The sequence below is a fragment of the Ipomoea nil genome, unplaced genomic scaffold (assembly GCF_001879475.1).
Source record: "Ipomoea nil cultivar Tokyo-kokei standard unplaced genomic scaffold, Asagao_1.1 scaffold1617, whole genome shotgun sequence".
Lineage (NCBI taxonomy): Eukaryota > Viridiplantae > Streptophyta > Magnoliopsida > Solanales > Convolvulaceae > Ipomoea > Ipomoea nil.
This window is the reverse complement of record NW_017618045.1, coordinates 738720-810808: the sequence shown is the minus strand read 5'-3', so window position 1 is coordinate 810808 and position 72089 is coordinate 738720. Positions and strand designations below refer to the sequence as shown.

General features: G+C 34.4%; 3 protein-coding genes, 1 long non-coding RNA gene and 1 pseudogene across 11 annotated transcripts; 2 read left to right on the top strand and 3 right to left on the bottom strand.

Moving 5' to 3' along the window:
* The first annotated feature begins 7255 nt into the window (after positions 1–7255).
* Positions 7256–11827, top strand: LOC109191126 (annotated as a pseudogene).
* Positions 11828–16986: 5159 nt separating this feature from the next.
* On the top strand, positions 16987–21375 carry LOC109191122 (pentatricopeptide repeat-containing protein At3g62890-like). Of its 4 annotated transcripts, none has more exons than XM_019341693.1 (3): positions 16987–19289; positions 20270–20747; positions 20991–21375. In XM_019341693.1, exon 1 carries the CDS (start codon positions 17056–17058, stop codon positions 19015–19017), a length of 1962 nt encoding a protein of 653 aa, XP_019197238.1. In that variant the 5' UTR covers positions 16987–17055; the 3' UTR covers positions 19018–19289; positions 20270–20747; positions 20991–21375. The 4 variants fall into 4 exon arrangements, 3 of the variants coding, with proteins under 3 accessions (XP_019197238.1, XP_019197237.1, XP_019197236.1); XM_019341692.1 differs by having other exon boundaries at positions 20934–21375; XM_019341691.1 differs by having other exon boundaries at positions 20270–21356.
* A 4567-nt stretch (positions 21376–25942) lies between these two features.
* Positions 25943–27119, bottom strand: LOC109191125. Its single transcript, XM_019341700.1, has 3 exons — positions 26671–27119; positions 26333–26487; positions 25943–26231 (listed from the first exon to the last, which is right to left on the bottom strand). Exons 1-3 carry the CDS (start codon positions 26969–26971, stop codon positions 26142–26144), a joined length of 546 nt encoding a protein of 181 aa, XP_019197245.1. The 5' UTR covers positions 26972–27119; the 3' UTR covers positions 25943–26141.
* A 20923-nt stretch (positions 27120–48042) lies between these two features.
* On the bottom strand, positions 48043–52955 carry LOC109191123 (nucleobase-ascorbate transporter 6). 5 transcript variants are annotated; one of them, XM_019341697.1, is made up of 16 exons: positions 52807–52955; positions 52352–52437; positions 52205–52315; positions 51808–51905; positions 51545–51718; positions 51311–51411; positions 51048–51123; positions 50891–50950; positions 50604–50788; positions 50184–50280; positions 49813–49899; positions 49161–49219; positions 48957–49048; positions 48801–48878; positions 48554–48714; positions 48043–48456 (listed from the first exon to the last, which is right to left on the bottom strand). In XM_019341697.1, the coding sequence occupies exons 3-16, from the start codon at positions 52311–52313 to the stop codon at positions 48241–48243; spliced, it is 1593 nt and encodes a 530-aa protein (XP_019197242.1). In that variant the 5' UTR covers positions 52314–52315; positions 52352–52437; positions 52807–52955; the 3' UTR covers positions 48043–48240. The 5 variants fall into 5 exon arrangements, with proteins under 5 accessions (XP_019197242.1, XP_019197241.1, XP_019197240.1 ...); XM_019341696.1 differs by lacking the exon at positions 52807–52955 and adding an exon at positions 52561–52648; XM_019341695.1 differs by lacking the exon at positions 52807–52955 and adding an exon at positions 52546–52635.
* Positions 52956–58407: 5452 nt separating this feature from the next.
* LOC109191114 lies at positions 58408–71467 on the bottom strand. Its single transcript, XR_002055880.1, has 3 exons — positions 71392–71467; positions 67674–67681; positions 58408–58419 (listed from the first exon to the last, which is right to left on the bottom strand). It is a non-coding gene; the product is annotated as an uncharacterized LOC109191114 (long non-coding RNA).
* Between the last annotated feature and the right edge of the window lie 622 nt (positions 71468–72089).

Genomic DNA, 72089 nt, shown 5'->3' with positions numbered 1-72089 from the left:
CTAGAGCCGTGGTGGCACGAGACTAGAGCACGGCCCTAGAGGAGGGCCGTTGCCTAGTCCCGGCGCATCAACGGGACTCCAGGGGCGGACTATGAAGAGTCCCGCCCCAGGTCCCTGAGTATTGTCTGAGAAGGATTTTGTGCAGTGGACAGACCCTTGTGGCTCAGCTACGTGTCGTTTTGGACCGAGTGTTATGGGCCCTTGTGGCTCGACTCTTCGGGATCGTCTCGACGCACGTTTTGGCTTTGATTTCGTTGAATTCTGATTAAAAACAAATATGTTATGAATGATTATGTGAAGAATTGTTACACAATGCATATTTTGCTAAGTTCCCTGTGTTTGAGAAATTTGTTGATTTTATGATCAGATAAGATTTTTATTGAATATAGAAGCATGATCCTTTGAGAATATGATTTATTATGAAAGTATGATTAAATTGTATTATTTGATCAATGAGAATAGAATCATATTTGTTGAGTGAAATGTATAGAAATTGCTATGTTGCAAACCGAGCATGATGATATATTCTTGAATACTTCATGTTAGTTTATACATGAATTAGAAGCATATTATAGAGCACTTTGACATTTCACACAAGTCATATTTCAAAAATGCATAAAGGGCCAACGTGAGTCCAAGAATACTTTCAAAAACCATAAGCATGTGGTATATCATTCTTTGATGCATTGAGAAGTAGTAGAATTGTTGCATGCATGAGAGATATATTTATGTATTATCTAAATCGGTGATGTTTTGGAGGATACCGTTTGGACTATGTTCCTCTCGGGAGATAATTATGGACATTGCGGTCCCAGTATATGTAACGCGGCGTATTCCCACTGATAAGTTATATACCCCGGGTCCGTGCCATCGCTTACAGTCGGGTCGGGGTCTCGCGGTTCGGGTCTTGACCTACGGGTTGGGGTCAAAGGTGACGGGTCAAACCCGAGATGGGTCAAACCCGCCACCGGTGGCCCTATAAAGGGGCTTCTAGCCCTCTGAGTGAGAGGAGGCCATTTTGGCCATCTCTGGGTCCTCTCTTTGGGACCTCTCTCCCTCTCTACATATCTTCTTCTTTCCCTCTATAGCTAGAAAAGAGCAGAACATTAATAAAAGGAGGGTTTAACTATTTCTTGTTTCTTCTTGATTCATTCTTTGTTTACATATATTTTATATATTTAGTACATGCAACCGACATCCGGGTGAATTAGTACTATCAAATGGCGCCGTCTGTGGGGACCGTGGCAAAAGGCTACGTTCCTATCATAAACCAAAGAGCTACAAAAATTCTCGAAAAAAGGAGAAAATCTGGAATTTGCAAGCCATCGCTACAAGTTATGGAGTTAGAGGTGGTTTGAACCCAAGTGCTCAAATTACCAGAGGGGCGCCCCGACCACTCCACCATTCTCTCTGTTCATGCCATTTGGGAGATTCACTAAAACTCTTCCTTTAGCTTCCAGATTCCTCTCAACATGCAGCCTGAGTTGTCATCTTCATTCAGCTGCATCATCGCCTTTCTTACAGGCTGTTCCGCCGTAGATAAACGTCCGGCGACCATTTTGTTTTTTCTTTTATTTTGTAGTAGATGTATATAGGTTTTATCATCTGTAATTGCATCCAATGTAAACACCCAGTTCAGCCTCTGTATCAGATGCGAACTCGGCATCATCATCATCATAATTCATGACTTCAGTTTCGGACCCCTCCCTGAACGCTCTCTAACTGGAATTCCGGCGTACTGATCGCCGTCGAGTTAAGTGGAGGGCGTGTTGGTAGAAGGTAGTTCCGGCTCGAAGGAAATGCAGCGATCGCATGCAACCGATGAATTTGGTCCGAGCCCGACTTCGATTTGCCGGGGGCTTTCCGCCGTACCATAGATAAGTCATCTTCTTCGTCCTCCGCCGTTTCGTTTTTTTTTTTAATTAAAAAAAATGGCAGGGCAGGGCTCTAGAGACGCCGTTATCGATTAGTTCGAGGGACGGTGAAGCGCATGTCCAGTAGCTTTGGTTCCATGCAGCGCCTTGGAGATTGGCACCAAGCTTCCTCATCAACCCGCATGTCCAGTAGCTTTGGTTCCATGCAGCGCCCGGAGATTGGCACCAAGCTTCCTCATCAACCCACTTGAAATTATGAACTCTCAAAAGTAGGAGGGAAACAAACAAAGGCGATCGGAGCTCTCCAACGCCATTGCCGATAAACATCACCGCCCGTCGTTCTCGCCGGGGATCTTAGCTCCACTGCTCGCCGCGTATTCCTCCGCTGCAACCCCTGCCTATGAAGGTGCATCTCAAGTGTGTGGAGCGGTGCTGTACTAAAATGACAATAGAAGTTAAAGATTGCATGCACATTAATTAGCTACTAGTGACGGTGGATTTCAAGAAGCAAAGTCATGGCATGCAATCTAATTGGTTGGTGTGGCGGTGGATACTTTGCATGCACTTTGTTTGGATGAAGGTAGCGGTGGAGCGCGGAGATCAAGCAAGTGGAAGGAGAGAGAGTGGTGCTTGCAGAGTCAAGTTTGTTACAAATTGAAACATTTTGATGTAATATTAGATAATAAAATTATATTAGCAGTACTGGCAAGTTGTATAGGTTATAAACCTATATTCAAAAATTGTAATTGCTATTTGTAATAAGTCCAAATTAGACTAGTCAGGCCCATAAATTAAAATGGGCCGTAGCAAATTTGGCTGGTAAGTGGTATAGGCCCAGCTACAAATTGTATTAAGTTATGGGCTTGTACCTAGAAAAATTGTAATAGTTAGAACTAAGTTGTAATAAGTCCGGTTAGGTTGGTATTTCCACCACCGGCACGTAGAGCCCGGTCATGTCGGCCTCGCCACCACCGGCATTGTTAAGCCGGGGAAAAGTCCCGGCACCAAGCCCTACCACGTAGGTAATTTTGGGTCTCCGGACCAAACGGACGAGGCTCCAGCAACGACCGCAATGTCGTTAAACTATTTTCCGGTTAAAGCCGGCACCTTTTTCCGGTTAAAGCCGGCGAGGGCAATAGCCCGACAGCGAGACCACGCCCTGAGTTCACCCGGCCGCTAATTCCACTGCCACACGACCTTATACCTAAGTGCGTCCAACAGTGGGGGGCTGGACAGGGTGGGCAGCGGTCGTTTGAGGAGCGGCCGGGTCAAATCGTCTGCTCGGATAACATACTGGTATGTGGGTCGCCTGAGGCCATGTGCCCGGTCGGCCTAGAGCGGCCGGTTCAAATCGTCTGCTCGGATAACATACTGATATGTGGGTCGCCTGAGGCCATACGCCCGGTCGACTTACTAGTATGTGGGTCGCCTGAGGCCATGCGCCCGGTCGGCCTAGAGCGGCCGGTTCAACCCGTCTGCCCAGGTAAGGCGATGCTGGCGTGGGGGTCGCCTGGAGGCTATTAGCCCGGTCGTCCAACGCGCTTTTCCACCTCGAGCAGGTCGGCATTGCCACCTCCGACGAGAAGGGAAAGTGAGCCACGCGCCTTGTTAAACCGAGTAGGTTGGCACTGCCGCCTCCGGTGTTTCTAAAGACCAGTTAGGTTGGCCTCGCCACCACTGGCACTCTGCGATGCTGGCGTGGGGGTCGCCTGGAGGCTATTAGCCCGGTCGTCCAACGCGCTTTTCCACCTCGAGCAGGTCGGCACTGCCACCTCCGACGAGAAGGGAAAGTGAGCCACGCGCCTTGTTAGACCGAGTAGGTTGGCATTGCCGCCTCCGGTGTTTCTAAAGACCAGTTAGGTTGACCTCGCCACCACTGGCACTCTATGACCGGTTAAGTCGGCATTGCCACCACCGGGGCTATGAGTCCGGTTATACCGGGTGATACCGCTTCTTAGCGATGCCGCTTTTCAGCGATGTATTCCGCTTCTTAGCGATGCCGCTTTTTAGCGATGTATTCCGCTTTTTAGCGATGCCGCGTTTTAGCGATGTTGTTTCCGCTTTTAGGTGATGCCGCGCGATGTATTCCGCCTCTTAGCGATGGCGCGTTTTAGCGATGTTGTTTCCGCTTTTAGGCGATTGCGCGCGATGTATTTATTCCGCCTCTTAGCGATGCCGCGTTTTAGCGATGTTGTTTCCGCTTTTAGGCGATGCCGCGCGATGTATTTATCCCGCTTCTTAGTGATGCCGCTTTTTTCAGCGATGTATATACCGCCTTTGGGCGATGCCGCTATTTCAGCGATGTATATACCGCCTTTGGGCGATGCCACGCGATGTATTTACCCCGCTTCTTAGCGATGCCGCTTTTCAGCGATGTGTTTACCGCCTTTTGGCGATGCCTCTTTTCAGCGATGTGTTTGCCTTCTTTATGCGATGTTTTACCGTTTTTTTAGCGATGTGTATGTACCGCTTGTTAGCGATATTGTTCCTGATCGTTGACGTAGTAGTTGTAGCCGGGTGCACTCGCATTGCGGACCCGGTCGAGGCATTTCCCGACCGCGATGTCGTTTCCCGGTCGGCAACCCGTCGTATCCACTCCATTGTGCTGACGATTCTTGCACCTGCGGGAGTGGGGGCTGCGCCGGCCCAGTAGCTCGTCTACGTTTCAGTTTGCCCGAGTAGCACGTTTGTCGGTCGTTGCGGTCGAGTTACGTTCGTTTCGCCCGAATAAGTCCGACCACTGGGTCGGGCGCTCCCTTTCAGTCCACTAGACTGTGTTTAGCGTTGTACTCTTTTTCCCTTGGCTAAAGTTTTTCCCACTGGGTTTTTTGTTAGCCTAAGGTTTTTTAACGAGGCAACCGGCACATGTCACGGACTGTAAAACCCGTTTTTCCAGCCCGAACCCTTCCTCGTTATCTCGTCGTCAGAGCACGGGCTGTGGGGGCTTTATGATAAGTTATATACCCCGGGTCCGTGCCATCGCTTACAGTCGGATCGGGGTCTCGCGGTTCGGGTCTTGACCTACGGGTTAGGGTCAAAGGTGACGGGTCAAACCCGAGATGGGTCAAACCCGCCACCGATGGCCCTATAAAGGGGCTTCTAGCCCTCTGAGTGAGAGGAGGCCATTTTGGCCATCTCTGGGTCCTCTCTTTGGGACCTCTCTCCCTCTCTACATATCTTCTTCTTTCTCTCTATAGCTAGAAAAGAGCAGAACATTAATAAAAGGAGGGTTTAACTATTTCTTGTTTCTTCTTGATTCATTCTTTGTTTACATATATTTTATATATTTAGTACATGCAACCGACATCCGGGTGAATTAGTACTATCAAATGGCGCCGTCTGTGGGGACCGAACCCACGACCACGTGGTTGGAAACTTCCCGCCGGGCTTGGAATCCTGGTTAGGGGGTGTGGACACTAATAGTTCGATACCTGATTTCACAGAGTTTGAACCACGAGATTGGTTCCGTAGACGGTAAGAGATATTGGGTCGGAATTATGCCGTTCCCGATGGGGTAATTCACACTTCTGTGAAACCCTAAGCCGTCTACGAGTATAAGAGAAAGAAAGAGAGTCAACAGTGACTCAAGAAAGAGAGTCAATAAAGACTCGAGAGAAAGAAAGAGAGTCAACAGAGACTCGAGAAAGTAACAAAGAGACCTCCATAGAAAGTACTCTATTTTATAAAAGAGTGTATGAGTATTTATATGATAATATAATTGCACTAGATTGCATATGAATATGTAAAAAGTTAATAAAGCTTAATTGGTAACAAAATTTTATATGAAAAATTAACTAATATCTAATGAATTGTTACCACAGATTAAAGTCAATATGTACATAAAAATGGAAAATGGTTACCAAATTCTAAGAATAATTAAATTGTTATAATTGTGAAAATAATGGATACAAATTTTGCATAACAAATGAGAAAATTCGTTTGAAATTCTGCGTAATTTTATAAAGAAATAATAATTTATTAATTATTATTTACACCAATTTATACTATTAATAAAAGTAAAATCCTCATCTTCAACATTCCTGTCCAAATTAATATGAATATTAATTAATTGGTAAAAAAAAAAAATCAGTAAAGCTTAATTTGTAACAAATTTTATATGAAAATTAACTAATGTCTAATGAATTTTTATCACAAATTAATGTTAATATGTACTTTAAAATGGAAAATGGTTATCAAATTCTGCGAATAATTAAACCATTATAATTGTGAGAATAACAGAAACAAATTATGCGTAATAAATGAGCAAATCCATTTGAAATTCTATGTAATTTTATAAGGAAATAATAATTTATTAATTATTATTTACACCAATCTGTACTATTAATAAAAGTAAAATCTTCAATTCAAATGTCTTTCAACCTTCTGATACGAGATTACCCTTCAAGTTCTAACGAAAACAATTCATGTTGATGTTCGCATATGTCATGACTATCAACAAAAGTCAGGGTCAAACACTAACTCACGTTGAGTTATTAGTGAAAAAACCAGTATTTAATCACGGTTAATTGTATGTGACTTTTTCCCCAGTCACCCATCCTGATTGTTTTAACTCTAGATGAGGATGGATAAAATTCCATTACTACTACCAATGTCGTCTACAAAGAGATTTTTAATAACGTATAATTCAAGTCATTGATATTATGTTTTATTATATACAAAGATGACAAAATTGCTATATATCTACATAGAAAATATAACTTCCGTATAAATAATTTCTATAATTGAGTTGCTAGACAACGAGCTAATTAGCCCAATTAATACAAATTATAATCACTGATATATAAAATCTTCTGAGTTGTAGCAACGAATGCGTATATCTACACGTTAGCTATTAATTGATAAATTATTTACTCGAATTCAAGCATTGATAACATCAGAAAACATAATCGGTGCAACTCAATTCTTCAATTATATTATATAATATTCGATGTTATAATTTATACAATTGTATATCAATCTAAATATTATTAAAAATTCATTTCGTGCAACGCACGAACACAAATACAAGTTGTTAAAAAAAAAAAAAAAACTAATTAATCAAACATTCATTTAAAATATTTACAATTTAAGTTTGTATTAAAAGTTACCAAATACGGCCATAGTTAACCCTCATTAATTTTGTTTCTCCTATTGGAATAGTCACTAGTACAAACACATCAATAAAATCAAATAATTTGCGTCCAAAATTTAAACTTTGGACGTCTAAAGTGTAGTGTGGTGGCATTTTTGTAATTAAAATACCATTATATAATTTTTTTATTTTTTTTAAATTAAAAAGAATAGGCATCGAATGTTATAGAACTTTGGATGCCTATTGTTAACCCGCCCGAATAATAAGTCCAAAGTACGTAACTTTGGACGCCAATTATTAGGGGTTTCGTCTCAATTCTTATCAGTTTTACTCTCTACAAACCCTTTCGACCTGAAGAAAGAAACCCCTAAAGATCTATCAGTTGTACTCTCCACAAACCCTTCCGACCTGAAGAAAGAAACCCCTAAAGATCTATCAGTTTTACTACTCTCCACAGACCCTTCCGACCTGAAGAAAGAAACCCCTAAAGATCTATCAGATACTCTCCATAAATTCTTTCGACCTGAAGAGCGATTGAAGATTTGAAGGTGATGGCGGTGATGTGAACAGCGGCGAAGACCATCGGCGGCGACCACCATCGGCGACGACCAGCGACGGCAAGCTGCGGCTTCAAGCACGTTGGCGGCGAGCCGGCGAGCAGTGGCAACGACACCTCCGACGTTTCGATCTGCGTTTCCTTAGGTGCGGTGTTTCTTCTTTTTTTTTTTTTTTTTTTTTTTTTTTTTTTTTTTTTTTTTTAGTTTTTTCCCAGATTTGTACTAGTTTTTTCCTAGATTTCTACCATCTTTGTTTCACACTTTCACGGATAATATGTACTGATTTTTCATGTTTTATCCTTACAGATCTGGGATTGCGACAACCTAGGTTAGAAGGAGAAGAATATTTGTCAATATTTGCTGGTTTATTCAATGTAATTATTTTGGTTTATTTTTGTTCTAGTAAGTAGATACTTTCAATTACTTATGCTTACCCTCTTGATTGTGATTATTTTGTGCTGTTACATAAATACATAATGCATCATATAGGCTTATTTAAAAAGCCTTGTGATCTATAGAATGCTGCTTTTCCATAAGGCAAATATTCTCTTCAATGTTGAATTGCAGGATATGGTTTTTAAATGATTTCTTGGAACTGCCAAACCTCCACCAAGAGTTGATTAGAAATGTATTTTTAGTATACTTAATCTTAACCTTGTCCGTGTAAGCTCAACTTGAAACTACAAAAATATATACCCTAAGGTTCGCCATCAAGCACATTTTTCTGCTCATTGAATACCATTTCTGTTCCATGAATCCATGATATCGTACTCTTAGCAGGCTACTTCTATACCTATATTTTAAGAATCTGCTAGGCTATTGACTATTTTTCATCAATCATGGCAGTTTAAGCTTTTTACGTGGTGTTGATATACTATTTACAGGTCAAGTGGTTCTGCTTTAACTTTTGGGCTTGTGCAATTTGCCTTATCGGAATTTGAATTGATGGCAGAGGAGCTATTGATGAGTGACTCAATAATTAAGGTGAGTCTTTTTATTTCTCAATGGACTTTTATTTGCTTTAATTTCTTTTATTCTCTTACATTTCTCAGTTATGACAACATATTAAAGTTCATTACTAGAATCTGTCAACATGTTTTGGATGTTAGACTCTGTAGCTAGAGTTTTTTTTTTTACTCTGTATAACTTATTAATATCTCTACATAAGCAAAGTTAAAAAACAAAATTCAAAATTTAATTTTAAAACAATTGAAATAAAGAAAAAAAAAATCACTGGTGCCGATCACCGCCTCTGACGCCGCCGCATGGAAATTCACCGGTTCCAATTCCTTGCCTCTGACACTACCGCTCGATGATGGATTGTACGTGTTCAAGAACAAAGCTACTCTTCCTCCGAACTATACGCCATGTTTTCTGTTGTGTTTCTTTGAAATGTGTTAAACAAAGCTAGTTGTACAGCCCTGCGAATCATCATCAACTTTTCTTTCATTCTTTCTTTGTGCTTCTGCATATGAGAGAGAGAGCCTAGCTCCCTCTCCACCATTATTTGCACCCAAAGGCAGTGAAGCACAAGGGACAATAGATTGAAGGAGGAGGATATTTGGGTGCTCCTCCATCAATCTGTTGCCCCTTGTGTTTCACTGCCTTTGGGTGCAAATAATGGTGCAGAGGGGCTTAGGCTCTCTCTCTCATATGCAGAAGCACAAAGAAAGAATGGAAGAAAAGTAGAAAAGTTGATGATGATTCGCAGGGCTGGATAACTAGCTTTGTTTAACACATTTCAAAGAAACACAAACAGAAAACATGGAGGATAGATTGGAGGAAGAATAGCTTTGTTGTTGGGCACGTAGAATCCGCCCTCTAGCGGTAGCCTCAGAGGCGAGGAATTGGAACCGGTGAATTTCCATGCTACATGTGATTTTTTTTTTTATTTTTTTAGGCCCAAAATTAGTAATAAGACAAAGGAGGAAATTGTTTAAACTTGTGAGGATTGTCATTCTGCTCTGAAGGGCATTTCAAAAGTTTATAAAAGAGAAATTATTGTGAGAGAGGAGGAAATTGTTTACGCAATGACTATTGGTAGTTTTTACTTTGCAGTGTTGAAAGCATTTGGTACAAATAAAGAATGATCAAGACCAATGTTATTAACAGGATACTATAGAGTATTGTAGTTCAAGTTTTGCATTTTTAGAGTGAACTGTATACAATGCAATCAAGCAGTATTGAATACGGAGTTAAAGCTTTGCACTCAGATATAAGCTGTTACGACAATTTCTGATTTTCCAAATTTGGTGGATGGCATCTTTTGTAGCACATTTCACTTTCCACTTCAACATTATCTGAGCTTCTTGCCAGGTACTAGTATTGGTTAAGTTCTTCTTAACTTAATGATTCTGGTGATATTCTTTTGCAGTGTTGTGTGTACCTGTTCAACTGTTAAGTTTCTTATGTAAATTCCAGCCATGACTCGTTACTTTTTAAAAATAAGTAGAATAAAATACTCAAGAACCCCATACAAGCTATCGACTAAAAAGTTCAGGAGGAACATAGCTGTATAGTTGTGTATTGCCAGATGCCTTGGGGCTCCAAAGCTGAATCACTCCTTTTTTTTTTTTTTTTTAATTTTAAGATACTAATTAGCAATTTCATTTCTCTGACAGATTATTTTCCACCACATGGACCTTCTTTTGTACATAACTTATCTCTGCTGTTGTGATTGTGGGGCCTTTAAGCTTTGGACTCGTCAGATTTAATTGGCTTGATTGTTTCGGGTGTCTTTGCATTAAAATCGCTTGCTTCCCCTTCATGTTGCACCTACTAGGCTAGTAATGCTATTTGTTGACTCGTTCCTGCTGCAATCGCACACATGGTGTGTCTATCGTTAGCGTTTTCCACTTTTCCGTTGGATATTACCTGTCCAAACTCACTGTCAGTCAATCACGGGATTTAATGATCTCCATCCAAAATATGATCAAATAAGCTTAATAGATATTTGTTTCCCGGTCTTATTCTTTGCAGCTCAGCAATTACAACTCCTTCGAAGGAGTTTTATATTGCAAACCACACTTTGATCAACTTTTCAAAATGACTAGTAGCTTGGATAAGAGTTTTGAAGGTAAAAGCAATTATCGAGTTCCATTTTCACCTATAATATAAGTCTTGTTTGTACCTCAAAGATTATTCTATCCCTTTCACCGCCTTGTGCAGGGGCTCCAAAAACGGTGAGGGAAAGAGCTGCAGATCAGGTACTAACATCTAGTTTCTAGATGGTTAAGGCACAGTGATATTTTTGTTTTTGCACAATTTAATTTGTTGTGTTGTTTTGATCAAATTTCTGCTATTACTTATCATGAGCTAAATCGGACAGGGACACACAAGCAGCAAAGTTTCAAGCCTGTTTGTGGGAACTCAAGATAAATGTGTTGCTTGCAAGAAAACAGTTTACCCCATTGAAAAGGTAAGATATTGCTAAATGTTATTAAGCTGGAAAAGAAAAGTTGGTTTAAGAACACAAAAAGAATGGATCCTCTATTCCTCTTTTTTTGGGGTGACGAGGGAAACCCGCATCCACTACCTGAGGGTATGCTGCATTGGGTAAATCCGCCTTGTGACCCTAGCCGGTAAAGGATCACAAGGAGGTAAACCAGTTAGCTGATTAGCTCAAACCAAGAAGGCTGGGATTCGAACTCGTGACCTTGTGATTACAAGTCTATATATATCCTTAGTCATCTTGGCTGGGGCAGGGTTACCCCGTTCCTACCTGATTCTTGTGTGTGCCAAATGGAGCACAAATGTATATGTACATGAACTGATTTCAATCGAAGATCCTAATTCACTTTGGATGTTGTTTCTATAGGTAGCGGTTGATGGAACATCGTACCACAAGGCTTGCTTCAAGTGCAGTCACGGCGGCTGTGTGATCAGTCCATCAAATTATGTCGCACATGAGCATAAGCTCTATTGCAGGCACCACCACACTCAGCTGTTCAGGAAAAGGGAAACTTCAGCCAGTTGGATACGAGCGAGAAATCTAAAGAGGTGACTGAGAATGGCACGGCCTGATCTGATCGCTTAATGTTCATATATGTTCCGATATCATGGTTTGAGATCAGTTTCTCCATGATGAAGTATAAACATACATGTCAGCATTCCTCAATGCATTTTCAAGTGGTAACACTTGAAAGTTTTTCTGTAAGAATTCCATTTTGTTGCTGAATCAATCCTTCACAGTGGTTTTCTGTCTTTTCTTTAAATCATTTCATATGGGCATTACTGCTTTTGCCCTTATATGTGCCAGAAAATTTTTATGTGATATTTTTATAATGAATGAGTCTTGTGTGATTGACTCTTGGTGCCATCCTCTTTTTTTTTTTTTTTTTTTTTTTTTTTTTTTTTTTTTTTTTTAATGTGATATTTCCCCTTTAAGCTTTAGCCATAGTGAATCCTCATTAATTTTGTTTCTCCTATTGGAATAGTGAGACTTCATTTAAGATAGTTACAATTTAAGTTCATATTAGAAGTTATTAGTGAAGAAGATATGCAAATCAACATAGAGAGAATATGAGAAAATAACACTTTTACTTTCTTATTTGTGACTTTAAATTAGATTTTCTGTATTAATATTGTAAATTTAGTTTTTAAATTTATAGTGAAGTGACAAAGTTAATCTCTTAAATTAAGGTTTCATTGAAGTTTTGGGACCAAACTTGCTATTTTTACCTAGAAGTTATGGACTATAGTTATACATTGTAAATAATTGAGATATTAAATCTATACTTACATTGCAAATAATTGAGAGATTAACGGTCTATTTGGAAACTAAGAAAATGACTTTTGAAAGTCACTTTTCTAATTTCCTAATGTTTAGTGGAAAATGAAGTCACCACGGAATACTCATTCTAGAATGATCAGTTTTGGGATAAAATGTCTTCCAAGACTTTTACTTGAGAAGATATTTTTCAGAATTCTATCTCACGCTCAATTCTCTTTCGCTCCCTCTAAGTGGTGTCAAATGGGCAAGTTGACTTACCATTTGTATGGTTATTATTTGAACTGGATTGGACTAGACCGGTTAAAATATGAATTTGATCGAACTAGGCAAATCAATAAAAATCTTAGTCCAACCCGTCCAAGTCGGCAATTTATATCGTGCACTAGGGCACGCATTGCATTGTGCGCCCTGATGCAAAACGTTGTCGTTTTACATAACTGTATTAAAAAATGCACATAATTGTATAAAAAATACACATAATTGTATAAACAAACACACATAACTGTATAAAAAAATACACATAATTGTATAAACAAATCCACATAATGATATAAACAAATACACATAATCACGTCAACTCCCTTCCGCGCTTTCCAAAATGACGTTGTTTTGGGAGGCGCGGGCGCACAGTGCTGCGCTCGCCATGGTGCAAGGTATAACGATTGGTCCAAGTCTATAATCCAAAAGATTAAAAAAACATCTAAGTCTTTTTTTTTTTCCTTTAATTTCCTTAGACTTATTACATTTATCACTTGCCAATTAAAATATGAATTACATTGGACCGGATCAAACAATAAAAATATTGACAGGCTACAACCCCAAAAAGTAAATAAAAATTTAAATTTTTTCTTCAATTTCTCTAGTTCAGATTTCAGAATTATTACTTTTATCAAATTTATACTTCGTATTAAATATGAGTTAAGCCTGATTGACCAAACCAAACAATAAAATCTAGACCCATCCCAACCCACATCTCAAAAAATAGCAAATTATACCTTGCACTAGGACGCACAATGCATTGTGCAGCCTGACCTAAAACGACGTCATTTTGTACCTGTTTTTTTTTTTTTTTTGAAAATTTCGTTTTCCGTGTCTGCTGTTAACTTCTAATAAAAAACAAATGTTTCGAATGTACATAATTGTATAATAGAATTTACATAAACCCCTAACATAATACATATAAGGTGTGTTTGGTTGGTAGGTTTTGCTCATATGAATGGGTATGAAAGTGATTGTTGTTGTTTGGTTGATACATTTTTAGGACACTACTATGGGTTTCGAATACCCCATCAATTGAAAAACTCATACCCAAATGAAATAAGGGTTTCATTCCTTTATTCATTCTCAAACACTACTATTAGTAATCATTCACATTCCACTCTACTACCAAACATGTTAAATACTTTCACCAAAACTCATTACCATTACCAAGTATTTAATACCCATTTCGATTTCGATTTCGATTCCTATGTGCGAACCAAACACACCAATAATTTTTTTTGAAAGGATAATACACATAATCTAACATAATACATAATACACATAAACTCTTAAAAAATCCACTGTTTTGAATGTACATAATTGTATAATAGAATGTACATAATTGTATAACAGAATACACATAAACTCTGTCGTGTCAACTCTCCACATAACTTAACAAAGCGACGTCGTTTTGGGCAGGGCGTGCGCACAATGCATTGTACGCCCTGGTGCACGATATAACGATTGTCAAAAAATTTGTATTCTCAAAGTTATTATATTAACCAATTTATGTATTTATTTTTAAGAAAATGCTTTTTACCTCTCATGATGAGGCTTCCACTCATTGGGTGCCATGAATTGGCTAACCTAATACTAATTTTAAAAATAAAATTAGTAACCAATTAACTAATGACACATCATGAAAGATGAATTTGGAGGTAAAAAATAGGAGGAAAATACTACATGTACTCCCATCCCATATTCCCTACTTGTACTCCCACACTTAAAATATTGATGTAGACACTTTTACAGGGGCCACATGAAGAAAATAACATATCAAAGTCCGCTACATAAGGGAGTAAATTTGAGGGAGTAAAATTTAGGAGTACATGTAGTAGAACTCAAAATAGGAGGGGTATCTAACATTATTATTATTATTATTATTATTATTATTATTATTATTATTATTATTATTATTATTATTATTATTATAAGTTAAAAATTATTTATTTACATCTTTTTATTATAATTATTAATCTATATAACTATTACAATTTATAATGTATAATTTTATTTTAATATAAATAAGAGAAAAGGGTCAAATAGACCCCTAAACATTACCCTAAAGGTTAATTAGCCCCCTAAACTTTAAAAAAGGTCAATTAAACACTCAAACATGCTAAATTTGATCAATGAAGCCCAAAAACCGATAAATGACCTGTTTTTACCAGTCATTTTAATTCCGGCGACGAAATCCGGCCACCGGTGACGGATTCCGACCACCGGCGAATTAATTTTCTGGCCGTCCGGTCGTCTTCCACCGGAGAAGACGACCGGACGGCTACCTTCTCCATTGCAGGCGGCCGTCTGCCGCCTTCTCCAGTGGAGAAGACGACCAGATCTGGTCGTCTTCTCCATTGGAGAAGACGACCAGACGGCCGTCTTCTCCATTGGAGAAGGCTGGAGAAGGCGGCCGTCCGGTCGTCTTCTCCGGTGGAAGACGACCGGACGGCCGGAAAATTAATTCGCCGGCCGCCGGAAAAATTCGCCGGTGGCCGGATTTCGTCGCCGGAATTAAAATGATCGGTAAAAACAGGTCATTTACCAGTTTTTGGGCTTCATTGATCAAATTTAGTATGTTTGAGTGTTTAATTGACCTTTTATAAAGTTTAGGGGGCTAATTGACCTTTAGGGTAATGTTTAGGGGTCTATTTGACCCTTTTCTCTATAAATAATAATAATTATTATCATTAAAATGAGTAATGTTTTGTAAGAAATAAATTTGTAATATATTTATGTTCATGTTTTCAAAAAATGAATCACCCTCATGCGGCATGAAGGGTTGTTTTTATTAGGACTTTATTATCCATATTAGACTAGGACTATATAATTCGTGATAGACCATGATTCTATCTAGTATCTCTATATATTCGATCCCTATACTCTCACACATTATTATCGAATACAACACAATTATATTCTAATCGTTTTGCTTTTAGTGGTTGTGGGTATCCCTCTTCCATCACTCTGTAAATTCATAATCTCATAATAGAAAATTCATAATTTAATAAATATAAATTCATAATCTGAATATAGAATGCAAAACGCCGTTAACAGCACATTAACTATTTTTTTTCCATAAAAACGATGCCGTTTTGGTACGTGTTCACAAAGCATGGTGAACACGTTTCCACGACATAATTTGCGAAACTTGGGTATGTAAAGACAAATTGATTAAAATGCCAAAAGCCCAAAATTAGTAATAAGACAAAGGAATGTGAGATTACCAAAGAAATTGGAGGGTATCTCACATTCCCTTTCAATAGCTAAAAATTTAGGGGCCATTTGGTTCACGGAATGTTAGATTACCTTAGGGAATGTTAGATTGCTGGGAATGTTAGATTCATGTGTTTGGTTAACATCGGGGTATGTAATATAAACTTGTTTGGTTTAGGGGTTATCTTTTATGTTATAATTATTAATTTTACTTTAATACCCTTAACATATTTTCATGTATTTGAATAAACGTTTAAATTAAAATAAATAAATAAGATATGGTATCATATATAATTACATGATTTAAAAATAATTAATTAACATAACTTGTGAAACAAAATTATTTTATAAGTTAATATGACGTAATAAAAAATAAAATAAAATATATAATTAGAAAAACAATTAAAAATGATGCATATAATAATTAATAAGTCCACATAAAATATATATTTCATAATAATTAGAATTAAAAGGAAAAAAATATTTAAACATGATTTTTTTTTGAATGCTACTGGTTCTATTACAATGTAATATCTGTTCATATACTTTCTCAACCTACTGAAATATAAAGAACCAATAACGCCTCCACTGAGGCTCGAACTCACAACCTTCCAAATGTTTAAACATGGTAATCTTAGATAACCTAAGAAATGTAAGAGAATCACATTCCGTTAAAAATCCTATGTGGAGGGTATATTGCTTTCCTTTGGGAATGTTACATTTCCTTGGAAAAGTAAGATAACATTAACCAAACATGGGAATGTAAACTTAGGAATGTCACATTCACTTGGTTATATTGGATAACTTGAACCAACCATCCCCTAATGTGGAGGTTATGTGACATTCATTGAGAAAATTACATAACCTGAACCAAACATGAAAATGTTATATTCCCAAACAAATATAACCATAGTTATCTTATATCACTTGAACCATGACATTACTCAATTAGTACATGTGTAGGAAAATTTTTGTTGGGTAGTGTTACTTCGTTTCGAAAATATTTCTCGATTGTTTCTAATTAAAAAAAAAAAAAAAAATGTTACCAGAGACACTACTTCTGTTACTTGAAAATGTGCTTCGAGTAAAACTTGTCTTGTGACTTAGTAACTAAAATACCACAATGAGGTAAACAAACATAAATTTCTTATAGTTGGTTGGTTTTTTTTTTTTATTTTATGTTTATTTTTTTTATAATTCAATAATTTAATTACATTTCTAACATTTTGTTTGAATAGTTGAAGAGATGATACTTTATATCCCCCCAATCTTTTATCATCGCTCTTTCCTGTTTGTGAATTGCTGGGCAGTGGGCACACTCCCATGCGGGGACTATCAAGAACCAGAGCCTTACTTTTCCCTAAACCTTCAAAATTTTCTTCATCGACTTCGTTTCCCGCCATTCCCATTCTTGATAATGCAAACTCAAATTTCCATCCAACTGTAAAATCACTCTCTCAGCTGCTAATCCAACGCCCACCCATATCTCAGCTCAAGCAAATTCATGCCCAAATTCTCAGTTTATCACTCTCTTCACACCCTTCTTTAACCGACTCTCTTATCCACTGCTATCACTTCGCCGACGACCTTTTCTCTGCTAGAGTTTTGTTCAACAAATACCCTTTGCCCACACCGCCAATCTTGATATGGAATCTCATGATCCGAGCTTACTCTAAGCTTCAAAATTCTCTTGAACCCATCAATATTTTTCGAAAAATGCTAGCTTTAGACCACCCCTTTCGGGTTATTCCTGATGAGTACACATTCACTTTCCTCATCACATCATGTGCCCACCAAATGTCGTTGGTGCATGGCGTAATTGCACATGGACTAGTGATGAAAATTGGGTATGCGGCGAATTTGTATGTGGCCAATTCGTTGGTTAATATGTATGGCATTTTCAAGAGAACAGATGACGCTTGCATGGTGTTTGATGAAATGCCTGAGAGAGATGTGTTCTCATGGACTAGTTTAGTATGTGGGTATGCAAAAAATGGAGAGATGTGCCGAGCACTTGAAGCCTTTGGTAAAATGCCAGTGCGCAATGATGTTTCCTGGGCTGTAATGGTTTCTGGTTTTGTTGGAAGTGGGAGGTACATGGAAGCTCTACGATGTTTTCGTGAAATGTTGTTTGGCAGTGAGTATAAGGTAAAGCCTAATGAGGCTGTTCTTGTTTGTGCTCTCTCTGCTTGTGCTCATCTAGGAGCCTTGGAACAGGGTAATTGGATTCACAGTTATATTGACAAAAGTGGAATTCCATATACTTCAAATGTATTCACTGCTCTTGTTGATATGTATGCAAAATGTGGGAGAATAGATTGTGCAGAATTTGTATTTAATAAAATCAAAAGACCAGATGTTCACAATTTTACGAGTATGATATCTGGGCTGTCTATTTATGGACTTGGTAAAGAAGCCTTCAATGTGTTTAATCGGATGTTAGATGAAAAAATCAGTCCAAACAAAGTGACAATTTTAGGAGTTCTAAATGGTTGTAGCCATTCAGGTCTTGTGGAAGAGGGTTCCTCAGTCTTCTATAATATGGAGAGCTCATGGGGGATTGAACCCAAGATTGAGCACTATGGCTGTTATGTCGATTTACTTGGCCGTGCTGGTTACTTGGAGAAGGCACTTGAAGTAGTCCAAAGCATGCCAATGGAACCTGATATTATTTTATGGAGGGCTTTGCTCAGTGCATGTAGAATTCATCGTAATGCTGATCTTGGAGAGAGCATTATAAACTATATTAAGGACCTTGGATCTTGTGGATCTAGTGGAGGTGAGGTGCTTCTTTCTAACTTGTATGCTTCTCTAGGGAGATGGGAGAAAGTTATTGAACTGAGGAAGACAATGGGTGAGAGGAAAAATCAACCCGATATTGGTTATAGCTGGATTGAAGTGAATGGTGTTGTTCATGAGTTTCGTGTTGCTGAAAAGTTGCACCCACAGATTTTAGAAATTCAGGAAAAATTAAAAGAAGTATTGAACAAGGCTCGTGAAGCAGGTTATGTTGCTAATACCATGCATGTATCATTTGATCTTATTGAAGAGGAGAAGGAGCATGCCGTGGCATGGCATAGTGAGAAGCTAGCTGTTGCTTATGGACTGCTAAGTACTATGTCTGGGACTACTATCCGCATAGTTAAAAATTTGAGAACTTGTGAAGATTGTCATTCTGCTCTGAAGGCCATTTCAAAAGTTTATAAAAGAGAAATTATTGTGAGAGACCGCTCTCGTTTCCACACTTTCAGAGGAGGAAATTGTTTATGCAATGACTATTGGTAGTTTTTACTTTGCAGTGTTGAAAGCATTTGATACAAATAAAGAATGATCAAGACCAATGTTATTAACAGGATACTATAGAGTATTGTAGTTCAAGCTTTGCATTTTTAGAGTGAACTGTATACAATGCAATCAAGCAATATTGAATATGGAGTTAAAGCTTTGCACTCGGATATAAGCTGTTACGACAATTTCTGATTTTCCAAATTTGGTGGATGGCATCTTTTGTAGCACATTTCACTTTCCACTTCAGCATTATCTGAGCTTCTTGCCAGGTACTAGTATTACTCAAGTTCTTCTTAACTTAATGATTCTGGTGATATTCTTTTGCAGTGTTGTGTGTACCAGTTCAATTGTTAAGTTTCTTATGTAAATTCCAGCCATGACTCGTTACTTTTTTAAAATAAGTAGAATGAAATACTCAAGAACCCCATACAAGCTATCAACTAAAAAGTTTAGGAGCAACATAGCTGTATAGTTGTGTATTGTCAGATGCATTGGGGCTCCAAAGCTGAATCACTCCATTTTTTTATGATTTTAAGATACTAATTAGCGATTTCTTGGTAAAAACAGATGTTTCTTCTTTCTTTCTGTTGAAATCCAGAGTTAGTCTAGTCAATAGAAATGGAAGAACCTTGATCAAATAAGGAGCAAATTTGCTCCATTTCATTTGACTTATAATGTTATCAGGTCAACCTTCTTGATCTGTCAGGGTTCATGAACAGAGTTTGGGTAGGTTTCATATGTGCTTCCCTTTTTCTCTGGCTTCTCTTTCAACCAATGAATCATCTTTAGATATTTTATTTTTTGGCGATGAGGGAAACCCGCAACCACTACCTGAGGGTGTGAACTGGGTAAATCCCGACTTGTGACCCTAGCCGGCAAAGGACCACAAGGAGATAAACCAACCTAGGTTGCCAATAGCTGACCGGCTCAAACCAAGAAGGCCAATAGCCTCTCCCGGGAGTCGAACTTGTAACCTTGTGGTTAGCAAGTCAACAACCTGACCAACTTGACTGTGGTTGCCCCTAGTAGTCAAATTTGAGTGTAGCATGTAGCCCAATGGTATATGAAATGGTGAATCTTAAGAAAATGGTCCTTTATCTCTGACTTGTGGAGTAGATATTCTACATACAATTATTAAAGAAAGCAATACTGTAAGCTACAAATATACTGCCATGCTTAAACGCTCATAAAGAAAATTCCCAACTCATTCCTTTTTATGTTTTTTTGTTTTTGTTTTTTCCTATGCCAGAATCTGGAGCTGACAAGAATTCAAGTAGGTTTCATCCAGAATACTTCTGAATGATTTCCAAATCTTGGCAATAAGGCCCAAAAGTCTACCACCTGGTTGAATTAAACACATTTACAGCTGAGGCACTGAGAGCTTGCCAGATTTAATTGGCCCAAAGGGGAGGGGATAGGAACCACTTTTTCTGGTGAAGATTGTTGTGCAACACACTTTTATTCAATTAAAAGTATTCTTCTACACCATGAAAACATTATTGTAATGGTTTAAGGCCTCTGAAAGTTTAGGTGGAGATGCTTGAGATGCAATGATTACTGGTTAGTTACAAGTTCTTTCACCCATCTGAATAGAGAATTGCAAATTAAATGAAGCTCCCATCACCAGAGATGATATGCCTGCTTTATGAAGCTGGACCACCATTACATTAATGGTCAGATTTGGGTTTGATTGATTACAACTTCCATCCTCAAGTTGTAAACAAGCTGTAAGTTTCCTCTATATCAAGTGTACCTGTTACTGCCCTAGCTCCTCTACTTTATAGGGCCACTTCACTCTTTTCCATTTCAAGTAAAATATGTTTATCTGGGATTGATTTTTATGTTCTTGAAGATCAAGTTTCTCAATAGAGATTCAATTTGTATATGCTAATCTTGTTCAGTATATTATACAGTAGCAAAAAAGGGACAGAAAAAGAAGAGAAAAGCTACTTTTTATTTTATTCTTGAAGGGCATATCAGAAAAAGGGAAAGAAGGATCTAATGGAAACTAGGAGGAGAAATGATTCCACTTCTCCCAATGCAACAGAGTTGGCTGATATGATTGCTCAAAGTCAAAAATGTACAAAGCATGATGACCACAAAGTATTCTCTAAAGCTTTGCTCAGCTCTCTATTCATTCTTTCATATATACAAAATTGTCTTTGTTTTTTGAGTTACCCTAGTCAAGACGACTAAAGATACAAACTTGTAACCAACCCTTTTGGTTTGAGCCGTTTAGCTGTTTATCTCCTTTTGGTCCTTTGCCGGCTAAGATCACAAGGTGGGGTTTACCCAGTACACACCTTAAGATAGTGACTGCGGGTTTCCCTTGTCACAGGAAAAAAAAAAAGAATTGTCTTTGTTTTTGCTTGAAATCAGGTCTTATGATTAAGCAGATACCTTTCCAACTTTAATTGGCATCTGAGAAAGTATAGTCTACTGCAGGGTGGGGTTATGAGGTCTACAATACAAGGGAGGAAGCTGGACCATTTGTCATTTACTATTAGAATGTGGACTGGTTCAACTCCAGGTCTAATGACCCACCTTTTAAAATGCTTGATTGAGGTTTATGCTGTAGTTATTGGGGTTGCTTTTGCTAGTGGGCTCATTGAAGGAATCTTTATGAGGGTTTTTCTTTTAGAGGGAAAAAAATATTTTGGGAAGATATTCAATCATAAAATCTGGTGCATTGGATTTGATATAGACTAAATAAATATATGTTGTTGTGTTAGAAGGTTGGTGTGGGTGCATTAATAATACAGTCCTCCCCTTGGATGCTACATGCTAGGCCATGGGTTCAAGTTTTGAAAATAATGCATGTAAAATAGTAAAATTGTGCAGGTATATTTGCAGACCTAACATAATGTGTAAATTTTAAATACTGAAATGTGATGTTTAAATATATTTTTGTTCCAAAGATTCTTTATAATGCATTATAAAGTAAGATATTTATGAAGTAGATATGTGAAGCATTCCTTCCAATCTTTTTGAGGATTTGTTATGCCGGCCTCTCTAATTTGTACATTTTTTTTAAGGTTTAGCCCCATCCTCTCTAAGTTACACACATACACACACAATAAATAAATATAGAGTAATGCTACTCACTCCTAAAAAAATTTCCTTCATAACATGACATTATTTGATTGGTTACTCTACTTTTTTTTTTTTTTTAATTTATTAAAAGTTAGTGGGGGCATCTAATTCATGGCACTTAATAATTACAAGCCATGTCATATATATATATATATATATATATATATATATATATATATATATATATATATATATATATATATATATAAAGTTGGTTCATATGCGGCTACTGCTTCCTGTGTGATCGTTCGACTTTGTACCACTATGTATGCATAAATGTACCACCACGTGTTCAGAAATGCATAGAGTGGTGCACTTTACAAACGTAGTGGTTTTGAGTGGTGCATTTATTTATACATATATAGTGGTGCAAAGCTATATATATATATATATATATAATAGGTGTAAGAATTCTGTATTTTAAACCCAACAGGGTAGCTCAAGTGGCAAATGAGCTCTCTTTGTGGGGGAGAATTTCGGGATAACTTGGTTTCAATTTCCACAAGTGATGTTCTCCTTTGGGCCAGCTTCTGTGCCTCTCGGAGCGAACCGGGTGGACTTGGACCGTTGAACGGACAGAGAAAGACCCGGACCACAACGTGTGGTTGATGCCAAAAAAGAATTCTGTATTTTATTGTTGACCAATTTCATAGACCAAAAGTGTGGTTATAGATTTGAAAAACATAAAATTGAAGAGGAAAGGTTTATCCCAAATAAGTCCAATTGTGAAGGAGAGGGATGACAGTGGTTGGCAATGGTGGTGGAGGGAAGGCGATGGAGATGTGAATGGTTATGGAGGGCAATTTTTTTGTTTTTTTAAAAATATAATTTAATACAGCATAGTAATTAAATAATATTGAAAAATAAAATCATATCATTGTAGGGGCATTAGTGATTGAAGCGGGCCTATATCATAGGCTGACAGTCGTTATATCGTGGACTGCAGTGCACGTGCACCGCAGTTAAAACGACGTCGTTTCTTTAAGTAAAGAAACGGCGCGCCGTTAGTGTTAATGGAGCGCGCAATTTTTTGTATGTTAATTACCAACTGACATTACAGTGTATCTAAACCGACATTACCTCACGTATTATTTTTATATTATCAAATGAAACTGCAGTTATATCAAAATGATACTGTAGTTATGGTGAAATGAAACTGCAGTGTATATAAAATGAAACTGAATAACATTTCACATATTTGAGTGTATATTGTACAATGAAGTTGTAATTATATCAAAACGATCATGTAGTTGTGTTTTAAAAAAACTATAGTGTATTATAAAATAAAATTAAATAACATTTTCACATATTTGAGTCTATAAATATTGAATGAAACTGTAGTTATATCGAAATGAAACTGTAGTTGTGTTGTACTGAAATTGTAGTGTATACAAAATGAAATTGAATAGCAAAGTTTCTTTTTGCGGAAGAGTGCGGAACGACGCGAAACGAATACCGTTTCTTTTCATTATTAAGCAAAACGACGTCGTTTTGATGCGCGGTGCATAATCGATTATGCACCGCGGTGCACGATATAATTTGCCAGATATTGCAGTACATATCAAAGTCATGTTTGGTAACATAGTTAGCTTATCAGTCAATTTTGAATTGTTTGACCACTATTAGCAGTTTGACTTGGTTAAATAATTAACATGATTGCAAAAATCGCGCCTAGGCATTAGGCGGCCATCGGCCGCCGCGAGGAAGGCCGGAATCGGCCTCCTCCGCGGCTGGCCGGTTCGGCCGTTTTTTAATTAATTATTTATTTATTTATTTTTTAGTTTTAAAGTGTTAAAAGTTCGGGAAGGTTTCAACAATATTTTGAATTTTAATTTTTTATGTATTTAGATGATTTCACCAGGACTATGTGGTCTAATGGTATCCGGGTTGGACTTCCATTTGGAAGGTTATAAGTTCGAGCCGCAGTGGAGGCGTTATTAGTTCTTTGTGTTTCAGTAGGTTGAGAAAGTATATGAACAGATACTACAATGTAATAGAGCCAGTAACTTTCAAAAAAAAAAGAAAAAGATAATTTCAACAATATTCAAAACAATTTTACAACCACTTATGTAAATAATTTGTAAGAAAAAATTAGAGGAACTTTATGTTTTATTAGTGAATTTCATAATTTTTAATTTTAATTAAAAAAAAATCGGCGTCTAGGCGCCCAGGGGGCGCCTAACATTTTTTGCAACCTTGATAATTAATATTAATGTTTAATTAATTAACTTTTTGTAACAATTTATTGCACCAAAAAATTAAAATTCAAAAAGTTGTTGTAACCAATTTTTTTAGAAAGGCCCTATTTGGTAAAAAGGTTAACTTATCAGTCAATTATGACTTATTTGACCACTATTAATTGTTTGACTTGGTTAAAAATTAACATAAGTGTTTGGTTAATTAGTTTTTTGTAACTCAAAAATGCTAAAATTCAAAAAGCTGTTCAAAGCAACTTTTTTCAATTAGCTTTTTGAGAAAAGAAATTATACCAAACAGCTATCAACTGACAGCTAATTTACCAAACACTTTTCTACAATCAGCTAATGTTATCAATTAGTTATACCCTCTAATTAACCGAATCAACTAACAGCTATCAGCTAACACCCATTTACCAAACAGGACCAAAGTCTTTTTGCATAATCAGCTATTAACTAACAATTAATTTACCAAACATCTCTCTCCAATAAACTAATGCAATAAACTAATCAAATCCATTTATCCAATCAACTAATAACTATTTACCAAATACCCCATAATTTCTTTCAACGCATAATTAACCACGTATGAATATATGATGCTCAATAATGCAGATATATAAGCTTTTGACTAGGTGAGCCCCATCAATGTTATTGTTTGAAATAACAAGTAAAGTATGTGTTTCCACGCATGCAAATGATGCTTTTTGCCTTGTGCCTATGTTGTTTTCCTTTTGTCTTTAGGATTAACTTTCAGTTTCAAATATCTTGTCGTCCCCTCCTCTCACTTCAATTCTTCGATCTGCATTCGTGTGCCCTTCAATTCTGTACTGTCCCATATGTAAGTTGTAAATAAAGCACTCACATTTTGAATAGTCCATTCCATTCAACAACTTGGTGTGTGTCTGTTAGGTGAAACTCATCCAAATCAAATCCAATCCATTTATTTGCGTCCTTTGCTTTATGTGAACCACACCGCCATGCCCATCCCCATCCCCATCCCCATCCAGTTTTAAAGAACAAATTAAAGACCTTTGTATGCATACGTGTATGTATAGTACTACTCAAAATTGTTAAGTGTTATATTGAAATGTTGTAGTAAATGTAGTGTGGTAGGGCATATGCAAAGTGGGGCATATTTTTTTTTTAGTTGCCCAAAGGTATCTCTCTAGCAGATAGTCAGAAGACTAATCCTCCGTCCTAATGGTCAGCACACTAAGTAATAGGGGACTGGCCAAATGATTTACTCCATTCATATGGATGGGGATCAAACCCCCAACCCGAAGTGGGGCATATTATATACCTTATAAAAATTGAAACTAGGATTTTACAAGACTAGCTCAAGTAGTAGATCACTTGACCTAGAGTTGGGGTGGGGTTCGACTCCCACCAACATCTTGAAGCTAGGCTCTGAGACTAGAGTTTGGGCCCTTGAGTTCTCTAAATTGGAGATTGGACTCTCCAAGTTGCCAGAAGTGTGGAGATGGATCCCTTGTGAATAGAGCCAATGACAAAGACGGACTAGGAGGCTGTTTGGCGACTAATAATTTATTACCTCCTTTAGCGACTCTTGAACGAAAATTCTAGAGACTTTAAGATTAGTTTGACCTAAGCTAGGAATGATGCGAGCGAAGTAAATGATGCAATAACAATATGATTAGAGTTTTGCTATACAATTTTTTTGTTTGATGTGATTTCTGCATCTCATCTCTGAATCACTAGAAACAAAACCAATTAAAAACTAGGCATTTCCTGAACTTAAGATCGACACAAAGTACACCAGATCAGAATCTCATACACAGTAACATATATATATATATATAGCAATCAAAATCAGGTTGCAGCTTCAGAGATGCTGTTCAAAGATGGTTGCCATGCTTTGCATTTGGCTGCAGATGAGTTTCCCCCTGACCTATGTTTTACCTGAAATTTGTGCACATATAGTCATATATACATAATTAGATTATTATATATAACATATAATAATAATTGGAAAATATTTTCTTTAAAAAAAAAATATTAACCTGATTACAGTGCTCCTTATTCTCAGATCTTGCAATAAGTCCTGTCTGGGAATCTGAACTTGGCTTTGGTCTCATCTTTTGCTGCTTCTCTATTGGCTCCGCTTGCAGCTGTTTCATCTTTCCATTCTTTTTAGCCCACAACCCTTTCATTACCTCTGAACCAAACACAAAAATCCAAGAACCCATCACTAAAACCATATCAAAAGAGAATCTAATCTAATCTACCCAGGTCAGGTCAGGTGAACAGATCCTCGATCTCTTCTAATCTTCTTGCTGGTGTCGGTTATACATGAAAGAAAAAGAGGGAGGGGGATGGAGAAGAAACTTAATTAACTAACCTTGAGTGGTGATTAGTCTGTAAACATGGCCGAGAAGGAGAGTATCTGTGGGCTTGAGCAGCTTAATGCGGGTAATGCGAACTGGGATGTTGTTGTTCTTGTTCTTGTTGTCGTTTGTAGCGGCGGCGGCGGCGGCGGCGGGGTTGAAGGTGGTGGTGGTGAGGAGGAGGGCGACGTAGTGGCCGGGATTCATCTTCATGATGTCGGTAGCAGGAACCGGCCAGTAAAGCTTGTCAACTCGCCCGCCGCCGGGGTGTTGGATTACCAGACTTGCATTGTCCACTGCTTGGCAGTTTCCCATCTCTCTCTCTCTCTCTCTCTCTCTCTCTCTTAACAGGAGTGGAAACCTAGGTTGCAGAGAGTGAAAATGAGGTTTAGAGAACTGGAGATCGTAGGAATTGAACAAGGAGAAACAACGCAGCTGCTCTCTCTCTCTTTCTCTATATATCTCTATACACCATTGCCACACCAACCCCTTTTATATATATATTGGGGACTGGTTTTTGATAAATATTTGTGTGGATACCAATACTTTTTAATCTTTTCCAAAAAAAACCTTAACAGGGCGTTTGGTTGGAGGGATTTTAAATTCCCGTCCCACTTAATTCCTACCTAATTCCAAAGGCCATTCAATTCCGTAGTTTGGTTGGAGGGAATTGCAATTCCATGGAATTGCAATTCCCCCATTTTCATGGAATTAAAATTCCATGTCCCCCCTCTGGGATTTTAATTCCCGGGAAAAAAAGATAGTGATGAGTCAAAATTATCCCTTTCTTTTTTAACCTAAAATTAATGTCTAACAACAATAATGGACATTTTTGACTTTATACTACTTATTCCCTTTCAATTCTCATATATACCAAACATTGGAATTAAAATTTCCAGTAATTCTATTCCTGTAAACCAAACACTGGAATTTAAATTCCCTCTTTATTCCCAGTAATTCAACTCCCATGAAATTACAATTCCTTTCCCACATAATTCCCCCCTCCAACTAAACGCCCTGTAAAAGTTGTTTCATTTTTATTTTTTTAAATAAAAACTAAAAGTATATATATATAAATATAAATATTTTTTAGGAAAAAAGGTTAAATATGCCATCCAACTTTAGCTTGAAAACTTAATTAACTCTCTAAACTTTTAAAGGTATAATTACATTCTGAACAATTCATTTTGATGCAATGAAACCCAAAAATTAGTTAGTGACCTGATATCACAGGTCATTAGAGTTCCGGTCACCTTCTGACGAAACTCTAGGCAAAAAAGTGACCGGCGAATAGTCGCCGGTCACAGAGAAGGAGCTGGAAGAAAAGACGATCCAAATCTGAGTAGGGAGCTAATTGACTTTTCAGTGAGAGCCTTAGACTCATTTCCCTATTTTCTGTAAAATGTTTGGCAAAGTGTCATAGATAGATCAGATCACCATAGAAATACCAACAAAAAAGAATTGTTTTTACCTGGACTAGTTAATTTAAGATTCTGTGTCTGTGTTTTGTGTGCCAGGTTTTTCAAACTATAATTTCAATTGTAATTTTATTTTCACTTTTTTTTTGACTCATGAATTCTATATTCTAATACTTTTAGTTTTCAATAATTAACTTTATCATTTTTTTGTGCACGATTATTAATTTTATCACTTCTTATTTATACATTAGGTTTCAAATTTTCACTGAAGCATGACTTTATGGTAATCAGTCAAACCCGCGGGACGATCCTTTTTTATTAATAATATATGGTAAAATGTATTCGGAATTTGGGTTATGAGGGTTCATCATCACACTCATACTTAATAAACAAAAAGAGTAATGTAGTGTGAGGATTATGCCCAAAGTTAACAGATTCCTTATGCGCACTGATATTTGGTCATGTCTGCTGAGCTATAGAGTCATCGTAATTTACATCCTCTCAAATGCTATGTTGGGTCAGGGTGTGGAGGGCATTTAGCTTGGGGTTGGAGATCAAATTCAACCTTTTGGGAGAAGAAGAAAAAGGGTAATGTAGTTGTTAATTTTTTTATTTTTTTATTTTTGCAAAAATCATTCTCTAAAGTCATTAATGTATTAATTAATTTTTATATTTAATTATTATATGTACTATTTATTAAATCGTAGCCTGGCCAGTTAATTAAGTAATAAATAAATATTTTTCTAAAAAAATTATAAATACTGTCACATGGAGATGAATATTAGGTGGTAATTTTAATTGAAAAAAATAGCATTATTCTAAATAAATTATAGCTTAGAAGTGTTATGCAGACAAGAATTTGATAAATGACATGATAAAGTGTTTGCACGAGGGGTGAATTAACTATGAATAACATGGTTTGGACGGATCCATTCTTGAAAAGCGTAATTAGACTGAAAATTTTATGTTTTAATTTGCATCTTCTTTCCATTTATCATTATTTTTGTTTTGTATTTATTTCAAAATTTATATGTTATGTGTATATTTCCTTTTAAAAAAATTTATAACAATTTTCCTATTTATTACATAAATGGATCTTAACGTGATAAGGAAAAAATAAATAAATAAATAAATAAATTTTTTGTTTATTTATTTATTTTTTCACTTTCAAAAAGTAAAGTCTCTCAACTCCAGAATCCTACACCTATTCCTGACAGAAATTATAATTTTTTCAGGGTGTTGATTAATATTAATGTCAAATTATATATAATATATTCATATAAGTATATTTTATTGTACTAAATATTATTAGTATTGATGCTTATAGCATTCGATATAATTACAATTAGGGAGATTTATATAATTGTATCATGTATAATTCGGTTATAAATCTATTTTGTATAAAAAAAATTATAATTATAAGTAATGTGGTTACTTATGATATTGTAATACTCTTTGACGTTTCAAAAGAAAATGTAATACTCTTTGAAATTAAATGATTAACTTTTTTGCTTAGTTTTTATTTTGTTTTCCTTTAAATAAAAATAATTGTTTGGGGTAATAGTGTGTGACAACGTTAATAGAATGTACTTTGGTTAAACAAATGTAATGATGGGGAGACGTTACAGAGTTTAATGATAATGAGTGAGTAAGCTGCGTTGCAAATAGTGTTTTGGCAGGCAAATTATGACCACGTGTTTTTATCATCTCTTCTCATCTATATCCCCCACAGCCCCCACTCCTACGTTACATTCCACTTCATGCGCGTTATTCCTTCACAAAATTAATCTTGTGACAAAAAAGGTGAAATCACTTATTCGAGTTCTTTCACATTCTGACTTAACAGAATTGTGAAATGATGTCTAAATGAGTTTAGACAGTATTTGAGAGAAAAGATCAATGTTTGATTATCGACAACGGTAGTGTCAAATTATGTTCAAAGTGGGTAGATCCCTTGTGCGCGGCATTTGGTCCTGTCGACTAAATTATTAAGTCACGGTGATTTACATCATCCCAAATGCTCTGTCAAGCTGGGATGTGAAGGCCCTTGGAGTTGGGTATTCAATTTTTAGGGAGAAGAAAGATTGTGAAATTATAAATCAGGGTGACTCCAACAAATTAATAGATGCTAGATTTTTTTTCACTGCGCACAAGAAACTCTTATCATTTTGAGAGGTAACTCTCATATTGTCGTTAATAAGATTCGATATTTGATCTCTTACGACAAATTTAAGGAGCAATAATTTGTCAATCACCTTATGCTGAAATGACACTTTTACCGTCCTCGTTGAGAGAATGTCACATGATCAAATTCTAATGATGAAGTATTGACTCTTTAAACGGTAGCAGATCAATAAAAGTATAGAACGTATATTATAATTTCTTTGAGTTTGAGGTAGACGCAGTAGAAATGAGGATGGGGATTGGGGGGATTAGAAGGGACAGTAAAGGCGTGAAATTCAGTGGGAAAAGGGAGGATAAGCTACGCAGGTATGGGGGGTGGAGGGGCCCTCGGAAAACGCACATCCCTCACTCACGCGCAAAGCGTGCCTTCTCCCTCTCCCGCGGCGTCTCCGTAATCACTGCTTTGTCGCCTTTCCTTCTTCTCCCCCCACACACTTCTCATCATTTTTCTTACAATCTTTTTGTCCCATTTTGCCATAATATATGCGTATTTTGGAGTTTGGACCATTTTAAAAAAAAAAAAGTACGGAGTATTTAATATGTGATATTGTATTAAGAAAAAATATTATTTTTATTCTAATTAGTTATATATATATATATATATATATATATATATATATATATATATATATATATATATATATATATATATATATATCCGAAATGTAAAATAAGCTTATAAGCAACTATAACAGGGCGTTTGGTTGGGGAGAAGAAATTACGTAGAAAAGGAATTGCAATTTCATGGGAGATGAATTACTGAGAATAAAGTGAGAATTTAAATTCTAGTGTTTGGTTTATAGGAATAGAATTACTGGGAATTTTAATTTCAATGTTTGGTATACATGGGCATTGAAAGGGAATAAGTAGTATAAAGTCAAAAATGTCCATTGTTGTTGTTAGGCATTAATTTTAGGTTAAAAAATGAAGAGATAATTTTGACTCATCACTATCTTTTTTTCTTCCTAAAACCTCAGGAATTAAAATCCTAAGGGGGACATGAAATTTTAATTCCATGAAAATGGGGGAATTCCTTTCAACCAAACAAGAGAATTTTGTGGCCTTTGGAATTAGGTGGGAATTAAGTATGAAGGAATTTAAATTCCCTTCAACCAAACGCCCTGTAAGTGTAAATTTAGTTTCCCAATTTTGTCGAATTGACATGTTTAATTACACATTTAAATTTGTAATTTTTCAAAAAATGTGTGAGTCTTACATCGACATGCATTATTTATTTTTCTTCCTACAACATACTTTGACCAATTCACTTCATTACAGGCGTTTCAAAAAATATGTGAGAATTAGTCTGAAATTGAATTGACTATTAGAACATTTTAGTTGAGAATACAGTGAGTTGACTAAAACATTTTATAGGAGATCGAGAAAAGACTATAGGGCATGTTTACTAACGTTCTCTATTTTCTGTTTTCAGTTCTCTGTTTTCAATTCTCAATTCTTTCTGTTTTTTTTTACGCACACAGCTACTCACATCCACCGATAGGAAGCCTTTGCTCCTTCCACTTCCACTACCCACGGCCCACCACCCATTTTCCTTCTTCCCCAAATCACTGCACTTCTTCCACTTCCACCTCCACCGCCCCACCACCCATTTTCCTTCTTCCCCAAACTACTGCAATCTCTTCTTGCTTAACCGATCTCCATAGCTCAGAGCTTCGTCCTTCTTTTATGGAGATTGATCGTTGAAGAGTGTGAAGAATAGTTTGTGCTTGTTCGGGAAGAAAAGAAAAGCAACTGCAGCACTCCGGCACCGAGCAGCCACTGTCTCCAGCGAAAATCCTTGACCAAATCACCATCCTTCTTTCGTAACTGTTGCCGTCTTCTCTGTCGATTAAGTCGTTCGCCTCGCGCTGACAGGTACTCCGATCGAAGCTCGGTAGTATAAAGTCACTTCTTAGTCAAATCTCTGAGTCGCCGCCACTACTAGTGACGGTAAATATGTTACCGGGTAATATTATTTTGTGTAACAGATTGTAACAAAAGTTGTATAGAAAATACCGTGTGTCCTTTGCTAGCTGAGGAGAGCCCCCATTTGTACTAAAGTCCTAAGGTAACAACATGGGACATAAATGGGGACTCTAAGCCTTTTAATTCACTCTCATCAATAGTGGCTTCAATGGTGACTTCAATGGTGGCTTCAATGGTAGTAAAGGTGACACCTGTTGGAATTTCATCCGTTGGAGTTTTGCCTGTTGGGTTTCCATGTGGTGCCGGGTCAAATATGGCGCTGGGTCAGATGCCCACTTATGATCCGGGTCAGGTGCCAGCCCTATTATCCTGTCAACTAGAAATTATGAAATTTTCGACCACCTGAAAGTAATCTTAAATCAAGTTGAAAGCAAAAAGTGGTCGGAAATAGCAAAATGATTTTTTCGGATACCAAAAGTGGTCGGAACAAGGCTTTTGACTTGATTTAAGATTACTTTCAGGTGGTCGGAAATTTCATAATTTTTAGCAGTGCGCACTGGTCTGAGTGAAACCCCGGCAAGCTTCTGATGCAGTCCGGAAGAAAGAAGAAAAAAATGTGGTTGGCAGCCATGGCAGGATTCTGATGCAGTCCGGAAGAAAGAAGAAAAAAAATGTGGTTGGCCATATTCAGATGCAGTTCGGAAGAAATAAGAAAAAAATGTGGTTGGCAGCCATGGCAGGATTCGGATGCAGTTCGGAAGAAAGAAGAAAAAAAATGTGGTTGGCAGTATTCTAATGCAGTTCGGAAGAAAGAAGAAAAATAATGTGGTTGGCAGGATTCGATGACCTATGGTACTATTCATGCGTGTGTTTTCAGTTTTGAAAACAAGTTTAGATTGTGTTTCTAATTTCTTGCAAAAAAAGGAGAATAATTCTCAATTTTGAAAATAGGAAAAGAACATAGTAAACACTTTAGCTGTTTTCAATTTTCAATTTTTGAAAATTCTTGAAAATTTCCTGTTAGTAAACGATCCCTAAATGCCTAAAAAGACTTTACTAGATTAGGATTCATACTTAAATTTGATAAAGTTGGGGTTAAAAATTTCTCATAAGAATTCATCACTTTTAGAGTTGAGTCAAATATGTCAAAGTAACGCATATTGTAAAGTGTGCTTTTAATTTGGTCAAAAAACATATGAAAAAGAGCTTCAAGTATGGCACTTTCTGTTGGCCGGTGTCATACAACATCATAAAACGTTTATCCCAAAAATAAAAACAAGTAAAATTAATTACATCATTTAAAAAATAAAAAAAATAAAAAAAAACTCAGGTTTGCTTTAAACTGGACCTTATAAACCTGTCTCAAGGCTTATGAAGGAAGTAAATCATCACATTGATTGGTCAACCATTTGAATTACTCAACAGAACAATTATATCGATTTTTATGTTAGAAGTAGAGATAAATGTCACGTTATACATTCTTTAATAAAAAATATTATTGTCATTTTGGGATAACATTTTAAAAACGCAGTTCAAAATTTTTAAAAATTTAAAATGTATATATAGTAGTTCAAACTAACATTATATTCATCCTCGATGTGCTACAATTCTCATTCAAAACTTTATTTTTTGAATTTCATGGTTACATATTTTTTAAAAATTAAATTTTGTTAGTGACGAGGAAAATCCATAGTCATTATCCGAAGGTGTGTACTGGGTAAATTAAACCTCGCTTTGTGACTCTAATCGGACAAATGACCACAAAGAGGTAAATTAACATAGGTTGTTCATAGTTGTCCGACTAAAATCAAGAAAACAAATAGATCATTCCTGTTGAGAGTTGAACTTATAACTTTACGATTACTAACTCAACATCTTGAGCAACTTGATTGGTAAAAAAATCACAAAAAAAAAAAAAAAATCAATTTTATAAATCCTGTGGTGTAGTATATGTTCTTATCATGTTTTTTATTTATTTTATTTTATTTAAAAAACTTAACAATTGTTGTTATTTTGAGTGCAAACTTAAATGATATGATGAAGTGATAGAGGTGGCCAAAGTTCGGGTCTAGGCTGGCACGGATTGAGACCGACCTTAAAGTATTTGGGCCAGTCCCGTGCCGGCCCTACCCCAAGTCAATCTTGGGCTTGGTCCCAAGCCTCTTGTGGGCCGATCTTGTGCTAGGTCCAAGATTTTTATTTATTTATTTTAAATAAAATAACTGTATTTTTTTTTTTTTGTTTGAAATAAGATTTAACCCACTAACAACATAGTTAACAATCAAAGTAATATCTAATTCGGAAGGAGGCTAGTGGGGAAATCCATGGGGTGAGGGTGGCACGGGGAGCCCCGTCGGTTACGCACCTCTTTTTTGCTGACAATAGTCTTCTGTTTTTCAGGGCAAATCATCAAGAAGCTTTACATATTAAGGAGTGTTTGGATCAATATTGTGAGGCGTCAGGGCAGTTAATTAATTTTGATAAGTCCAGTGTGGTGTTTAGTGCGAATACCGCTGCTGAGGCCAGGAGTCTGGTGTTGGGATGCTTTGACGTTAAAGAATCGCAAGACCTTGGGCGTTATCTTGGCCTTCCTTCGGTTCTAGGAAGGAATAAAAGTGCTACTTTCTGGTATATCGAGGAACGCATTCGTGAGAGAATAGGATTGTGGCAGAACAAGCTTCTATCAAAGGCCGGTAAAGAGGTATTGCTAAAAAGCATAGCACAAGCTTTACCTATTTTCACTATGTTATCTTTTCTCTTGCCGCTTCGTGTTTGCGACACGATCGAGAAACTTTTCAATTGTTTCTGGTGGGGGGAGGTGGAGGGGGAAGTAGGGGGCTACATTGGTTGAGCTGGAAACGGCTTTGCGAACCAAAGTGTATGGGCGGGCTAGGATTCAAACGTATCCATGAATTTAATAAAGCTTTACTTGCAAAACAGGGTTGGTGACTGCTTATTCACCCGGATTCGTTGGTCAGTAGGATTTTGAAAGCCAAGTATTTTCCTGCTTGTGATTTCATGGAGGCTAAGCTAGGGGTAATCCTAGTTTTATGTGGCGAAGCATTTTGGCTGGGCAAGAGGTTTTAAAGCTGGGAGTGGCCCGTAGGATAGGGAATGGTGAAGACACTAGGATATGGGGCTGGGGTTGGCTATCAAATTCAGTAGGCGTCAGTCTGACAACACCGTGTATTGACGAAATTAAAGACGCTAAGGTGAGTGGACTTATGGATGAGAACGGTCGGTGGGATGTTGAAGTTTTACGTGATCTTTTCTGTCCGAATGATGTCAATAATATTCTCAAAACTCCTATAAACCAACAGGTGAAGGACTCATGGAGATGGGTTGGCGACACACGAGGTTGCTATGCGGTAAAATATGGGTACAAGTTGCTCACGGCTAACTCGAATAGGGAGTACAGTGATGCCAATTTTCAGTCTTGGGGGTTGTTGTGGGCGTTACCGGTTCCACCCAAAGTGCGTAACTTATTGTGGCGTTGTGCCCGCGATATATTACCAGTTAAGGATAATCTGAAACGTAAACGTGTATGGATTGGGGGAGGGTGCCCTTTCTGCGGGGTTTTGGAGGAAACTATTGCACATTTATTTGGCGAATGCGTCTGGGCTAAAAATCTTTGGGGAGAGAATGATGTTCTATATGGTGACGGCATGCTGGGGTTTATGGAATCAGTGCTGCTAAGTGCAAATAGGGAAAGGGAGGTGAGAATGGCTACTATAATCTGGACACTATGGACCGCAAGGAATGAGATCATTTGGAGGCAAGCGTCGCCGACAATTGAGAGACTCCAGGACCAAGTTGAGAGACTGCAAGCTGTGTGGAAGGAGACATTTTCTACCACAAAGCAGCGAGTTCTTGCTCAGGTGAGCGAGTCACAATGGACTCCGCCGCCGCATAACACATTGAAGTGCAATATAGACGCAGCTTTGTTTGACGACGGGGCAGGTTTCGGAGCAGTAATTCGGGATCATACCGGTTGATTTATAGCAGCAAGAAGAGGCAGAATCTTTTGTGACCCCAACCCGTTTATGGCGGAAGTCTTAGCAGCTAAAGAAGCGTTAGAATGGTTGACAGGCTTACAAAGGTGTCGTTTTATTTTAGAGTCAGATTGTTTGAATTTTTGTAATGCTTTCAATTCTCGTTTGGTAGATTATTTGTACGTAGGTTTGATTGTTAAGCAATGTGTGTCGATTGCTAGCGACATAGGGGACGTCCAAGTCCAACATGTTAAGAGAACAGCGAATCGAGTGGCTCATGAACTTGCTAGGGCAACTGGTTCTTCGTCTGTCTCGCAGTCGTGGGCTGTTATCCCACCTGAGTGTATTTCGGGTCTTTTGTGTTCTGAATGAAAAGTTTGGTCGTTTGTTTTCAAAAAAAAAAAAAAGGTTATATCTAATTGAGGTCCTTTAAACTTTTGATACAATAATGCTAATACACACACACACACACACACACACTCTCTCTCTCTCTCTCTCTCTCTCTCCCCCCCCCCCCCCCCCCCTCTCTCCCTCAAAAAAAAAAAAAATCTTCTATTTCGAATACACATAAACTCGTAACAGAATACACAGAAACTCATAATTGAATACACATAATCTAACATGATACATAATACACAGAAACTCTTAACTGAATACACAGAAACTCTTAACTGAATACACATAAACTCTTAATTGAATACACATAAACTCTTAACTGAATACACAGAAACTCATAACACAATATACAAAAACTTTTAACTGAATACACATAATGGGGTTTGAGCCGTTTGGACGGACGAAGTAATGTCAACAATTGAAACGCGGGCGTTTTGTACCTGGGCACATATTGCCATGTGCGCCGTGGTGCACGATATAAATTCCCTATAAAAGCAGGCAGAGCTGGCCTAGAATTTGCCATATCAGTATATCACCGCGCCCCTATGCCAAAGTCTCCATGCTGACTAGCCAAATTAAAAATAAATTATTCAGTTATATATATATATATTTTTTATATTATTCAGTTATATAGTTAAACAAACATTAATAATTCAAATATCAATAAAAGTTTAAATTCAATAACTTATCCATATAATCTAAACAAAAATTAATATAAAATCTAATAATAATTCCCAACACGTAAAGTTTTTGAACAAAAGTTCATCAAGCATTACATTATTTATATCATATTCTTATTTTTATCTTATTAAGGAATTTAAAATATAGTCAGTGACATTATGGTAATTTTTGTAAGTAAACTCATATTCTTTTGTCTTTGTGTTGATTTTTGTTTTCCTTTTTTTCGTGCACATTTTTCTTTCCTTGAGTGCAAATTTTGTTTCTTCTACAACACAGTTTATCCCTTTTAGTGTATATTCTTGTGTCTTTTAGTGCATATTATTGTGCCTTGCAGTGTACATTATTGTGTCTTTCAATGCACAATTTTGGACCAATGCTAAACTTCACGAACATATTATTTTTTACGTTTTCATTCTCCTCATGCAAAGCTCGTCTATGATTTGTGTTGAGGATTCCATATTGGAAAGAAATTAAAGACTAATGTACAAATTAGTAAATGCCATTAAAGTTGACATACTAGCAAGACATTGTTTATTAATCCGTATATCTTTTGCCTTGAATGATTGAATTTACTCTTTTCACTAACTAAATTATTTCTAATGAAATTTGTGAGTTGAACATATCAAAATGTACAAAGAATTTGTAAGGGTAATTTGCTTTAATAACATTGAAGTTGAATAACTCTCCTTTTTGGTATCATAATTGCTTCGATTGCATATCTTGTGTGCCTTGTAGTGCAGATTGTTGTCTTCTGGTGCACATTTTTGTAGATTAGAAGGTCTTTCTTTTAAAGAGCAATAAGATTTATGCGCATTTTCACCAGAGAGCTCTTTCACACTAATTATATATATATATATATATATATATATATATATATATATATATATAACTGATTCTAAATCAGCTCAATCCATTCACATTAAAATCAACATTAGTTTTACATTAAAAAAATAATAATTACTAGTTGAAGTTGATAACGAGACAGTTGATATATATGTAAAAGGCAGCTTTATCCAACATCGTGACGTCTTCATCATATCCGAAAAGGGTTTTTTGCCTTCGCAATCGTTTATCTCCACACTCAACACACTATTGTTGTTTCCTAGCAAAGTAACACAAACATTAGAATCGAAACCACTTTATTTTATTTTCTCATCATTTAATTTCTTTTAAGCTGCATACTTCTCTTTTTGTCTAAGCGTGGAACTACTCTTCAATTATTGTTACTTATTTTTTACATTTCAGTGTGATATTATTGTCTATTTTAAATCTCGTCTATACAAATTTATTTTTGGGAAAATGGCACTTCTTCCCCCTGAGTTATATTCTTATAGCACTTTTTCCCCCTGAATTATTCAAGTGGCTGTTTTTCCCCCTGAAATGTTAGATGGACATATTTACCCTTAAAATAAATATTTCATTTATTTTCCTTCTCCAACAAATTATGACCATAATTTGGTTCAAACCAAACAAACACTATAGCAACCAAACCGAAATATTCCAATTACAATTTAAAATCGAAACTCGATATTTAGAGTTTATTAAAATCGCGAACCGGAACGGACGGTTCATGTTCCGAACGAAAAAATAAAATACATTTATTGTTGAATTTAAACTATTTTAAAATAAAAAATAAAATTTTAAAATAAAGACGGTTCAAAGTCGCGAACCGGATCCGAAATCGCCGGTTCACGGTTTAGGATCCATTTTTTTTATTCATAATTTTAATAAATTGAAATCCAAATATTAGGTTCTAGATCTGAATCATAACTGGAAACTTTTAATTCAATTGCTATAGTGTCCGGTTCAGTTCGAACCGAACCGTGGTCATCCCTACGTATACGCAATAATTTATTGGAGAAGTAAAATAAATAAAATGTTCACTTTAAGGGTAGAAATGTCAATTTAATATATCAGGGGGAAAAATCACCACTTTTAGAATAATTGAGGGGGCTAATATGCTTACCTAAATAATTGAGAGGGGAAAAGTGCTATAAGTATATAATTCAGGGGGAAAAAGTGCCATTTTCCCTTTATTTTTAAACACTTACCCCAAAACCTTGATACTCCTATTAATTAAAATTGAATGATATATTCCATCTCAATTAAAAATATGGTAGTACTATACATAGCCTCCTTTTGTGGCTTAACTAATATTAGCTCTGATAAAAATTAAATGATATGTGACGGTAAATATAGTTACCGGAGTATCTTTGAGTATAAGCGAATTGATACAAATTGTATTGCTAAAAGTGAGTACAAAATTTTTCTGAGTCCCCCATACTTCATGTTACATGGCCGGGCTCAGCTTTTATACTGTACAATGGTAACGGCTACAATAATGTGGACTAATGGCCTCATAATAAGTGCAACGGCTCCTCTCCATAATTGTTGTATGCACTCCTCCGTAACTGTTCTTTGATGAGATGGACCCTAAGAACCGTTCCACCTTCTTCCTTCTTCAGTCACTGTTATCAACTAAACGTGTTGATTGCTTTGACTACTGCGGATCAGTCCAAATATTGAAATATGCTTCGAGTCGGATTCAGTGTCCAAGTATTCTGTCACCAGTCCCTTACTCCCGAGTCTATATATATTACAACTTCCTAAAAAAATAATAATAGAATTAGTCCTATTATATTGTTGCTTCTCCTTTAATATATCTTTTCCCTATGCTCTACAACTAGTAGTCTAGTACTACACAAAAGAGAAGTGATATGGTCAAAGAGGACATGATTATGAAATGGGCAGCAAAGTGGTAATTGGTCAAATTAAGTCTCAATTGCCTCCTATTTTAAGCTTTGGTGGAGAAGATATATATGCAATTATATGTTTGTTGCAAATGATATGATACGAAGTTTTGACAAAAGGAATTGTATTGTAAGTACATGAAATAGTAATACATGGGATTGCTTCAATGCAATTATGACTCATGCACCACCATCTTCATGCTTTGGTCCTCAAAATTGAGATCATGCTATAATTACTTGTTCCATTTCAATTATACTCATTTTGACAAATTAATATTGGCTTTAACTACTAAAGTCAATAGTGGATGACCACAATCCAATTATAACTCATTCATGCATGCAGTATTCCAAACAATGATGACATGCATTGAACAAAATCTATCACAAAACTGATAATTAGGGGTAAAATTGGCAAGAAATGTTAGAAAAAAAAAAAAGCATAAATGGCATTTTAAGTGGCTATTTTGTGGTACAATTATTAGTGGGGTCCACTTTCGATTTGGGTCGTGTCAAAGTGGATTCGGATTCTTCGTAATGAGACAAAGAGATTGATATATTGTACGCTCCAAACGGATAATGGGTAAATGAGATATTGATCCTCAAAGTATATAGACCTATTTGAGTTAGAAAAATGAAGGGAGAAGAAGGCTTTAAAGTAATATTTGTCCCACATTGGTTTGGGAAGTTGGTTTGCACCACTATTTATACAAGTGCCTTTATAAAAATTATTGAATTGTATAGGAGGTGAATCTATGTATATATATACCAATGTGTGGACACACAATCAAAAATATGTAATGTGAATCAAATTGAGTCTTTCCTTTTTTCTTTTCTTTTCATATATGAAGTTTATTAAAAAGTAAGATTGATATTTGAACTTGAGGCTTATTATGTTAAAATTATTTGAGTGCCAAGCTTAATATATATTATTATATCAATTACAAAGCACGTTTAAATATTTATGTGAGTGTACAAAATACATGATGATGGGGAAGCTAAGCTAGCCAATCAAAAAGTTGGATAATTGGGGAGGGATGTACTTGGGAAAAAAACAACAACTCCAGATCAAATAGTTTCCTTTCCAACCTCAAAATATATATAGGACAAACCTCATTATCAAATTAAAAATGTTGGTCGAATATGATCTGCGATGATTTGTGTCTTCGAATCCGACGAATATATGGCAATGTATGGTGCCCTCTCTCATTTCCATTTGATCTGCACTACCACCGGCCTCCAAATAATCAACCTACATGATTCACCTGTCCATATATATATATATATATATATATATATATATATATATATATATATAAAAGATGTGATATTTGAGAATTTTATTAGAGGATAGTCACGAGACCCGTCATATAATTGGATAATTCAGGGTTAATTGGTAACAAGCATGAATAATTGTAGCGTAGCAGTTGTTATACCATTGACCAGGTCCACTTTGTAAGGTGGACCATGGTCATAAATTGTGTATTTTTAATATTGAAATTGTGAGTATCTAGAATATAAATTGTGTTTATAAATTTTGAAAATTTATGAATACAATACAAGGTCATCACAAATTGCAAAATTTTAAAAAGTGGATTGTGAATATTTAGTAGGCAAATTATTGTGTGGATCATGAATATCAGGTACATTTTTAATATATTAAAAGTACATTATTTTTGTATTGAAAGTACATTACTTTTGTACTGAAGGTACATTATATAAAATAATATATTCTTAGTATATTAAAAATATACTTTCAAAAAGTGTACCTTACTTACATAAATAATGCACCCTTAGTATATTAAAAATATACTTTTTATACTCTCAAAAAATATACTCCGTATATACTTTTTATTTATGGTCCACACAATTGTGTGGGTCATGGTCCATGCAATAATAATTGCATTTAGTATGTAAATTGTGTATCTTTGAACTCAGGTGACAAGGTAGACCCGAGTCCACAAAATAATTTGTCGTAGCGTATATTATGGGCTGTAAGTGCCCTTATGATCCATAATAAGAGTTTATGTGTATTATTCTTTCAAAAAAAATTGTGTATTTTGTTATAAAATTCTGTACACTCTATTATACAATTTTGTACATTCTATTATATAATTATGTACATTCAAAACATGAGGATTTTTTTTTAAGTGTTAAGAGTTTGTGTATTATGTATTATGTTAGATTATGTGTATTATCCTTTCAAAAAAAGATTATGTGTATTCTGTTATAAAATTTTGTACATTCTATTATACAATTCTGTACATTCGAAACATGAGAATTTTTTTTAAAGAAGTTAATAGCAGGCACGTGAAAATGTACAAAACGATGTCGTTTTGGGCCAAGGCGCACATTTTCGTCCCTAAAATCAGGGACGAAAAATGCAACATCAATGATAACTTAGGGACAAAAAGTGAGCATGACCAACACTTAGGGACGAATTCTACAATTACCTATAACTTAGGAACGATTCTAATATGAATTAGTGCAATTTCTTCATTTGTCTATTTCTTTCACTTGAAAAAAAAAAAAAAAAAAAAAAAAAAAGCATTCCATCAATAATCTTGGTGTTACTAGAGCGCAAATTATGCTGTGCAACCGAATGCACCATGCGCATGGTGCATACGATGCAAAACGACGTCGTTTTGGTTAAAAAACGCGCGTTCCACTTAAAAAAGAAATCAGGTTCGATTCCTGACAATAGCATTTTTATATATCCATAAATTCATAACTATATATCCATAAATTCATAATTATATATCCACAAATTCATAACTATATATCCACAGTGAATGAATGAACTAAAAATCCACAATGAATGAACTAAATATCCACAATAAATGAACTAAATATCCATAAATTCATAACTATATATCCATAAATTTATAACTATATATCCACAGTGAATGAATGAAGTGAATATCTACAATGAATGAACTAAATATCCACAATGAATGAACTAAATATCCACAATGAATGAACTAAATATCCATAAATTCATAACTATATATCCAGAAATTCGTAACTATATATCCACAATAATGCTATTGCCGAGAATCGAACCTGAATTTTTTTTTTTTAAGTGGGACTCGCATTTTTAGTCAAAACGACGTCGTTTTGCATCGTATGCACCATGCGCATGGTGCATTCGGTTGCACATCATAACTAGTTGGCAAATCATTGAAGGCCCATAAGAAATGGAGCATCAACTTCATCCTCTTTTGGGGCAAATTATACCATGCACCAGGGCGCACAATGCATTGTGCATTCTGGCCCAAAACGATGTCATTTTGTAAATTTTTCTGTGTCTGCTGTTAATTTTTTTAAAAAAATCTCATGTTTCGAATGTATATAATTGTATAATAGAATATATAGTATTTTATAACAGAATATACATAATCCTTGATAATACACATAATATAATCTAACGTAATACACATAAACTCTTAACTCTTTAAAAAAATTCTCATGTTTCGAATGTACAGAATTATATAATATAGTGTACAGAATTTTATAACAGAATACACATAATCTTTTTTGAAAAGATAATACACATAATCTAACATAATACATAATACTCATAAACTTTTAACTCTTTAAAAAAAATTCTCCTGTTTTGAGCGTACAGAATTGTATAACAGAATGTACAAAATTTTATAACAGAATACATATACACTTCGTCGCGTCAATTCCTTGCACAACTTAACAAAATAATGTTGTTTTGGAAGACACGAGACGCACATTATGTGCGTCGTGATGCAAGGTATAACGATTGCTCTTTTGGTGGCCCATCTGCTGCAATCGCATTGGTCGGTAGTTGGTTTTTGTCCAATTACACTTCCCCAATGGTGGACTAATTTCATCACAAAGCACACAGATTCAGCGGTTGTCAGATATATAGATGAGGCAAAAAAATCAAAACCAGTAGGCATTGGAGAATGTTGTTGAGAGTTATTTATCATTATGATTATGACATCTCAACTATTATATTTCCAGATCTCCACCCTCCACCTATATATTTTACACCCTTCTTTCATTCTCCTCTCTCCCAATAAATGCTAAGGATACTCTAAAAACAGTATATGCAAGAAAATAAGAATCAATCTCAACTTTATATTTTTTAAAATTTGACGGATCTAATTTTATTTAAAACAAATGTCATACATTTTCGTAATTATCGTCAATTTCATTATGCAAACTTAACACTTAAATATGTAATTTTTAACAACTAAATATGTAAATTAGGTAAATTTTATAAAATCAACGAAAAAGCTAAATTTTAAATATAAACTGTAAATGTTAGACCTAAAAAGTTAAGATTATGTTATTCCCACATTATTCTTTTTCCCACCGAATTACAATTCTTCTCTTCCTTAATTCATTCCTTCCAACCAAACGCCCTGTAAATGTGCAAACCTTGACAAGTCTGAGAATTGCATATTTTAGTGTAATTTGCATAGTAAAATTGGTGATAGTTACGAAAATGCCACCACATTTTTTAAAAAAAAAAAAAAATTGATCTGATCTGTCCGATTTTTCTAGATGTAATTCTTATTTATCTTCGATTTGCCTACTCTTTTTTTTTTTTTTTACTTCATTTCATACATAATAGTAGATCCAGTTCAGAATAATAGTATGTAACAGTTAATATTACTCAAAAAAAAAAAATGACGATAAAAATCATAAAATGGAATAGTATGTAGTACACCCACTAGTTGAGCATTTAAATCACAATAGTGCAAGAATTTGACTTCTTCACAAACTACTAAATGCTTTGATAGAAGACTGAAAAGATGCTACATACCTCTAACCTGCAGCTTCGTTCTTCCATCTCCACCTTAATATTGAGACGCATTTTCTGAACAAACAAATTACACGTGACATCTCTCAACATCTTCCATGAATGGGGTCAAATTAAACCTGCTTCACCCAAAACTTGAATTTTTATATATGCCTAATTTACTGTAATAAATATGAGGATGTCACAATATATTATTATTATTACAAGTTTGCATATTTAGTATCTGGCTTTAATATGTTACACCAAGTCTGAACCCTCCTGCATCTTTTAAGCCCGTAAAGTCTCTACTTTAGATACAATTTTTTGAGATTTTGTCAAGAAATGACTCTCAAATTTATTCCAAGTTTCTTTTGGAGTTGCAAAGGTTAAAACGTGATACACAACTTCATTTGCGAGGCATAACCGAATGGTTCTTGTTCGCGATCATTCAAATCCTCCCAATCAGCCTTTTTGAGATTAGCTGGCTATAAAGATTGATATGATTGACTTGATAAGTTCCAACAAAAATAATCTAAGTCCTCAGTTTCGTTTGAATCAATCTCTAAGTATATCAACTTCTCTTTGTAAATTTCTTGATTCCCTTGAAGAAGAATAATATGGCCTTTATACATTATACAAATGATCTCCGTAAATTACTCTACTGATGTAACTATCTTAAACTATTCATTGAACAATCTTTGAGCTGGTTCAGTCATCGATCTTCAAGTCTAAAAAGTGAATTGAACTATTTCCTACTTGTATATACTCTAGTTTAGACTATAACTACTTAATACATTCACTGAACAAGATGTTCAACAACTTTTTTGTTCCATAAAACTTTAACAATATAGAGGGGCAAAAAGTATCTTCGTAAAATCTTTTTCTAATAATCATTTTATTAACAACCCACAATATTATGAAATCTATCATCATCTAGAAAAACAAAACTGAACGTACATTATCTATAAGCCCTATTAGGTGTAATATGATAGAAGAATCCCAAGTTCAGAATCCAAGCATAGAACATTATCTTCACTATAATTTGAGTCATAAGCATGTACCAAGAAGAATAATATCCGACAAATGCATGTTCAAATTGAAGCATGTGTTCCATCTCAACTAAAAGCTTAAGGTGATAGTTGGATTGCACATTAATGACTATGTGCTCACAGTTCAGAACCTGCACTCAGTCAATTTCAGCGTCAATAATCATGACACCCAAGATGATAAATTATAAAGTTGCAAGGTATGTCACTAAATCTGAAGCTATAAAGCCATTTCTTCCAACTGCTAATTGAACAGAAGGAAGAAAGTTTTCTTAGACAGAACTGGATTTAATAGAAGATTAGGGGTCGTTTACCAACTTGGAAAAATGGAGGATTTTTCAGAAAAATGAAAAATGAAGAAGTGAAGAAAATGAAAAATGGAGAAGTTGTTTACTAAATTCCTTTTTCCAAATCCTTATTCTTTCTCCATTTTTCCACTTTATGTACAAATTTGGAGAAACCAAAATCAGATCTCTCCAAATGGAGGAATGGAGAAAACATGTGTGAATAGTACTTGGCGAAGAAGGTTTTGGGTTCGAATCCTGTTAAGCGCGGATTTTTCTCTTAGTCATTTGGGCCTTGCTGTGTGCCTTGGTTTTTTTGTTTTTTTTTTTTTTCAGTCATTCACTCATTTGGGCTTTACTGTGCGCCTAGCTTCTTCTTCTTTCTTTCTTCTTCTTTTTTTTTTTTTTTTTTTTTTTTTTTCATCTTTTCGCATTTCTAATCTTCAGATTACTATTATTAATCACATTATTAATGATAATAATAAACATTAATAATAATAATAATAATAATAATAATAATTATTATTATTATTATTATTAATGTTTATTATTATCATTATTATTATTATTATTATTATCTTCAGTTTTTTGCTTCTTCTACCGATTTTATTATTATTAGCCTCTTCTTCATATTATTATTATTATTATTATTATTATTATTATTATTATTATTATTATTATTATTATTATTATTATTATTATCATCTTCCGTTTTTTGCTTCTTCTACCGATTTTATTATTATTAGCCTCTTCTTCATATTATTATTATTATTATTATTATTATTATTATTATTATTGTTATTATTATTATTATAAATGTACAAATAATATAAGGGATGATAATACTTAATAAAATAGAAAATTAGATAAATAAAAAATTGGAGGAATGGAGAAATGGAAAACTCGAAGAATGGAGAAAAAAAACTTGAGAAATGGATAAATGAAAAACTGGAAGAATGGAGAAAGAAAACTGGAAAAATGGAGAAATGAAAAACTAGAGATGGAAAAACAGAGAAATGAAGTAAACGACCCCTTAGTGTTTTCAAAAAAAAAGATTAGTTGTTAACAGAAAAAGCATTCTTGAAAATCCTTAACCTTTTTTCAATTGAAAAAAAAAATTAAAAAAATCAAACTTGATATCAAAAAACAATAATGGGAACTCTTGTTTAATAAAGATACAGTCAATGATCAATTAATGATTGTAATATTTATATCAGTGTTATATAATCCTGGAAACACAGGGAAAAAATTACTAAGGTATGTTTTGGGATTGTACACTCAGGGACAACAAAGGAATGTGGTTTGGGGAATTTGCGTATAACATGCCACTGGAGACCCCGGAAGCCATAGAAGCTAAAGCCATTGTCTTGGGAATGCAGTGGCTCTAGGAGAGAGGAGTTCGCGAAGCTGAGATCCAAAGCGATGCTAAAAAGGTGATGGAATGGATTCACGCCAGGTGACAACCTTAGGGGACCTATTCAAGGCATTATTGAGGAAGCTAGACTCTAGCTAACTAAGGACTGAAAAATCTCCATTCGTGTTGTCTATAGAGAACAAAATCGGATTGCAGATGCCTTAACCGTTTACAGCGCCTCCCAAAGTGACGCTCTCGTGCCCCGTCATCAATAAAGAGACGTACCTTCAAGATATAGCCCATGTTACGAGTGCTCGCAGAGTTAGGGAGATTCAACTAGTAGCTTGAGTCGCCCCCAGATCTACCCGTCCTTTCGATCAAAAAAGCAAACACAATCTTAACATGTTAAGCAAAGAATAAATTTTATTTTTTTTGATTTAGCAAATCTTCTTAGAATTTAGTAGTGTAGTGCATAAGACTATGGCTAAAATCTCCTTTCCAATGGAGTAATTTTGCTACTTAGCATTCCACACTCCAAAATCATAATATTGAAACTAAACCAAAAAACATAGGCACAATAAATATGCAACATCACTCCATTATAACCAACAAATTTACAACAAAAACTATAATAAACAAATGCTCTAAGCAGTCAGACTATACTGCAGTGTAAAGAAACACATAGGAGTATGAATATTGTTGCATCATTAATGCCTCGAAACGCGAATGCTGCAAGGATTGATGAGAATCGCTATCGCTTTCCCTTCCTTGATTGATCATACCGACGGGAAATACTTGTTGAGGTTGAACGGGAGGGAGTAGAATTCCTCGCTTCGGGTATCGGTTTTGAAAGACCTGAACTTGTCCCACCAATGCTTGCCTCGGTCCCTCCTTATTTGATGATCCCTGTGCATCGTGTTGTCCAAGAAATACGCCAGAATCCCCGCCACAAAAGCCTCCGACGAGAATGGCACGTTCACAATGTCGTTGAACTGAAACGAATAATTCATTAGTAGTGTGACAAAATAGCCAAAACCACCGAAAATTGTAGGGAGCCAAAAGGCGGGGAAGATTAGTTTATGTGCATACCCATCTCCCGCTTGTATGGACGGGTCCATAGCCAGCGATGACTGTGTACTCGTTGAAGTATTGAGGGACGGATAAACCGAGAAAGATTGAAAAGCCTAGTATGAACTTGGTTCGGAAACTATTCAGATTGCAGAACTGAAGGAAGCTTAAGCCCCCCGCACCTGAGCACACGTAACGATCATGAGAGCTTCAAAAAAGTTTGAACCGTGGAAATTATAAGTACGCCTAGTAATTAATATACACGTACCGACATAACCGAAGAACAGACAATATAACGCGGCTACTATTGGTGCTGGTATCGAAGCAAAGATGGCTCCAAATTTGCCTGATGATCACAATTTGGTCAGAAAACTAAAACAACGGAATTCTGTAAATCAAGAAACCATAACCGAGTATAACTTACCAAGAATAGAAAAGAAAATCATGAACCCAGCAGATATCTGGACTACTCTTCGACTGCCAACACGGGTAAGTGCTAGAAGGCCAGCATTCTCACTGCATACACAAGCAAATAAGACTTACAGGCAAAAAAGTGCTTCGGGATTTCAGCAACTACTTTACAAAGAGATTAACATGTGGATTTGGAGTTTTTAGAAGCAAAACTTACATGGATACGGAAGATCCATTTCCAGTTCCAAACAGCCCAGATAATAAAATGGCAATTCCCTGGAAAGCCAAAAAATTTTAGCACCTTTGGGGACTAAAAGATGTCACCAAAAAATAATAATCACTTGTTTAATGAGACATGTCAGACATAATGAGAATTATGAATGCAATCAAGCAAAGGAAATGGGTGAGGTAAGTGACGAATTGTTCATAACAGGCTAGGGAATTCTAATCTACAGATTACACCCTTCTTTTCAACACACTGGAAAACGTTCTCATTATTATCAATTTATCGCAGAGATCCTATATTTTTTATCCACTTCTATAGTTCTATTTATTGCTCACATCCCCTTCCCCAAGAACCCAAACAAAAAAGATCCTTTGAGGGCAACTCCCGCCAAGTTGGTAAGGCAACAGACTTGGTAACCTCAAGGTTAAAAATTCCACTCCCGGCAAGAGTGGTCTATTGGCCTTCTTGGTTTGAGCTGCTCAGCTATGGACAACATAAGCTGGTTTACCTCTTTGTAGTCATTTGTCGGCTATGGTCACGAGGTAGGGTTTACCCCGCCCCGTGCACACCCTCGAGTAGTGGCTATGGGTTTCCCTCGGGTAGATCTAGCGGGCAACAACCACTTGATAAATGTGCATATTACCTGCCAACCTACACCGCGGCTTAGAATGGATGGTGGCAATGGAGTTGCACTTGCAAACCTCGCAACGGCAATAAAACCACCAGTAGACTGCAAACACCACATTAATCCAAGCAAAATAGGAAGTTAATTCAAGACCCGCATTTAAATTTATAATTAAAAGTTAGCGTTAACAATGCATAAAAATCCAATTACTCCCTACAATAAGAACAAACAAAAAAGTACAACTAACAAAACCACAGAGTTCTTTGGCTATCTGGTTGTCCTATCATACTTAAAACCAATTGGTGATAAGTAGGTAGACATTAACGATTTAACCATTTAGCGACAATACGAGTTCAGGTATTTCTTTGATCTCAAAGGTGAAAACAAACCTCTACGAGTGCAACAAACGCAGCCATCATCATGGCAAAGGCTTCACCTGCATCAAACGAAGGGGCTCCCCATTGAAAGGGGTATGGAATTCTAATCCTGTAAACATAATCGCATGTAAGGAACATATGAAAATCTTGAAGACATCAAACTATATGTAGTTTCCGATTTAGAAGATACGAGTAATGTTAGATTTCCATCTTAAATTTATCTCTTGTTGTGCCATTACTCAATTAGTTTTTCTTTGTATTTATTGCTAAATTGACTCTTTAAACTTACAATGCCAATCCATGAGCAATCAATAAATATAACGAGTTCTATTGTCATATTAGGAAGAAAACACTATAGAGATAAATTAAAAAAGGGAAAACTTTCATTCGTACTTTGATCATAAAGTAGTCATATGCAAAATTATCACTTACCATGGTGCAGCGTCAATGAGTCCAGAGCGATCAGTTCGGCAGCTTGCTTGGGTCTTCGGTGGCTTCCCGTTATAAGCCCCACCAACAGTAAGTAGGAGGGCATAAATCCAAACAATTGCTACAGAGAATATTACAGCAAAACGATCGAAAATATGCTTCCCGGGCTTTATCAGACGAGCCAGATACTGAAATGCCAACATTAATGATTTTACGATTAAAACAATGCACTTGATGGATGAACAGAATTTACGTTTATTTAGAATTCTATGGATTTCCACCACTCGTACCTGGGAGAAAATGACTAAAATGACAAGCTGTGGTAACCCGACTTCAACACATTTCGCAACCTAAACAACAGCAATCAAATCATATGTTAATAATTAGCCAATTAGAGGGGCAAATTGCAGAGGCGAATTAGCGTTCAAAGAGACAATTTGTACTCACCCCTGGGAAACCGAACTCATAGAGACCAAAACCAGCAAGAGCGACCAACGGAACTGCTGAAAGCGGGCTCAAAAACCTAACAAGCAAACCGGGGATAAGGACAACAAATTCCTCTCACCAAACAACATATCAGTGTTACGATAACTATATAAACTAATGCAACTATAAAACCGCAAGTCCAACACAGAATGTCACCACAGAAAAAGGCAATAATCTTCAACGAGACATTACTTCTAAGATCAATAAATACAATGTTAAACAACCTCGTAACGTTGCGCCAGAGACCACTAAAGCCCAAGACTATCTGGATAGTCGAAGCAACAATAAGTGCACCTTGTGTTGCCCGCATTATCTTCTTGAATTTCTGGTGAGAACGAAAACAAATAAATTAGGAAAAACATTACAGCAAGTCTGCAACTAAACACGCCATTTTCGAGTAATCATCTTCAGCTTTTCCCCTGTTTACAGCAAGGTTGCAGAGTCTCGAGGGTACAAACCGATATCGGGTCCGGGTCATTCCAACGACCAGACAGGATAATCGAAATCGTCGGTGCAACAAAGGTGTACGACGCTCCGATCACAGCAGGCAATCTGGTCCCGAAGAACGACTGCAACAACGTGTTCAGCCCAGCAACAAATAGCAATGTCTGAATAACTTTGGCTTTCTCCTCCTGCAACAAACGCAAATGCCAGTTCATTCTAATACGAAATCCCCTTTTTTATAATAATCAAACAGCAAAAAAAGTCCTCGAGGCCTAACATTTCCACCTCCCATCTGGGGAACTAGGGCGGTGGGAATTATAACTGCTGTGCCAAGCATCACAAGATAGTGTTGAAATCCAAGAAGAATGGCCTCAGCTGCAATACAGCAAGAACACTATATGAATGTATGTATAGATTAACAAGGAAGAAAATCTATGCAGATTTTAGAAATACCCAGAAAATAAACTCAAAGATGCAAGCCAATAACCGAACAGTTTATAGGCAACCTAATCTGTCAGCAAAGAATTCCTCATTTCCCAGAAAAGTACATTTCAAGCAGAATATAGAAACCATGAAACCATACCATCATATCAGAGAAGCAATAAAACCTAGCTCAAAGCATTAAACACTTTCCATAAACCCTTAAAAGAAAGAGGGGATGGTAAGAAACTCACGCCAAGGAGGAGGACTAGTAATGCAGTAAGAAACATTGGGAAGCTGATCCTTTGGTGGATGTGGCGCTGGCTCATCCGCCTTTGCCGCCGGAGCTCCACCACCTGCCATCTATCTCTCTCTCTCTCTCTCTCTCTCTCTCTCTCTCTCTCTCTCTCTCTCTAAAACTACAACCCAGACCACCGTAAAGTTTCTAGAGAACAGGGCTCACTGGAAGAAGTGCAAAACCCCAAATCTGCACAAAACCCAGATAAGAAGATCAATCAGAAAGGTTACCACTAAGCAGAAATCCAAGAAAAAGACTCAAACTTTTGAATACCCAGAAAGCAAAAAGAATAGGTACAATTTTTTTGAGTACCCAGAAAGCTCAATCACTTAGAATGAGGAGGAATGACAGTGCTACAACACCTCACATGGGATTTGTACACATCCTCTCTCACCCCCACCCCCCATCAAACCCACACTGTACATACATAACAATAAAACTCGGAAAATGGTACTGTAACTATACTCCTTGTGAGAGTAACAAGTTAACAACAATTAAAGTGTGAACGAAAGTAAGTTACCAGAGCAAGAAACAATACTAAGTATAAGTTTGTTCTACCTTTGCTGTACAATAACCTCAAAAGTGGGTGTGCATTAAATGTCAGCAAATCAAAAGGCCCCACTTCGAAATTAAAGGGAGTTCAAAAAAGGGGTAGTAGGGAGAGAGAGAAAGAGAAAGAGGAAAAACTTTTGTGTAGTATTGTCTGTTTTGTTGTTTTTGTCGCGCAAAAGGCACAAGAAAAATATAGGAAAAAAAGGCTACAGTCTAGAAATAGTAACAGCAAAATGCTGATCCAGGATGATAATTGATAAGATTAGAATTGCCCAAAATTTTTAATATCGCCAAAACCCCTCTCTCTCTCTCTCTTCTCTTCTCTTAAGGATTGATTAAAATAATGCAATAAAGAATCTGGCAGTCACTAGTTTATTTTAATGTTTTTTTTAATAAACTCTACTGCCTTTTTTTAACCATTATTTCAATCAATATAGAAATTAAATTAATCTAAGTAATATAGAAATTAAATTAATCTAAGATTAAATTACTATATAAAACAAGTATTATTTAATTTACAAAGTCCAAAACGAAAAAAAAACCATTGAAGATGAATCATACATTCATACTCCTAGCCTCTTACTTTAATATATATATATATATATATATATATATATATATATATATATTAAACTAAATATTGATGCGACAAATTTTTCAAGATCAAACAAGTTGGGATATGGTGATGTGTTGCTTGATGATAATGGAAGCGTTATTGCAACGAGTAGGTTCTATATCAATTCATTGTGTTAAGCGATTAGTAAACCAAGTAGCTCATACTCTTCATAAAGTCACAGACTTCCATTTTTCCCGGATTTGGCATCTCAACCCTTCCCATTGTATTTGTGATTTAATATCTTCATATTAATAATAGTTGTTTAGTGTTTAAAAAAAAAAAACTAAATATTATGTTTAACAAATTAAATTGTTTAATAAGTTGAGTTAAATTTCATTAAATAAATTAAACACATAAAATGGTATAAAAAGTAAATTATAAATAAGTTGAATTAATTATCATTGATGGAACCAAATGTTTTTTTTTTTTTTTTGAAATAGAACCAAATGTCAATATTAATAAAGTATATCTTTCTTTTTTTTTTTTGGATGACGAGGAAACCTCACAACCATTTCGAATGTGAGTAACCCTACCTTGTGATTATAACATGCAAAGAAACACAAGAAAGTAAACCAGCTTAGGTTACTCGTAGTTGACTAGCTCAAACCAAATAGGCAAGAATTCAAACTCGTGACCTTGTAATTACAAGTGTTAATCTTTTATCATCTTGCCTGGGTTACCGCCAAATAAAGTATGTTTTGTATTTACAAGAAGTATATATACTACTACTATTTTATTTTATTTTTTTGAAAACCATAATATGATTCATTAATTCCTCAAATCATCAATCAATACATCAAAAAGAGAAGAAAAATAAATGGAAAACATTTTCATACGATCAGCTTCCCGAGTTATAAAGTGTTTATTGTTGTTATAAGGCTACTCTATTCCCAAAGTTAAGAATTGAACCCGAATGAGTCCCTTCCATTCAACCACACCCTCCAAGTTATACATTGGCCTTTATGATTACCTCTAACATCTCTAAATTAAAAACAGAAGACGGGAAAAAATAAAAAGAAAAAGACATGAGCATTGAGCCATTGCCTGCAGAATGACAGAATTGCCCCTAAATGGTGAGGGTGATTTTCAACAAACTCAATTATTAAAGGCAGTGGGCAGTAGATGGACTTGACCAATGACCAATGAATTCAACCATCAATTTAATTTGTACTATCCTCTTTCCCTACTTTTTCTTTCTCTCTCCGTCTTTGCACTAACACGGAGTTTAATTGGAATGAGAAAAAAAAAAAATTTAAAAGAAGCTAAAATTGTAATTTAATGAAAAAAAAAAAGATAAAGAATAAAGTAAAAATTCAAATTACATTATTTGGTAATGAGTAATAGAATTTTAAGAATAGAAAAAGAAGAAGTGATATAAAGACTGAAATACCCTTACGTAATAATAATAAATATAATTAAGGACAAATTTGTAAAATTGTTTATTTTTCCATTGCATCCCACTACTGGATTGGAATTCTTTGATGGCATGTTTGGTTCATGGAATAGGTCAGGAATGGAATAACATTCCTTGGAATAGACCTATTCCATCGTTTGGTTGGATCATTTTGCTATGGGAATAGCATGCCTAGGAATGAGCTATTACCTTCGCATGGGGAATAGCCATTCCTAGGGGGGCCTTGGTATTAGCTATTCCCATGCCCTTGGGAATAGCTTTTATATCACAAATACCAAAAATACCCTTTGCACATTATATAATATTTATATTTATTTAATAAATATAGTGTATTATATAAATGTATATATTTAATTAATTATAATTTTTATCCATCAATCTATCAATAAATAAATAAATAAATAAATAAATAAATATATATATATATATATATATATATATATATATATATATATATATATATATATATATATAAATAAACTGTCACGGCCGGTGTTTTGAGAAATTACTTTTCTTTTCTTAAAATGCCAAGTGTGTGTGTGTGTGTGTGTATATATATATATATATATATATATATATATATATATATATATATATATATATATATATATATATATATATATATATATATATATATATATATAAATTAACTGTATAAGACTCCTTAATTATGGAGCCTTGGCTCCTAATTAAGTAGTCTGCTCATCTGCATGCCTAGCGGATGGGCATTGCAAGCTTGCCTAGCGGATGAGCATTGCAATTGAAATTATGGAGCCTTGAGGCTCCTTTTATAGGAGCCTCAAGGCTTCATTCCTTACTTCTCCAACCGATGTGGGGTAAGTGAGAAAATAAATATAAAAATAAATATGTATTTGTATAATAATAATAATAATAATAATAATAATAATATTAATTATTATTATTATTATTATTATTATTGTTATTGTTATTGTTATTCTCTCTCTCACACACACACACATACATATACATATATATAAATACAAATATAAATATAAATAAATAAATAAATAAATATATATATATATATATATATATATATATATATATATATATATATATATATATATATATATATATATATATATATATATATATATAACATTCAGTATATCATAATCATAATCATTATTATTATTACTATTATTATGTATAAGGGTATTTATGTCTTTAAAACCTATTCCATTTCTATTCCATTAACCAACCAAACACTGGAATACAATTACTAAAGTCTATTCCTTCAGCCAACCAAACAACGGAATACAATTCATATTCTATTCTTTACCTATTCCATTCCATGTGGAATAGCATTCCTATTCCCTCCAAATTCATTCCGTGAACCAAACGTGCTGTGAGGGAGTCTATGAATTACAATTCGCTCCAACCAAACAATATAATTGGCATAGATGATGAATTTCATTGCAAATGAATTGAAATTCATGTCAACAAAACACCCCATAACCTAAGAAACATTATTTCAATTATTTTCAATTTTATACCTCCAATTATTATGCTATTATTGTTTACTTTTAATTATTAACTATTATCTCGAATGTTTTTTTTAATCTCTTAACCTTTTACAAGTGAATTAAATTTAATTCAATATATCTAGAAATATCCCCATGTGAAGAAGGGTAAATTCTAATGAATTTAAGAGCACTTTCGAAGAATTTGTACTGAGTTTGGTTGATTTGGCAATTTATATAATGAATCAGGGACCACGTAGTATTATAGACCATGAATTCAAACAACGAGGTACATAATTCATATTTATAAGGTATATAATTTCATAACATAAAACACAAAAAAAAAAAAAAAAAAATCACAACATAAGACACATAGCATATCATTATAGACCTAGTTGGATTGAAAATACAAAGTACATAATTCATAATGTTTGGGAGTAATTTGTAAAAGAAAGAAGGATTTCGCACTTCGCATGACTAAGGATAAAAAGAGACCAATATTAAATTAAAGTTACTAAATTGTCCATTTATTTAACACAAATTTGACGAAATAACAAACATGAGACTAAATTGAGTGAAAACACAAAAAATTGATACTAAATTATGTCACCAAAATCGTTTAGGACGAAATTAAAAAAAAAAAAATCATTATAGTTTAGAACCATTTTGAATATTAACTCGATCTTAACCAATGAACACTCCTAAATTCACGTCATTTTATGTCCAAAATGAATTACGTTTAAATTGAAGTATAAAAAGTGTCATAAAATTAAGTTACTTTTATATTGTAAAATTAGTCAAATTAATTATTGCTATTAAATATGTAATAAATTTTGAATAAATATAAACTCCTTTACAAATTACAACCATGAAATATACTTGCATAATGTTGCTCACATGATTATTGACTTCACAATAACGTCATAATTTTAATTCAATTAAAAATTATAAAATCCCCTTCGGAAAAAAAATAAATAAATAAAATAAACACTACAACAAAAACTTTTCCTCTTATACTCTTTGTTTTTTTTTTTTTTCTTTACACGACTTTTCCTTATCATGGTCCAAAGAAGATCGAGCAAAGACAAATGCAATTATAACATTTATTTTTCTTTAACTTCGTAAAGTAAATTCATACTCACAGTATTTGAAATAAATAACAATTTATTAAGTTACGTATAAATTAAAAACAATATTTATATTTCTTTTGTTTTTTTTTTCATCTTTAGTTTCTAAAAGTTTTTCAAATTTTCATATTTACCATTACCAAGTATTTAATTATCGTTGTCAATCCAATTTAAATATTTGAACCAAATAGATCCTAATTTATTTAACTTTATCTGGTAGATTTAGACTTTACAAAAATTAAGATTGAGGCTAATTAAATTAAAAATAATTTCAGTCAAGTCACGTTAATCGAATCAAACACATAAAATAAAACGGAAGAGGTATCTATTATATATTATCTAAACAATAATAAAATACACCATATATCATCCCTGATAACGACGACTATATATAGTATCCATCATTTATTATTACCTAAACAAATATATCATCATCAGTGTGATTATATTATTTATTATCTAAATATATACATATACATACGTGTCCAAAATATATCCCATTTCTCCGACTTAGCTTTCATCACAAATACATGCATGCATGGATGCATTCAATATTGATGAGCTGAGGAAGCTTCCGAATTCCACCGTCTTCTTCTCTTCGATCTGCCAAATATGATCAGATCAGCAACTGGATATGATGGACAGATGCCAATTAGAGGAAAATTACACCTCCACACTCCACACAATGCACTCAGCCTCCTGCCACGTATATTGTATATATGTTCTGGAAACTTTGGTCTGGTCATGTTTGATAAATGATTGTTAGTTAATAGCGGTTAGTTGTCAGCTGATTGGATTAATTAGAGGTATAACTAGTTGATAACATTAATTGGTTGTAGAAAGATGTTTGGTAAATTAATTGTTATCTGATAGTTGTTTGGTGTAATTTTCTTTCTCAAAAAGTTAATTGAAAAAGTTGGTTTGAGCAGCTTTTTGAATTTTAGCATTTTGGGGTTACAAAAACTGATTAATCAAACACTTATATTGGCCCTGTTTGGTAAATGGCTGTTAGCTGTTAGCTGATTCAGTTAATTAGATGGTATAACTAGTTGATAACATTAGCTAATTGTAGAATGGTATTTGGTAAATTAGCTGTTAACTGATAGCTGATAGTTGTTTGTTATAATTTCTTTTCTCAAAAAGCTAATTGAAAAAGTTGCTTTGAGTAGCTTTTTGAATTATTTTAGCATTGTGGAGTACAAAAAGCTAATTAACCAAACACTTATATTGATTTTTAAATCAAGTCAAACAACTAATAGTGGTCAAATAAGTCAAAATTGACCTATAGACTAACTATTTTACTAAATACGATCATTAACTTTTTAACAAAATCAAAAAATTAATAGTGGTCAAATAAATCAAAATAAACCTATAGAGACTAATTATTTTATCAACAAGGCATTTATATTGTAAGCATGAACGGTCGTCGTTTAAAGAAATTAAAAATAAACGATAATGAACCTAGTCCAACTATGACATGCGCTATATATATACAACCATCAGTTACGTGAACGTCTAGGGTTTGTTTGGTTCTAATTATATAATTTAATTTTAATAATTTAAGCATTGTAATATCATGCATGTCTTTTAATGTATTTAAATTAAATCATATATGTTGTGTGGTATTTTTCAGTACAGTAATAACATTACTTTCACATTACATCTCTTTGACACATTCTAACTAATTATTGTTTTCATACATCTTAGCAGGGACAGATTCAGTTTGTCAGTAGGGACGAAAAATTAAAAACTAAAGAGATATTTTGAAAAAAAAAAAAAAAACTTAGAGGTCGAGTCATAAATATTGTTAATTATAATGAAAAATTAAAATACATCAAAATAATGAGATAAAATTTATTCAAAACAAAATATGAAATCTAATTAATTAGATAAAATAATTAGAATAGAAAACATATTATAATAAAACACTCATATCAATATTAATATTAAAAATGAGAAAAAACACAATATTACAAATAAAATTCCACAAAATATGAAATATAATTAATTAGATAAAATAGTTCGAATAGAAAACATATTATAAATCATTAATATCATTATAACTCATCTTTTAATTAAATTTATGTAAATTTAATATTTATAAGTTAACTATGTATATACAAAGGACTATACACATTGTGACTCGGCCACTGCATCTTAAGTTATCTTAAATAACTTTTACAAAACTTTAAACTTTTGTCGTTGGATAAATAATGTGTGTCTATATATAAAAATTAAAAGAGGAGAGAATCATCTGAGAACTTTGTAATATTAGAACTCAAAGGGTTGACTTACTCTTCTAGGGTTGTTTGAGTGTGCGGATGTAACATTGACTAAATTTATTTATACACAATGAATATTTTTTTATAGTTCTAATTCTTCTTTTCTATCCAAAAGTAGTACAAGGTTTAAGACGATATGATTATAAATTGGAAATGTAGTGCATTATTGGCGTGCATCACATGTGAAAAAAAAAAATACTATACAATAAATAACAATTAATTAAGAATCAAATGTAGTAATAATTTAATAATCGTGAGACTAAAAATAAAAATAATTCTCTAATTTGAATTGTTGTGGTAGTCATTTCTAAATTCTAAACACTATTGTAATCATCTTCAATATAATTACACAATCCAAATCAAATTAGTGCCCAAATTTCATAACTCTTACTAAAGTTGTCAACATAATTTAGGACAAAAAGATTAAACTACAAATAGAGGTCCGCTCCTCCACTTCACATCAACCGACGTCGCTTTTGCATCACTCGTCAGCTCGACTACACTGCTAATTTCCAACGGTGAATTTAATATTAAAAAATAAAATTTTATTAAAATTTACATCGTATTTTTTCTTATGCACATTTTTTAAAACGTTTACGCTCTTAATAATTGACTATTTCTACCTTTTCTTTTATTTGCATGCTACTGGCTCTATTACATTGTAGTGTCTGTTCATATATTTTCTCAACCTACTGAAACACAAAAAGTCAATAATGACTCTCCACCGAGAGTCAAACTCACAACCTTTCAAATAAAAGTCCAACTCAAGTACCATTAAATCACATAATCTGATGATTATTTCTACCTAAATTCATGAAAAAAAGTTAACTATGAATGAATGTGAACACAAAGATTGACCCAATACCTCCTTTTTTTTTCTTTTTTTTTTTTTTTTTGGATTAGAACGAATGGGTTTCGCCAACTAAGCTAATTTCAAACACTCAAAATTTAAGTTGAATTATATTCAACTATTCAATTTTTTTTTTTATTTGTTTGGTAAGATTTTCTATTGTTACGTTATTTTTTTATGTGACAAAATAAATAATGACCATGAATGAAATTGTAGAGTAGAAATTAATTGGCTTGCATGTTAGCATAATGAACTGTCAAAATCAAGATAACCTATCTTCCACTTCTAGCCAATTATATTCGTAAAAATTAAATTTAAAATAAATGGAAACAAAACCTTATCCTGGAAAGATATCACAAGATAACCTTCATTGTTGTTATTCAAAAAAGAAAAAATAATAATAATTAACAAAATAAGCTCATTTTCTTTTATTGATGTGACATTATAAAAAAATAAAAAGAAAGATCATTATTTTCATTAATTACTTATAAATTGATCGATCTTATCATGAGTTAATAAATTAAAAAGTTCGCGTTATAATTAATTTTTTTAAATGTAATATAACACTAAAACATCAATGAGTGAATGTTAGAAAGTACGGAGTAATTTTAACAAGAAAAATGCCTCCTATAATAAAATAAATCATTTAAATAATGTAATATTTCTTATATTAAAATTTTTACACACAATTTAATATCGACTCGTTAACTTGTAATGCAACTAGTTAATTCAATTCACAATAGCTAATGAATATAAAAATAATATATACTCCATATATAGTGCACATATTAGCATATATATATATATATATATATATATATATATATATATATATATATATATATATATAAAATTGCATTCAGGTGCAAACTGTCCATCTAGGGGAGAACTGAGAATCATTCAGAGCGCGTCACGCGTCCAGATATAGGTATACCATAGCTATAACTAGGTGTACCTAGGTACATGAATGTTTGCGGGTGGTTTTCAGGGTACTAACTACCCGCTGAACTCCTCCGCAAGAACAAATTAAAAGCGATGCCAAACAGAACGATCTCAGATCAATGAATGTTAACAAGGTAAAATTACATGCACTTGTAGGTGAAAGTATGTGCACTTGTAAGTGATTTTACTTGTAAAGGTGCACCAACTATTTGCACATATAACAAATTTACATGCACCAAAGGACACGTGACGCGCGCTGGATGGTTCTCAGTTCTCTTCTGGGCGGCCGTTCGCATGAGAGTGTGCGCAAGTAAAAGAATGCAACACTTCTTACAAAATATTAATTAAAAATAAATATATTTTTATAATAGTCCTATTTTATGTGATATTAGTAATTCAATTTTTTGTTATTGGTTGGTGGTTTGCAACTTTATGAATGTCCAAAGGAAATTATTAACGTAGGTAGGGGAGAATGGAGCTAATTATACTTTGCCTTCGTATGATGATGCCTTTTTGAAAGTTTTGGTGCACCTTTATTGATATGTCAAGATCATTCTTGATTCCCATAAGCTCATAAAGTAAACAAAATGAAGAAACCATAATGCCAACTAATCATGTTTCAATATTTACAATAATGGTGTCATTGTCACATTATTACCGAAAATGACAAAAACAGAGAAAAGGAAGCGTAACCTCAAATTATACTTTTTTTCCATTAAAAAGTATAATTTTTTATTTTATTTCATTTAAATTTGTATGGTGAAGTATATTGATGGAAATTTTATTAATTATCCTTAATTCTTTTTTGAAGTCCAATTGCTCCAAAAAAAAAAAAGTTTTAACAGTAGCAAATATAGTTCAAATACAAAGAGGGAGGAGTTAATTCTTATTGATGTGTTTCTCTTATGAAATCTGTGATTATAAAATTCTAATTTTAAGTTAACTTAAAAGATGAATATGTTACCATTAAAAAAAAAAGATGAATATGTTAAGCATTAAATTACTTGTTATTTTTATTGTGATAGAAAACAAAATTATATAGGATTAAAATTTCATATAAGATTTTAAAATTATTTACAAATAATTTTACCAAATTCAGTTATATTCAATAATTATGCATATTGCATAACTACATTTACTTTGGATATCAATTTTCATGCAACACGAGTTTTCTAACTAGTTTATCACTTTTATATTGCATTGTGCATTGATTGATGCAACATTGTAGACCATATGAAGTTGGCATTTTAAGTTTATCATAAATATATAAAATTTTAAAGTTTATTTCATTTTGGTTACTCAAATTATAGTCTATAGAGTATTTTTTTTTTTTCATTTTTAATTATCTATTTTCAATTTTTACTTATAGTCCTTGAGTTTAAAAAAACATTATAGGAAAATGACAATTTTAGGTTCTTTTATTGTAACTATGGTGTATATTCAATTTCTTAGTTATTGATCGTGAAGACTTATTCATAAATTTTTAGTTAAGTAACAAATTTTAACCCTTAAAAATTATATAAACCAAAATCAACTTATAAGGACTAAATTTTTACACCTTAAATATAATTGAGAAATTATATCTATACCATAGTCATAAGTTAAGTGACTAAAAAATCACATTTTTCTAAAACTATAATGTTAGTCCAATTCAAAATGCCATCAACCCAATGTGATAAAGTTTTGTAAAATTTCCATAAAATGAGAATATTTCGTATATTTTATAGGTAAGAATGATATATCATATCATTTCATCACAATTTATACGTAGTAATTAAGTACCAAATAGATCCTTGTGCAGCAGTATTCTTCTTTAAATTAATTAAACCTAACTGATCTAACTAATTAAAGTGTCAAAGACCTTGTGGTCAAGCGGCATAAATGTAGTTCTTCCAAATGGAATGTCACATATTTGAACCCTAGTGAGGACATTGACTCACCGCACCCTCCTACTCATCACGGCCCCGGGTATAGGTCGCGCGCTTAGGCTCCATCCATTTCGGGGGTGCTGTCTTAAACGACCAACACCCTTTGTGGGATCTAGGTTGCACCCTGCTCGAATTAAATTTCGAGCGAGGGCTTTGAGAAATCAAAGTTACATGCAGAAACTTAAAGGAATTGACGGAATGGCAAGTCACATGTTGAAACTTAAAGGAATTGACGCGCCCTCCTACTCATCACGGTCCCGGGTATAGGTCGCGCGCTTAAGCGCCATCCATTTCGGGGGTGCTGTCTTAAACGACCAACACCCTTTGTGGGATCTAGGTTGCACCTCGAATTAAATTTTGAGCGAGGGCTTTGAGAAATCGAAGTCACATGCTGAAACTTAAAGGAATTGACGGAAGAGCAAGTCACATGCTGAAACTTGAAAGAATTGATGGAAGGGCACCATCAGGCGTGGAACTTAGGCTAAAACAGGCTGAAACTTAAAGAAATTGACGGAAGGGCATCGGGCACCACCATGAGTGGAACTTATTAGGTCCAGACATGGAGCGCATTGACAGACTGGGAGCTCTTTCAAGATTCTATGGATTGTGACATAGTAAGGGTTGATAGACTGAGAGCTCTTTCAAGATTCTATGGATGGTGGTGCATGACTGTTCTTAGTTGGTAGAGTGATTTGTCTGGTTAATTTCGAGAAGAAAAAACTAATTAAAGTGAAAGAAGCTAATTAACAAATATTAGTTGAAAGATTATTATCCCTCTTGGGGAATTAACAAGGAGCGTCCTGGTTTAATTTTCCTTTTGCTTATCTTAGGGAGACCACATCAGTCAAAAGAGTTGTATACTTTATTATTATCAACCTTGAAAATGCAATGGTTGCTAAAGAAAACGCGTTTGAATGTACTATTAGAGGTAAAAAGAAGAAAAAGTTACTTTAGTGATTGTCTTTAATGGAAATGGTAAGTCTATATAATTCATCTATGTACTAATAGAAAAATGAAAAAGTATCAAAATGACTACCCACTTGCCAATTTTATGTCAATTCTTCAACAATTAGAAGGTATAAACTTGTATAAAAAAAAAATGTTAAGACTTTAAAAATTTTATCACCCGGCCTTAGAGCAACTTCAGTGGTTGAACTTTTTTATAATTTTATTTATTTATTTATTTATTTTTTGGTGTAGTTCCTTTGTCAAGTTAGATTGTTGCAAACTATATATATATATATATATATATATATATATATATATATATATATATATATATATATAAAGTGGTCGCCCACGCGGCCACGCCAGTTGGGTGCGACCACTTTGAAATGCTACTGCGCGTGCGAAATGCACACACCCGTTGGGCAATATAGATGTCTCCCACCTATATGCATGAGCTATGATCATTTTTCTTTAAACGCAAAAACTAAATTCTTGTAAAAGAATCTGTTTTTATTTTTATTTTTTAATTTTTCGTCACCTCACACTCTCACAATTTCTTTCTTCCAACATAGCATAAAAAATCTCAAAAAATTACTGTTGAAAATGCTCTTAAGATTAAGTTGTTCTAATTATTTTGAAATTTATTGGTTGGTTGAAAAAGAATTGCAAAATTCAACATATGACTGGGGGCTGCCCACACATTGAGTTGGGCTTGACAAATAGGTTCTAAGTTCCAATTGGTTTATAGAGTAGTGCCCAAGAAGATTGAAAAATAAACATAATTGTGTGAAACCCAGTTTGGTCTGTCTGGGTTTGCAAAAGTCTACCTGGGTCAATAATAATATAATTTAATAGGCCGGAGTCCAATTCTCATTTTTGCATTGGAAAAAAAGTTACTGATTAAAATTTGTGTCAAGTATTTTATTTATTTTTTTTGAAAACAAGTATTTTATTTATTTAATAATGTTGTATTAACACAATAACATGTGTAACAATTTTACTTTAGAGTGATGAATCTCCAATCCCAAAATCCCCTCACATCCTGGTTCGACAGAACATTTTTTTTTTTAATTTCTTCTATAAATAATACCAGTAGTTTTTTGTGGTATCCACCAAATAGGAAAAATGGAAGCAACTGTCGCGCAGCTATGTGTGGGCTGCACTGTCGTTTAAATCTTCTTTTCATTTTTTTTCCCTCTTCTCTCTTTCTCTATCTCCTAGTTCGTTAGCCTGCAAAAAAAACTAATACTATTGAGGTTGCTCTTAAAATTTCATTTACAAGTCTTTGCTGATTCTGATTGGGCAGCTTGTACAGATACAAGAAGATCGATTTCAGAATTTTGCATTTTGCTTAGGAGCTCTCATATTTCTTGGAAGTCTAGCTAACAAATAGCCAATTGTCTCTAGGTCTTCATCTTATGCTGAGTATAGAGCATTGACTATAGAACTACAATGGCTTTGCTATTTGCTAAATGATTTGCAAGTCCATCTTTCGTTGTAAACTTGCTACAAGTTAAAATACACACACACACACATATATATATATTGAGTACTATTGACTTTGGTACAATATAGTATTTGTCTATACATACTTTCTTAACATATTGAAGTACAAAGAGTCAATGTCTCTATTGGGATTCAAACCTGTAATATAATTTCCGATTTGAGAGAATTACACTTATGCCGTTTAACCAAAAAGTACCTATGTTTTGGTAAATAAAATTTTAAAATACCTTAACTCGAGAAAAAAAAAAAAAAATTGGCTTTGAGATATTCTGATGCTTTCTATTCAAAGTATATAATTTTCTAAAAGTAGTATTTGATGTATGGTGGTATAGCATAGCAGAACACAATAATAATGTGCATTATTGCATTAACTGTACACCATTCTGCACAACTTCACTGCATGTCAGCACTGCAAATAATCTCCACAAGGTTTTTCATTTTGTGTACCAGTAGTCAGTAGACATTTTTGTTTTTATGTGTTTAGCATTCTGCTTGAATTTTAACATTAGAATTAGCCATAGGTTAAGCTAAATATTGTGTGTGTTTAGTTTGCAGTTTTTTTGTTAGGCCACTTTGAGTGTGTATTCACTTGAACAACAAACATAAAAATTATGCAGAGGCTATTGAATAATCTACACGAGTGGGAACCGTATTTGAAGGACAAGTACAAGGAGGAGACAAGACGACGAGAACTGAATGTATTGTATTGATTAAACATAGTTACAAACATAGATACTGGAATATATAATATATATATATATATATATATATATATATATATATATATATATAGTAATTAAGAGGAGTTTAGGATAGGAAGTCATAATCCAACTCAAATACATATAATCTTAATACTTCCTCTCAAGCACAGGATAAGCTAGTAACCTGTAGCTTGTCTCTAAGAAAAGAAAATCTAGGGCCAGGTATAGCTTTTAGTAAAGATGTCAGCAAGTTGATCTTTGAGTGAAATAAAGTTGATTTGAAAATCTCCAGAAGCAACTCTATCTCTAATAAAGTGATAATCAATCTCTACGTGCTTGGTGCAAGCATGAAAAATAGAATTTGCGCACATATATGTAGCACCAAGATTATCACACCATAACTTAGGAACAGAAATACTTAGCACATTGATCTCACGTAACAACGGAAGAATCCATATTACTTTAGCACAAACATCTGCTAGAGCTTTGTATTCTGCCTCAATAGAAGATCTAGCAACAGTTCTTTGTTTCTTACATACCCAAGACACAAGATTAGATCCGAGAAACACAGCATAACCACTATTAGATTTACGGTCTTCAGGACAACCAGCCCAATCAGAATCAGAAAAAGCATGAAGTTCTCTTGACACTAACTTTCTTATACGCAAACCGAAATCAATTGTCCCTTTAGCGTACCTCAATACACGTTTTAGTTGCTCCCAATGTGATGTTATAGGAGCATGCATGTGTTGACAAAGCTTATTTACTGCAAAAGACAGGTCAGGTCTAGTAATCGTGAGGTACTGCAGCGCCCTAGCCAGACTCCTGCACTGCGTATGATCATCATACAAATCTGAATTGAAAGGGACAGATTTTGAGACAGGAATGAGAGTAACTAGAGGCTTGCATTCTGCCATACTTGCTCGTTTCAGAATATCTGTCATGTACCTTTTATGAGAAATCATAATTCTACCATCACATTTAATCGTTTCAATCCCAAAAAAGAAACCAGGTTCACCCAGATCCCTGATCTTAAATGCAGTATATAGTTTAGACATCAAATTATTCACCAAACTTTGATCACTCCCCATCACAAGTATATCATCAACATAAACCAATAAATACACATATGCAAAGTCCTGCGAATAATGAAATAGAGAGACATCTGTCTTTGATGCCTTAAACACAACTGATAGTAAAAACATGTGTAGGCGATTAAACCAAGCCCTAGGAGCTGTTTCAATCCATACAAAGAACGTTTTACCAGACAAACATGATTAAGTACTTGATCATCAATATATCCAAGGGGTTGACGCATGTAACCAGTTTCAGTATTGATCAAAACATAGTTACAAAGGTACAAGATACTGGAATATATATAGTAAAGAAATCACATGAAGACTACGATATGGAGTCATAATCCAACTCAAATATATATAGAATCATAATAAAGACAACATATGCCCTTGGAAAAAGTATCCAAATTTTAAGACTCGGACTATAGCTTCTCGAGAAGTTGGCTTGGTAGGCCGATAACCAATCGTTATGCTATGGACACGTGCCCAGCATCCATGCTGGACACGGGTAACAGTGCCGTTAGTGGCACTGTTATCTTTCACTTTTTTTTTTTTTTTTGTTTTTTAAATTTCAGACCGCTTCGTTATAGGAGTATATGTTCATAATTTTATTACTATATGTTCATAATTGTAAGTTCATAATGTCAGAGCTCTATGTTCATAATTTCATAATTGTACATTCATACTTCCATAATTGTACATTCATAATTCCGTAACTGTACATTCATAATTCAATAACTGTAACTTCATAATTTTCGAAGCTCTGTGTTCACAATTTTAGAGCTCTATGTTCATAATTTTATCACTATATGTTCATATTGTAAGTTCATAATGTCAGAGCTCTGTGTTCATAATTCTATAACTGTACATTCATAATTGCATAACTGTACATTCATAATTCCGTAACTGTACATTCATAATTCAATAATTGTAAAATCATAATTTTCGAAGCTCCATGTTCACAATTTTAGAGCTCTATGTTCATAATTTTATTACTATATGTTCATAATTGTAAGTTCATAATGTCAGAGCTCTGTGTTCATAATTTTATAACTTACATTCATAATTCCATAACTGTGCATTCATAATTCCATAACTGTACATTCATAATCCCATAACTGTACATTCATAATGGCACAAACGAATAACGCCGTTAACGCCGAGACAAAATCAATTTTTTTTTTTTAACTAGAATGACGCGTTTTACTTAAAAACGACGTCGTTTTAGACTCGTGTCCACAATGCATTGTGGACACGGGTCTAGGGCATAATTTGCGGCCGGTAACTATGCTATGCACATAATTTCGCTACGTGTATAAATTAAATGGGATTTTTGAAAAAGTGACCATTTGCCTTCAACTTTGATCTCTTGTCTCTATTTTCTAATGATATGAGTTGAGTTGGCTATGTTTTTCTCATCTCCACAGTTTTACAGTAATGATAATTTTATTGAATTAAAACCCTTTTAGTCCATGAGATAACATTTGTAAAGTCTATTTTTAAGATCGCCTATGATCTCCGGTCTTTAGTGACTTTATGTTTTTAGTCCCAAGCTATGAAAATTGATAGATATAGTTTCAAAGTTTTAAAATTTGGACACTTTTGGTCTTCTAAGAAAATTTTCAACCTAACTCCGATTTGAGTGGGAATTTTTTTTAGAGTCAAACCGGAAAAAGTATTCAAATTTTAATATTCTGAGACTACATCTGTCAATTGTCATAGTTTGAAAAACTAAAAATGACAAACATCAAAGAAAGAGGACTATAGGTGAAATTAATCTTTTTCTTTAAGACATCTGGTGCTACAAAAATGTACTTTTAATTAATTATCTTTCAAATTTAAAATAGTTATTTTTAATTTGATAGGAAGCATCAAAATAGTCTCTTTGAAGCATCAAATTGAGTGTGACATTCGATATATACTACCAAAAAATAGTCAATTTTCAATGAGAATTTTGATATATAATACTCACTCTATATCAAATTTTTTATGAATTCCCAACAAATTGCTGATGCATGCAGTACAACTTTGGGGGAGGGGGGCTGTTCCAAAATGCAGAAGGTTGGTGGGTTAGAGGTTTAATTTCAAAGTGAAGATTAGACTGGCAAACAACTTTACATTTGGGGGGGTTGCAATTAAAGGCCTACTAATGGCCTGGTGAAATAGCCACATTAATATATTGGTTTAAACATAAGCATGCATGATGGTGGGGATGGACTTCACTATGGCCATGACTTATTAATTCAAAGAACTTTGTACCACAAGCCACCAAATTAAAAAGGTAATCCCAATTCTTATCTTTTGTTGGGAACATCCGAAGTGGGTTGCTTGGTTTAATATGATGCGTTCTTCATTAGCTTTAACATCTCATCTATCAGACTATCACATACATACATAAATTATATAAGTAATGGCACTGCCTTTTGGTCATTAAGATAATAACAAGTTATAAATTTTCCATCCCAATCCCTAGGGTGCCATTATATTTCTTAGGTTTTGGAAGGACCAAACCATCTGCTTGGTTCACGAAATGAATTTTAATGAAATAAGAATATTATTTTATGGGGAATGAAATAGGTAAGAAATAAAATAGGATTTGTATTCTGTTGTTTGGTTCACTTAAGGAATAACTAGACTTTAGGAATGTTATTCCAATGGTTGGTTTAAGGATTATAAACGGAATATATATTTAAAAGACATAAATACCCATTTACAAAATATATACTAATAATAATAATATTATTATTATTATTAAATTTAGAAAAATACATGTTGAGGAGCTTGAACTTGAAAGAGATGTGTACTGTTGATTGAGAGTGTTGTGATATGGAAAAAGAAAAAACTATGCAAGTTTTAGGTTTTATTGGGGGTGAAGTAGGAAATAAGAAAATTGAGCTATTGTTGAGAACTCAGGAATAGTTTAATGTCCGGAGGAGTAATAACTATTCTTTTTTTTTCCTTACAAGGGGAATAACTCACTCCGAAAATATTGTCATGGGAATAAAAGTACATACATTATTACCAAACAAAGGAATAGGCATATTCCCAGAAACACTACTACATTCCACGCCTATTCCACGAACCAAAAGTGTTGTTAATGTATTAGCTTATTTTGAATTGATCAATCAGTTAGTTAAATAATGTCTTGGGGTTCATTTCTTTTCTTTTACATACGAGAAAAGTCTTAAGAAAAATAAAAATATGAATATGGACCAATTTACACCAATAATGTAAACAAACATCCTATCCAAAATGCCTGTGAAAGATTGCCAAAGTAATGTATTCTATAGAGTATAGATGATTATGATGCGTTACCATATAATTTGTAGAAGAGTTAGTTTCTTTATAGATATGTTAAATAGTGCAAGTCTTATTGTTTAGTGATAGTGAAATATCCTTTCCAGGGAGTTGTACAAAACGAATTCGACTATCCAGACAAGTGTTTTGTGAAGGGGATCTATATTTTCGACGGGTCGCCATTGAAGGCCGTTCCTGAAGCTGCTGCAAAACATGAGCAAGACGCTGGGAATCAACATCACGAGCTTTACTTGCTTGACCACTGGGCCTGATATCTTGAAGCAGACTGGTGTTACTGATATAAACAAGTGGAATTGCCTTTGGATCACCATTGCTCTAAGCTTCTTCTTCAGGTTGATGTTCTATTTTGCTTTGTTGATTGGGAGCAAGAACAAGAGGAGGTGAATTGAAGCATATCACCCCAGGGGGAAGTCTCATCTAATCAAACATTTATTGAAGATCATCATTTCTTGGAACAAAAATTTGGAAATTATATATATATATATATATATATATATATATATATATATATATATATATATATATATATATATATATATTCCTGTTTTCTTTCTTTGTTTCGATGGGGTCTTCTTGGTTTCAAATGAAAAATTAGGGATTCGGTTCTCCATTTTAGCTCCGAAAGATATACATAAGTGTCAACGGACTCAAATGACGAAAATATCCCTGTGTCAAACAGAGATTTAACATCAAATCTAACAGAGAATTACTTTAAGTAACATTTTCGTAGTTAAAAAAAAAGTAAATTGAGTAAAAAATTAATCAGAGGACTTTTACAAAGAAATCACACTAATCAAGGGCCCTAGCTGGTATAATCTCTTTTCACAATCTTAACTAAACACACACAATCAGCTTGGTTGGCGTGAGTGGCCACACTCTTGTTCCTTAAGGGAGGTCGGGAGTTTGAACCCCATTTCATATGGAAAAATCAATCTGACTAGCACTTTGCCCCTTAATTTGACCGGTCCAGTACGAACGGGGATTAGTCTGAATATAGTATGGGCTTAAAGATTCCTCATAGGCACCTACAATTACGGCATGCTCATGACACCTCGTAGTCTGACAGGAAAAAAAAAAAAAAAAACTAAACACACAAT

Coding starts and splice junctions, on each gene's coding strand:
- LOC109191122 (XM_019341693.1), top strand. CDS start 17,056: ATGCGGGGACTATCAAGAACCAGAGCCTTACTTTTCCCTAAACCTTCA.
- LOC109191125 (XM_019341700.1), bottom strand. CDS start 26,971: ATGGGAAACTGCCAAGCAGTGGACAATGCAAGTCTGGTAATCCAACAC. Junction 26,488..26,670: donor CAGACTAATCACCACTCAAG/GTTAGTTAATTA, acceptor TGTTTGGTTCAG/AGGTAATGAAAGGGTTGTGG. Junction 26,232..26,332: donor ATAAGGAGCACTGTAATCAG/GTTAATATTTTT, acceptor CACAAATTTCAG/GTAAAACATAGGTCAGGGGG.
- LOC109191123 (XM_019341697.1), bottom strand. CDS start 52,313: ATGGCAGGTGGTGGAGCTCCGGCGGCAAAGGCGGATGAGCCAGCGCCA. Junction 50,789..50,890: donor TTTTAGTCATTTTCTCCCAG/GTACGAGTGGTG, acceptor TTGGCATTTCAG/TATCTGGCTCGTCTGATAAA. Junction 48,715..48,800: donor TCTGTTCTTCGGTTATGTCG/GTACGTGTATAT, acceptor ACGTGTGCTCAG/GTGCGGGGGGCTTAAGCTTC.